Source organism: Agelaius tricolor, unplaced genomic scaffold (genome assembly GCF_023055355.1).
Source record: "Agelaius tricolor isolate 1412-34295 unplaced genomic scaffold, bAgeTri1.0.p SCAF_5, whole genome shotgun sequence".
NCBI lineage: Eukaryota > Metazoa > Chordata > Aves > Passeriformes > Icteridae > Agelaius > Agelaius tricolor.
In genome coordinates, this window is record NW_027269265.1 from 7,137,345 (window position 1) to 7,198,292 (window position 60,948).

The 60,948-nt window shown below is 42.7% G+C and overlaps 2 protein-coding genes across 3 annotated transcripts; both read right to left on the bottom strand.

Annotated features, from left to right (window-relative positions):
• Positions 1-11,241: 11,241 nt before the first annotated feature.
• On the bottom strand, positions 11,242-29,020 carry WDR89 (WD repeat domain 89). Of its 2 annotated transcripts, none has more exons than XM_071426256.1 (3): positions 28,845-29,020; positions 27,258-27,358; positions 11,242-13,822 (listed from the first exon to the last, which is right to left on the bottom strand). In XM_071426256.1, exon 3 carries the CDS (start codon positions 13,803-13,805, stop codon positions 12,636-12,638), a length of 1,170 nt encoding a protein of 389 aa, XP_071282357.1. In that variant the 5' UTR covers positions 13,806-13,822; positions 27,258-27,358; positions 28,845-29,020; the 3' UTR covers positions 11,242-12,635. The 2 variants fall into 2 exon arrangements, with proteins under 2 accessions (XP_071282357.1, XP_071282356.1); XM_071426255.1 differs by having other exon boundaries at positions 11,243-13,826; positions 27,262-27,358.
• Positions 29,021-33,636: 4,616 nt separating this feature from the next.
• On the bottom strand, positions 33,637-53,123 carry SGPP1 (sphingosine-1-phosphate phosphatase 1). The gene is made up of 3 exons (XM_071426257.1): positions 52,319-53,123; positions 41,968-42,057; positions 33,637-39,713 (listed from the first exon to the last, which is right to left on the bottom strand). Exons 1-3 carry the CDS (start codon positions 52,910-52,912, stop codon positions 39,162-39,164), a joined length of 1,236 nt encoding a protein of 411 aa, XP_071282358.1. The 5' UTR covers positions 52,913-53,123; the 3' UTR covers positions 33,637-39,161.
• Between the last annotated feature and the right edge of the window lie 7,825 nt (positions 53,124-60,948).

Genomic DNA, 60,948 nt, shown 5'->3' on the forward strand with positions numbered 1-60,948 from the left:
TATGACCTCTGCAAGGAAAATACTGATGAGTTTAGGCATCCCACTCTGGTGGTCATCCCACCAAACCTGAATTCAGCTGTTCTCACAGATGTGTGGCAGGATTAGATACTCATAGTCTTGGCTGTTAATTAATTTTACTATTAATTGTGATGTCTTCACAGAAGCCTCTGTTGCAAAAGGAATTTTAAACATGCTTAAGTCTGGATGTTTCTCACATGTAAATAGATCTCAGTGGCACTCAGGCTTTATTAAACACAGTATTTGAGCTAAAGCACCTAGAGAAAGACAATTCCTTGTAGTGGGCTGAAGCCAGGTGCCCACCAAGCCACTCTGTGAGTCCCCTCCTTCAGCAGGGTGGGGACAAGGGGAAATGGGATGGAAAAGGCCTCATGGGTCACGATAAAGGTTGTTAAATAAAGCAAAAGCAAAGCCATGCATGGAAGCAAAGGAAAACAAGGTATTTATTCCCTACATCCCACCAGTAAGAAGGGTCCAGCCACTTCCTGGGATGGTGCAGGGTGAGGATGGAATGCCCTCCCTCTTTCTCCAGCCTCAGCTTCTATTGATGACCAGGCACCAAATGGTTTGAAACATCCCTTTGGTCACTTGGGGTCAGCTGTCCTGGCTGTGTCCCCTCCCAGATCCTTGTCCACCCTGGTGAGAGGAGGATGCTGGAGAGGCAGCTTGATGCTGTGGAGTGCTGGGCAGTAGCAGCCAGAACAGCTTTGTGTTGTTTATCAACACCTTCCCAGCCTCCAATACACAGCACAGCCCTGGGAGGGCTGCTGTGGGCACGATTAACTCCATCCCAGCCAGAGCCAGCATGGTACAAAAAACATCTTCAGCCTTCCCATGGACACTCACAGCCATTTCAGACTGTCCTGGTGTCCCAGAATGATGATTTTAAAGGGATTGTCAGTGCCCTTAGGGCAGTAAATACAACACTGCTAAAGTGTTGGTAAACACAAACAGAGCCATAGGAGAGATCCATGGGTTTTTCAAACTAAAGTGAAATGAAACAGACTTGGTTTATCATCTCTTCCTACATAATGCACAATGGCAGCAAGCACAGACAGGCTCCTGCACACACTTCATGCTGTATCCCAAGTGTGTGTGGTGTTAAGAGCTCCCAAAATTTCTAAAACCCACAGAGGGAAACAGCAGGGAAGTCAAGTGCCTGCAGCAGAGGACAGAAGGCAAGAGCCCCTGTGTGCCCCATGGTCCTCATCTCACACCATCACATCCTCCACATCACCCTCAGCCACGCTGTTCCTGTTCTCCCATCCAGCTCTTTAAGGACAAAACATGCAAAACAAAACACCAAAAGGTTGCTTTAGTGCCACCCATGCTCAAGAGCCTCTGTTCATCTCTATCTTGAGGCTGCAGAGGATCACAGCCTGGACTTTTCAGAGGGCAGAATTTGGTAGAAGTCCTTGCTCAGGAGAGAGGAGTTGGGCTAAGCACAAACTTCAGCCCCGCTGCCCCCATCCCCAGGCCTGGCTCCTGCTGGACTGGCACAAGAGGTTCCCTGCCTGTCTTTCCTTTCCCCTCACACTCATTAGCAAGGAAAACAGAGCTGGCAGCAATCCCAGCACTGCGTTTGCTAAATGGATCTATTAAAATGTAAACAGAGATCACGTTGCAGGCATCATCATAAAACACCGTGGCTGACAGCTCAGCTGGTTCCCAAAGCCTGCCTGGGCTGCTCCAAGCTCCTCCTGCACATCCCAGTCCCAGCTCTCCTGACTCTCCCTCCTCTCTCCAAACATTTGCCCTCTGGGTTTTTTAAGGCTCATCATTATCTGTCAGTGCCCTGCAGCCTCACACCAACGGGAGCCTCGCTGCATCTCCAGCACATTTTGGAGCCCCACAATCTCTCTGAGGCTTTCTGCTTTAGGAAAACAGAAATTACTGTAATAAGGACCTCCTCAGAGGTCCCTTGCCATCCCTCAGAAGCCCTTGAGTTTGCAGTTTAGCATTGATGGAGCACAGGACAGGCCACACGGGTTACACCTGTCCTACTCCTGCCTGATACACATCTAGGAGGAGTTTTATCACCTCTTTGTCTGACTTCCAAATGAACATTTTCCTGCTGCCTCCCCTGCTGCCCCTCCTCGCTGTCCCCAGGGGCTCTCAGGAAACCACCAAGCCATTGCTTTATTCTCTTTTAAGAATTCTTTAAAATCGTGTGTTCATTCCCCTCCCTGCCAGCTGGTCTGCAAAAGCTTGACAGAAATGGGAAGGGGCTGGGGAAAGGTTGGGGCTTTGTGGCTGCATGACCCTGACTTGTGTTGCTGCTGTTCTCATCTCTTTCCCCTTCCTTGAGTGCTTTATTCCCTCAGTACTTCAGCTCTGTGCCCCTTGTCTCTCTGGGGTTCCAGACCCCAAGCTTCAAATGTTTAAATTAACAAAATAAATTACCCCTGGTGATGACTTTATAAACTCCACAAGAGGCCAAAGCAGCAGCAGCCCTGTGGAGCAGAGGGATGGAAGAGAGGCAGGAGTTCTTGATTCTGATCAGCTCTGGCACACATTTCTTACATGCAGCTGGGGAGGTTTTTGCCTCACTGTCCCTCTCTAAAATGAAAAATGCAACATGCACTCCCTGTTTGGGACATTTAAAGGACAAGCTCTCTGGCAGGACAATCCACTGTTCATCCACCAAACACCACAGGCAGCCTGTACAGAGCTGTTCCTCCATGCAGGAAAACCTTGGGCCCTGCTGGTCACAAAGAACACCACGAGCAGGTGGGAACGTGTCACCAAAAAAGTTAGTGGCACTCAGAGAAGACTTTCCTAAGGAAGATAGAGAGGCTGTTTTGTACCATTTTCTAAAAGGTGATACAATATTTATCAATGGGTTTCAAGACCATTCTGCTCATGAAATATATAATAATTAAACCCGCCTGATGGAACAAAATGTGTATTTTTTATGTTTAAAAAAATCTGTACTTTTAGAAACCTAGATTCCATTTGGGTTCTAAAGTTTAGAGGTTTTAATTTCATTGCTTTTGAATAAATATGTAACATAACTTTAAAAATCATGCAGTTTATTTTAGTTATACTGGAGATAGTGGGGGGGGGGGGGGTGAGACCCAGCTTAAATCCTGTCTAAAATCTGGGAAAAATAATCTTTGAGTGACAGAGGACCATTTTCTTCCAGGAGATTAGCAATAGTTTATTATTCCAAGTATATATTTAGACTATTCCACTTAACACAGTTGCTTTAATGTCAACCATGTTAAAACCTTTCTGATAGCTGTTGGCATTCATAAGTGATTCCAAGCTCCAAAAAGTGGAGCAAAGTGCCTCTCAGACCAGCATCTGAGCAGGGCTGCTCACACCTGATCCCTCTGCACATCCCAACAGGGAACAGGGCAGGTGGGCACAATGCCCTGCACTTCCCACTCTTCTTTCAATATCCTGCATGAAGCCCTGCAGCCCAAAATGTCAAGGAGCAAGAGAGTGCTCTTGAGCCCTCAGTAACATTCTTGCAGTTTGGGATTAAAAATATTTCTTTTTAATGAACAGCACGTTTCCTGTTCCTTTGGTGCTCTCCCAGTGCCTGGGGGTGAGCCAGGGAGGTGGAATTTTCCTGGTCACTGTCACAGGTTCACCTTTGCCTAAAGGACAGAAATGGTTTGAGATCAGGAAGAGCAAGGCAGGGAACAGGAGGTTCTTAGAGATCACAGAGGCACAGAATCATTGTGGCTGGAGGAGAGCTCTGAGATCACTGAGTCCAACCCAGCATTGCCAAGGCCACCACTAAACCATGTCCCCAAGTGCCACATCCACACCTTTTAAATCCCTCCAGGGACAGCAACTCCCCCACTGCCCTGGACAGCCTGTTCCGAGGCTTGACAACCTTTTATGTGAAGATTCTTTTTCTTACATGCAATCTAAATCTCCCCAGGCCCAGTTTGAGGCCATTTCCTCTTATCCTGTTCCCTGGGAGCAGAGTCCAGCCCCGCCTGGCTCCACCCTCCTGTCAGGGACCGGCAGAGGTGACCGAGGCTCTCCAGGTTCAACCCCCGGCTGCTCCTCATCTGACTCGGGCTCCAGCCCCTTCCCCAGCTCCGTGCCCTTCTCCAGCCCCTCTTGCAGTGAGGGGCCAGACTGGGCAGGGTTTGAGCTGTGCCCTGACCAGTGCCCAGCACGGGGGGACAGTCACTGCCCTGACAAAGACCAGGTGCCATTGGCCTTCTTGGCTACCTGGGTTCTGCTGTCTCAAGTGTCACTTCAGTAACACTCTCTTTTTGTAATAAGATGACACCAGATTGCACAGGAAGTTAAAGAATCTCTTAAAAAAAAAAAAAAAGGGAATAGAATGGGAAGACACAAACACAGCAGCTCTTGCTCCTCTAAGAGGAGCAATAAATCCTGCTCCACACGTGCAGGATGTATTCTCCTGGACCTTGGATTCTGACCCAGCAAATGCTGTGGTTTGCAGCCACATGAGCTCCCTGTGGCCTTTCTCCCCTGAGCTGCTGAGCATGGTCCAGGTGAAGCCCAGGATCCAGGGAAAGGCTGAGCCGTGGCTGAGCTCACCCGGCGGGGTGGAAAACACGTTAAGGACTGGAGGGGGTTTGTACTTTGCAAACAAAAGGAAGCTCATTTCCTCTATTAGCTCACCATAGCACTGTGTGCAAAAACACGCCTGGAGCCCTTGAAATACCTTCACTTATTTCTGCACCTAGCAAATTTATTTATAGAGCCATCTGGAAAACACTGGCTCTTCATTTACAAGATACTGTGGAGCTTTTTGGAATTGTTGCACCAACAAAACTCTCTAAAAACACCCCCACCTACTGAAATTGTCAACTGTAATCAAATCTCAGGAGTTTTTTTGTGTGTCTGTGTCTTTAGAGTATTGACCAGGCAGTTAAAGCTGCTGTATTAATGCATAAATAGGTAATTCTCCACGTGTTAATTCTGCCATGCTAGTAAATCTATTAAATGTGTCTAATAATAAATCAGCAAATGGGTCTAATACACACCCCTGTAAGAAACCACAAATACTTCAGCTATGTCTCGTTTAAATGCAGTCCTGGGGCATTCTAACAGTTTAGAAAATAAATGGGAGCAAATTTTTCTATGAAATAGAATAAACCTTCTGACTTGGAACATCTGGAACAAAAGCAAGGTGAGGCCTGGGAGACAGGAGTGTCCTGGCTGGAGGTGGGACAAGGGAGGGAAGAGCAGCTCCCACCCCTGCACATGGCCCAGAGCTCACTCAGAACAGCTGAGTTACAGCTCACTCACTGTCTAGGCATCCTGGCAATAAACTACAACAGAAATGTTAAAATAATAATAACACTATTAAGAATAAATAAGGATTTGGGCTTATTTTAGCCCAAATGTTTTAACAAAGCACCACTATTCATTCCTTGGCATGTGCTGGGATGTCTGTGTGCTCCTTTTACTACATTCCTGAGTTGCCTTCATACTTTCTTCTGTTTGCAACAGTCAGGACTCCATAAGTTCAACCCAACTATAAGAATTAATTCCAACCATGATTTAATCTACCTGTGGTTTAGTACCACACACGTCTAGAAAGCTACACAAGATCTTTATTACTGCCAGGTTGATGGGTTGCTTTCTCAAGGTATCCTCCTGACCCATACAGCATTATGTGTCTTCATTTATCAAGACAAGATTGTTTTCTAAAATGCTCATTCCTTTCTAATAAACACTAGGTTGTCCAGTGCTGGCCTCAGCCAGTCTGTGGTTTTTGGGGTGAAGCACAACCACCATCCTAATTGATCAAAGGAACATCCCCCTGTTTATCCTGATCCCTCATGTATCTGTCCTAAACTAAGATAATTCACCCAGATCATTGCTAGAGTGAAGCCCTGAGCCTTCCTTCTTCAAATGATGCCCAAATTACTGTTTGAAAACACTGCACTCTGCATTCTCTAAATGCCTGAATAAAAAACCTTTAAAAGAACCTCTGAGATCTCCATGTACCAGTCAGAGTTCCCAACAGAAAAGTGTATCAGCCTCAGTTTCCCTAAGACATGCCAGTCTAGCTTTCTGCCTTGATTTTTCATGTATCTGCATTTCTGAAATCAAAGACAAAAATCAGAACCACAGCACTTGGTCTATGGGCATTGCTCTCCAGAAGTCCCAGTAAAAGTTAAGGGAGCCACTTCCAGCTGTTTGGCCTGCTATTTATTAAAATAAATTCAATTCGTTTTAATCTGGATGTGAAGTACTGAGGGCTGGCATACATTGTACTTGCAGGTATTCAATTCCTTTAAAAATCAAGAATTGCTGTATTAAAAACATCCAGAAAACTGGACTCTGAATCTCTCAAACTGCTTCAGTTTTTATCTAATATACTCTCTAAATCAGTAATATCAAATATATTACCTGGGATGCAACAGTCCTTCAGTGCCCTACTGTGTGTTTTGAGTTATTAGACCTTCTTTTTTCCCACTTTCAGGACATTTCTCCAAATGATTATTTTAAATCACCACTGAGAGCTCTCCTGAACCCCTCCCAGCATTTCTCACTGCCAGTTCTGAGTTCCTGCAGCCACAGGCTGCTCAAGTCCCACCTTCATGGGATTGGAGCTCCATCAAATCTTTAGTTCAGAGAATGTGAGAATAAGACTGAAATTGTTATTCAAAATGTAATCTATTTCCTTAAAAATACTGGTGCCAAGATTGCAGGAAGAGTATACAGAATAGTATTTTCTGATATTCTATTTCCAGAAAAGTAGATAGCTTTCAAAATACAGATTTCAAAGTATCCAAAGGCAGGAGGAGGAAGGCTGGAAGAAACACATGTGTAGCAATCCCAGCAGGACAGGACAGCCTGTCAGGAAGCTGAGGCCAGGAAACTGCAGGTAACACCTCTCTCCTTAGCCAACACACCTGGGCCAGGTCAGAACTGCTGCAGAAAAAGAAAACAGAAAGCAAGGAGTTATCAAAGATCCCCAGCACTGGTTGATAGGTTATCAGCAAATAACTCTGCTAAGGAAGCAGGGAGCTGTAAAATCACCCACCTGCAGCAAGTTCAGAGTGAATTGTTGCCTTTAGCTGTCATCTCCACACCAACTCCTGCCCTCCTGCTTTTTCATGGCACTTGGAATCCCCAAATCCATTGGTTCCTGCAGAGCAGGGAGAGCAAGTGTGGCTCACCCAGTGGCTCTGCTCACAGCTCCTGGAAGTGAAGAACAGGCAGCCCTGGTGAGTGAACACCCTCTGCCTCTCACACGCTTCACTGCCAAATCACACAGACAGTCTCACAGACAAACCCATCTCACAGACAAACAGGAACTGGCTTTTATGCTTAAAGGGTGTTTATGCCTTGCATAATTTATTTGAGGTCCTATCCTGCTAACATCAAGCTCAAGAATAAGCTCTTACATGTGTTTCAAAAGGGAAGAGGGTCCACCTCCTTATCAAGGAGCCTCCCTGGAGAGATGCCCTGTCAGAGGGTCAGCTGGGGCCAACCTCCCCTTTTTCTTCTCTCCCTCTGCTTCCCACTCTCCATTTGGTGTGGTGTGGAAGTGCAGAGTCCAGCAGATCCTGCACAGGGCAGGAGAGCTCCCAGAGGAAAGGAACAGGACTCATCTCTTCAGAAGGGCAGGTGCCAACACAACTTCCCACTACCCTGTGCAAAAAGAGACCAAGAAGCCAAACAACAGAAGACTATTTTGAAGAGGTGAAAAAATTCCAAATTAACCACTGCAAATGATCTTTAGGAGATGGGCAAGTGTGTCAGTTCTTTCAGGAGTACAAAAGCTTTGCTGATGGACTGACAGTGCAATTAACTGCATCCATACCCAAGCCCTCCTGACAGAAGGGAGCCTCTCCCCAAAACACAAATATTTAAGGGTGAGTACCAAGGGGATGGGACCAGGCTCTTTTCAGTGACAGGACAAGGGGCAATGGGCAGAAACTGATGCACAGGAAGTTCCATCTGAATATGAGGAAAAACTTGTTTGTTGTGAGGGTGGCAGAGCACTGGAACAGCTGCCCAGAGAGGCTGTGGATATTCAAACCTTGCCTGAACACAATCCTGTGCAACCTGCCCTAGTGAACCTGCAAGAGCAGAGGATTGGACCAGATGATCTCCAGAGGTCTCCTCCAACCCCAACCAGTCCAGCATCCTGAAAAACACAAGATGCAGCTCCAGGAGTGTGCAGGGGCTGAGTCAGCACCTCCCATGACAAAATGCACTGCTTCACACAACACTCTGACCCACAGAGGCACAGCACAGCGGGAGCCAAGAGACAGCTGTCATTTGGAACAGTGTAAAGCTTGCACTCACGTCTTTAAAATGTTTTACTGTATCAGCTTCTCTGCTGAGGGATATTTGAATGTAGATATGCAGTTTGAATACACAGGACATGTGCCATATGCAATCTGACCACAGAATAGATTATGGCTGGGAACTGGCTAAATAAATTCCATCCAGAAATGAATTCACAACTTTAGATTTGTCAAATAATTTCCACCTCATCTCCCAAAGTGTGGGTAAAATCCTACACTCAAGTAATTGATGAAGTTATCCACAGACTGTGGGATGTCATCCTGAACATCTTTTACTTGAAAAACAGTGATGAGCATGCAAGCACTGCACTTTAATTACAGAGACAAGAGAAAGAAATGAAGAGGACATTTCAGGACATGCCAAATGCAAGTAAGTTAATTTTCATGTGTTTACAGCAGGATAATCTACTGCTCAGATACATCACACAGGAGGTTTACTATAAACTCTGAATAAAAATGGACACTGTTTTTTGCATTTAAGAAGTCTATCTGGATTTCTGCTTTTCATTTACTGGAACAAACCTGATACTGCTTCCGGAATGAGAGCTTCCCCTGGGGTTAAACAATTCACACCGTGATGATTTCCTAAAGCCACTTGCACATAACTTCAGTGATGTAAGGTTTATAAAGGTCACAGCTGCACTCCTGCAAGGCCTTTAACACAGTCCCCTCCTGCATCCTTCTGAACTGGAGAGAGATGGGTTTGATTTGGGTGCATGAGGAATTGGTGGGATGGTCACATCCAGAGGGTAGTGGCCAACAGCTCAGTGTCCAGACAGAGGCCAGGGGTCTGTACTGGGACCAGCACTGTTTAATTAATGGCACAGACAGTGGGATCCAGTGCAGCCTCAGCAAATCAGCAGATGACACCAAGCCCAGGGGCGCTGCTGACACTCCTGAAGGATGAGATGCCATCCAGAGGGATCTGCAAAAGCTCAAAGGGGATCACAGGAATCTCATGAGGATGAACAAGACCAAGTGCTGGTGCTGCACCTGGGTCAGGGCAGCCCTTGGTATCAATCCAGGCTGGGGGTGAAGGGATCAGAGCAGCCCTGCCAAGAAGGACTCGGTGCTGCTGCTGGAGAGGCTGGCCAGGAGCTGGCAGTGTGTGCCTGCAGCCCAGAAAGCAAATCCCATGCTGGGCTGCAGCCCCAGCAGCGTGGGCAGCAGGGCCAGGGAGGGCATTCTGCCCCTCTGTCCCTCTGCTGAGAGCCACCTGCAGTGCTGCACCCAGCTCTGGGACCCCCAGCACAGGAGGGATGGCTCAAAAGAGATGCTCAGAGGGCTGGAGCACCTCTGCTCTGAACAGAGGCAGAGGCAGCCTGGAGAAGGCTCTGGACAGTTCTTATTGCAGTCCTTCAACACCTGAAGGGGGCAATGGAAAAGATAGGGACAAATGTTTCAGCAGACTCTGCTGGGATGGGACAAGGGGTAAAGGTTTTGAACTGAGAGGGCAGATTGAGATGATACACAAAGAAGACTTTTTTTACAATGAGGGTGGTAAAAGACTGGCACAGGTTGGATGCCCCATCTCTGGAAACATTCAAGGTCAGGTTGGATGGGGCTTTGAGCAACCTGGTTGAATTGAAGATGTCCCTTCTCCTTGCAGGGGGTTGGACTAAATGGCCTTTAAAGGTCCCTTCCAACCCAAACCATTCTGTGATTCCATGATTCATTGTTTCTTACCAATGCTGAAGCCAACTTGGAGATGTCAAAATTAACCCAAGAGATTAAATACTGTTGGACAAGGTAACCTATTATTATTTATCATAAATAATATTAATATAAGTCTATTATTATTTATGTGATCACACATGGATTCTGCCTGTGGTCTGTGAAATAGTGTCTGCAGCCTACAGAAGCAAGCAGTGCTAATTACTTGTTCACATGTGGTTTCCATCTATGTTTATTTTGTGGGTATTAACCTGAAATTAAGTCAACACAAAAGAAAAAGAGGAACAACAAAACTGAATATTTTCAGAGGCAACACAAGCCTCAGTCTCGTGACAGCTGCTGTGCCTTTGCAGAATTTTAAGATACAGACACACATTTTTTTTCCCTTCTGCTGCTATTTCTGTTACGCACGTAAAAGGGAGAAATCAGCTTCCCAGAGAAAATAATGGCTTCAGCTGTGACTGATACAGAACAAATCAATATCCACCTAATCCAGGAACAAGACAACAGGCACAGGTTGCATACTGCAAACTCTTCAGTGCCAGACTCCCACCTCTGCTGTTTTAATTCAGAGGCAGCTGGCACAGCACACTGGAATTTCACTCAGCAGACACTTGAAAGCAAGTGGGACAACCACAAGCTCCCTCTCTGTGCATTTCTCTACGTGCACACAAACCTGTCTTCAAGAAATCAAGCATGAGACAGACCCCACGACTTCACTCCAATGAATGTGCCAAGATACCAGGAAAAGACTGGATAAACATCTAAAAAGCAAGTTATACACTGTACCTGCAATGAAATAAGTCTCAGAATCATCCTTCAGTCCCCCACCCTCAATTTGGCACTGAACCAAGTCAGGGCCATGAGGGCTTTACAGTGAATCCAGAGTCTAAAGCTCTTGGTCCACTCAGTCACACAACAGGCAAAAAACCTGGGATAATAAATCTGGAGAGGGCACATGATCCAGGTGCATCATAGCCCTGACACTCAGTGCCCACCTCATCTCAAAATAGCACAATGTAATCTGGAAAGCAGCAGATAAGGATGTTGGGGACAACATGAATTTAACACAAGTGACAAAAAAAAGGTGTAGAGAGATGTAATTTTCAAACTGAAGTGCACTTTTAAATAACCAGCAGTAACAAAACCAAGTGAATCATCTTACTTATCACCAACAGGCAAAAATGGATTCACAGTTGTGGCTAAAGGGTATTAACAGTTTGTGAAAAATCATGTGGAAACTCAATACTTGTGGTTGAAAAGGATTCAGTTCCAGAGATGATTCAGGCATCTTCAGCACAGCTGTAACCACACACTAGAGTATGTTCTGTACCTCAGAAACTGTTTCTAAACTCCAGGATAACCTTCTAAACCTGATGTTCAGGAGTTGTTCTGAAAGAATTGCCCATCCACTCTCAGGGGAATAAAAATAAACCCAACCCCTCTTAACTCCTCTGCCAGCTAATCTATAAGAGAGCAACTCTTAAATCCTCTGGTGCTGCTTTCAGCTGTAGGGCAGGTGTGTAACTCCAGCCCAAATACCAACACCATTTGCCTGCTCCTGGGAGGGCTGGAGGTGAGAGTGTGTGCAGAGCCAGGAGCACAGGTTGGAGTCTGCCAGCAAAGCAGGATGAACATGAAGTCTCACCCATTTTACAAGTACAGGGCTGGTTCTGCACCACTCAGTGGGTATTTGGAGGAATAATAAAACAAAGCTCTCCTGGGGAGATGTCCAAGCATAAACCTCTCTGCAGAGAGAAATTTTTCTTAAAGGACCCAGCCAACCTCTAAAAGGTTTTGGTGAAGCCTCCTCATATCAACCTGTTCCTCCATAACTCTGAAGTGCTCATTTTTGGGTTTCACCATCCCCATGTGATACCAGTTTCTTTCAAATCAGGGTTTGGGATTTTAAGCACCACTGGTGTAATTACACCCATCAATTTCTCCAACCCACCAAAGATATCCCCCGTCTTCCAGGTGCACTTAGTAGGAGAGAATGAAGCTGCTTGCAAAATTCTTGGGTATTTTCATGCAGGAAATAATGCCACTTGAACAGTTCCCATACTCATACAAATTAGCTGCTGTTTGGTTGAATACATTCATATCTGCTATGAAAAAGATGGCTCTATCAGCTGCTTCTTTATGAGCTTGCTCTAAACCAGTGATGTGACAGTGCAAAACTACTTATTTTCTGTTTCATCAAGAAGTAATTCCTTCAGGCATTAAGATGTGACATAAAATCTTTTACTAAATTGAGCAATTTCATTAAGTTTTCTGTGAAGAAAGCAGAATACAGCATGGAATACAAAAGCTGTTAAAATGTGCCAGGGGAATATCACTGGGAAGGTAACAAACTTTGCAAGCCATAGGCCTGTATTACACATTTAAAACATGGTCTGAAAGATTAAATAACCACAGAAACAGTTTTATATAATATGATTTAGCATCTGTTGCTCAAGAACTCAGGAGTAAACATTTACTCTTGTCTGATTAATATTAGCAACTTAAAAAAAAAAATAAAAGGCATTCTTCTGATGACTGAAATACATTCCCAGGGGGAATTTAAGCACCACAGTTTTTTTCCACAGAAAACCTCCAAATAAAACACGGCCAAGTATTGCCTAGAGAGATTAAACACCAGGAAAGCTCTACACAGCAGAGATTCTCACTTCAGGCAATTCACTTTTTCCTGCTTTTGAGGGAGGTGTTGTGAACTCTCACTCTCTTCTGCACGGAAGAAGAGATCTTCAGAGATGCTTTCTTTGTGAGGGACCTTTCCACAGCCCCGGGTTTCCATAGCAACAGCTGAGCATCCTCTCCACCCGTCAGCAGAGACTCATCCGTGGGGCTCCAGCAGAAGGAGCGGACGGTGGCCGAGTGTCCCCCACCCAGGGTCCCCACCAGGCTCAGGCCCTCGGTGCTGCAGCTGACCAGGTGGATGTCTCCTGTGGAGGTTCCCCCAATCAGGAAGAGTTTCCCTGCCTTCTCGTGGTAGAAGCCTCCCACCAGGTAATGCAGGCCGTGGTTTTCAGCGCACACCGACTCTCTGACATCCAGAGCGTGCAGCAGGGTTATCGGCTCCTCGGTGTCCAGCTGAGCCATGTCCCACCAGCAGAACCCCTCATCATGTGTCATGCAATAGACCTGTTTGTAATCTTCCCCAGACCAGCCAAGAGAGCTCACTGATGAATCTGAATTGCAAGTGGATATCAAAGCGTCATCTTCGTTGTCCTTGTTGATGTCAAACACATTCACCAAGCCGTCGGTCGACCCAGACACTACCAAATTGGGTTCGACAGGATGAAAACAGATTTTGGTGATGTCATCATTGTGACTTTCAGAATAGACTCCCAAGGGCTCTTTGGTGGCACTGGCACAGTCCGTAACGCCTCTGGCATCCCAAAACACCAGAAACGCGTCCTTTTCAACCTTCTCCGTTCCGGCACAAACGATGAGGTCGCTGCAGCTGACGTCGAAGCTGATGAAGACGTTGGAGGGATAACCACTGAACACCTGCACCGGTTTCTGCGCGGCCGAGCGAACATCCCAGCACTTCACCGTGCCCTGGCTGCAGGCAGAGAACACCAGGCTGTGGCACGTGTGTGCAAACCTGACCCCGGCCAGGACCCCGCCGCGGCCGCCGTACTGGCGCAGGCAGCGCAGCGCGTCCCTGTCGTACACCCTGAGGCACTCATTGGAGCAGGACACGGCCACCAAGGGGCTGCCCCCGGGCTGGGCAGCGCTGGAGGTGTGGATGTCCAGCAGGTAGGCGGGCTCCTCGCTGGGCTCGCCGCGCCTGGCAATGCGCAGCCCCGCCAGCTGCCGCTCCACCGTCTCCAGTGCCGTCATCGCCCCAGCCTCGCCAGCTACCTGCAACAAAGAAAAGCCAAGGAGAGCTTTAATTACAACATTCTTCTAACTTAAAAAACTCCTATGAGGAAGCAGCTTGTGCAGAGGTGATGCAAGAGGAGAAAATTCAATTATCCCGATGTCCTCCCCACACAACTTCATTCACAGGAGCACAGGACAGGAAAGGGCTCCCTGATTCAAGGAGTTCAGTCTCTCGTGTCTGTAAGCACCACACCAGATAATCCCCTTAACAGATTAAACAGTCTATCTGGGAAAATCACTCAGCTAAATTTGCTTTATTATTTTTATAAAGTAACATGACGTTCTCCACGAGTGGAAACAAAATGAAGTCACCCCCTCCACCTGAGGAGGAGTAAGTTTTGTTCTGGGAAGCACAGCCCACAAACAGCTGCATCAGTACAGCTCCAGGAGACTTCTTCAGTGAGCTTCTGTGCTGAGGGACGTGCACAGGGCAGGCAGAGAACAAGACCAAAATGACACAGCACTACAGCCTGAAATGGCCTGGTGAGGTAATTTTACAAGTATTTAGGTGCCCAATGAAGCACAGACACACCTGCCAGGGTATCAGGGACCACCTGAACAGGCAATGTGACCTGTGGAATTCACTGCAATTAAGCACCTCAGTGCTTTCTGAGCCTCCTGTAAAACCACAGAACACTGGCTTTTAGTGAAGCTGATAAAAATCTTCCCTTCAGAGGCAATTCCTCACTGGCACTACTGAGCCCTCCTAGAAACCCAAACTATTTCAGCAATGCACACAAATGCAAACTTTACCCAGCAAAACCAAAATTAAACAAAATTCTCTTGGATTCTCTCACAGATTCACTTCGAAAATATGCCCTAAAAAAAAGGAAAAACATACTTTTCCTTCCTGTAACACAACAGAAAATTCTATTCTGTAATTGCAATAAAGACTCCATCAATTCAGAGTCAGGAAAAGCACAGCAGCATTTACATTTTAAAGAGATGTTTGCAATAGTTTTAATGGTTCACGAACTACAACCATTTTTTAAAACAAGATGTAGGTATGTTATTACAGTCATCCACTTCTGTCAAGAACACAGGTTCAATGAGACCACTATTCTGTGTTTAAAAAGAATCAAAACCCAAACACTGAGGGAATCATAGGAGGTTTTAAGGGGTCAACACTCCAGTGATTTCTCACTGGTACTGATATCTCCTGAAGGTCTGGACCAGCAGCCAATCCCAGGTACCATAAGCATGAAATGACCCTTAAAAAAAAAATCCAAAGAGAAATGGAATAAAAAAAATCAGGCAGACACAAAATGTGTGAAAATATTCTCATGCCTTCCCAGCTGTTCTATCATCAAGTTTTCTGCAAATTCTCCAGGCTGGATTTTTAGGGGTGGAATGTGCAAGTTTCCATGTATTACTTGCTTTAGTTGCAATTATTTTAATTGCCCATGAGAGACCAAAAACAAAGGAGAAGTTGCTATGACAAAGCTGCATTCTGCTTTTTTTTTCCCCTTCTTGGCATTGTTTGTGGTTTCAGGGGTTTGCTTTCCCTCCTCTGGTTTGGTATACACAAATATTCACTACACCATGTGACAAACCAGCAAATTCTTAAAAAACAGCTTAAGCAGGCACACATAAAAACTTAATTCCCAAGTCACAAATAATCTCACTAAGCGATTTGCCTCAGTAATATCCTGACAATGAGGTCCCCAGGTTAATCTTCTACATCAAAGCAACCTTTCAGAGCACATCTACCAGTCATTTTTGCCATAAAATGCAGACATCCTGTGGAAACTCCTTCCCCCTCTGAAGCAAAGAAGTTGAACGTGTTTTCTGGCATTACCCTGTGCACAACCTACCCACAGAACTTGTTCCTTCCTTACTTTTCTGGGTATGTCCTCAAATGAAACAAGCTTTTACTAGAACTATTACATAAAGCCAACTGCTCCCAAACGCTGTTTGCTACGCTGCTTAAACACAAAACTGTTAAACAGCCATGCCAATTAATAATATTAACTGAAGAAAGAAAATATTTTTAACATTATTAATTAGGAAAACTGCTTAATTCAATTTACTGAAGAATTACAATGGGAGCTTCTATTTAAATAGAGTTTCAAACACACATGCTTGAGGGTGGAGAAAGGAGTTTTCGTAAACCAGCCCTCCCGCAGTGCTATGGTTACTAAAAAAATCTGGATCTCTCTGTGAATTTCTTGTAAGAAAAATATAGTTTTCCAAGCTGACCTGAATTTTAAGCTCTAAATATTCAGACTTAGTCTACTCAAAAGGCCAAGTAAACTCAAACAGACATGTTCCTGACAAATGTCATCCATTTGGAAGGCAAGCTGCAGTTGTTTAAATATTACTGACTATGATAGAGAGTATCTTTCAATAAGCAGTTTCTACAACACTCATGTCAGAGCTTTTACTGCTGGGGAAGGTGAGGGAACTCTGCAAATACCCAGAAGTTGTAAAAAGCCAGGGTCTGCAAAAGGAGGTTCATTCACTTTTAATAATATTTTCTGGGAAATAAAATTAGCTCAACACAACTCCTAAGCTTTTGCCCAGAATGACTTAACTACAGCTATTCTGAAATACCAGAAAATGATGTTCATGTTTTCAGACAGAAATGCAATTTCTACCATCAGGAAGGTGAAGGTTCAATTCTATTTCCACTGCAACAACTCAGACTTGTGTTCAATGGCAGCCGGGTTTTTGCTAGAAACTCAGTAAAATGTCTGCTTTAGCAAGAAAGTCTTCAGACTATTATGAAATTGTGATTGAAGGTTATATAAACAATTCATGCTCAGATTTCAGGGTGTAGCTGCCAGCCCTTCCTTTTCAGAAGGGGAAGTCACTGTTGTATTTTGATGGGAAAGTTTAAATGGCAGGAATAGGATCTGTGTTAAATTTATGAGACAAATAGGAAACAATGGTCTTCCAAACACAATAGGAGATAACTAAGCACTGGACTGCAGCCACCTACAGAGCACATGGTCCTCTGCACTGAAGCACTTTCAGTTCCTTAAGTTCAACAACAGAGGTATCTGTTTTCCAAAGAATCCTTTGGCAAAATCAGAGTCTGTGAAACATTTTGGACACAGCACAAGAGCCAGTTGTGATCAGAGAGGAGAACTGCTCATGTCTGTATGACAAACTGTCTGACACAAAGACTTGTACCAACAGCTTGCTCTTGGACTACTCCAGTCTCAGAAAAATTCACAGAGGGCAGTGGCCAAAAGCTCTTCTTTCCCCATGGATCCTCCTCTGCTCAGAACATGAATTCATTCATTAAATTCAGGTTTTTCAGTTTCACCAGCAGTCACCCACAGTCTGGATCTATGGTCCCAACACTGACAAAATCCAGGGGATGTCAAGGTGCCAGGAAACCCCAACCACCACTGGGCTGACACACCAGCACCTGGCTGAGGGTGGCTGGCTCTGGCCAGTCACTTGTGCTTGACACAGAAGTGCAATCCCATCCTTAGGGATCACCATTCCTTACCCCTGCACCCCCCACCAGCCAGGAAAAGCCACCTTTAATAAATTAAACCTGAAACTTCTATTTTATTATATCCAGACTTGGAACTACACTCAGGTGATCTGTTCTATGAATTAAGTACACAGTTACATGCAACCCCTGCACATCTCCTGGATACCACAACTACCAGAAACAATAAACTTCTGGAAGGACACTCAAAACTCATTACATCTTGGGAACTCAGAATAAATACCATTCTCTGAAATAACCTAAAATATTTTGACCTCCAGGGCATCCTACAAGGCTCCTTTAAAAAAGAAATAAACTCAATGTTTAGAACAGAAGGCATGAAGTGGAAGTGATGCCAAAGAGGCAGGACAGGATTTTCAGATGCCTTTGTTATATGTTTTTCACTGGTGGAGTGTGGAAACAACCACACAGCAAGACTAGAAGTGCAAACAGCAAACAGCAGTGCTAAAGGCAGCCCTTTCCAATGGTGGAGAAATGAAAAGCAAGCACCTATCTGCACAAACTAAACTGAACATTGTCCCAGCACTTACTGCTGTGCTGTTTGTGCAGCATTCTAAACGCTGCAGCTCCAGTTCAAGCCAACAGGCTCATCAGTCCTCTTCAATCCAGAACGTTTTTCAAAAGATAAACCAGCAAATCATAAGTTATTTCCCTTTTCCTTTCAGTGGTGTACAGAAGATGCTGCCAAGTTCTCCTTTCCAAAAGGGAACGTTAGCTCAAAAATATATAGAAATACAAATTTTCCTTTGAAAAATACAGGGAAAAATGGCACATTCTCAAAGATTTAATCACTAACATAAGAGTAACTTACGAGCAGGAGGGTAGAAACACGTAATAAAAATGAAAAAGACCTGTAGTTCTGGCAATCTTCTCTGCAGAGGTCAAATACCAAAAATAGCAAGGGATCTGAACAGCAGCAGATGAAATCTTGCACTGTTCTTTCCTACCACAAACAATACAAGCAGACCCTCCCTTTATTTTCACATAAAGAGAGAGAACAAGTTCCAGAGCAAGCTGAGAACAAACCCAGGGCTCTGGGCAGTGGGAGGCAGCTCGTGCATGCACAGGACATGTGGTTTGCATTTGGGAGCAGAGCTGCCAAGGCAGGGAGAACAAACACACCAGAGCTGCACTGCCCCAGTGCAGGGAGAACAAATCAGGGAGAACAAATCACTGCTGCACTGCTCCAGTGCAGGGAGAACAAACACATCAGAGCTGCACTGCCCCAGTGCAAGGAGAACACATCAGAGCTGCACTGCCCCAGTGCAGGGAGAACAAATCAGGGAGAACACATCACTGCTGCACTGCCCCAGTGCAGGACAGAACACATCACTGCTGCACTTCTCCAAAGCAGGGAGAACAAACACACCAGAGCTGCACTGCTCCAGTGCAGGGAGAACAAATCAGGGAGAACAAATCACTGCTGCACTGCCCCAGTGCAAGGAGAACACATCACTGCTGCACTGCCCCAATGCAGGGAGAACACTTTAGAGCTGCACTGCCCCAGTGCAGGGAGAACAAATCAATGCTGCACTGCTCCAGTGCATGGAGAACACATCAGGGAGAACAAATCACTGCTGCACTGCTCCAAAGCAGGGAGAACAAACACATCAGAGCTGCACCTGCCCAGTGCAGCAGCCTGCAGAGCCCCCTCCTCACTGGCAGCACTCCCCAGCAAATGAGCTGAGCACAGAGGGGAAGCACAAAACGCCCCTCAGGAACGCTCAGTTTGCCCAGCACACACTCTCCCATAGCCTGGTTTGTTGTTTCACCCAAGCAGAGGGTTTTTCCAGCGTTCCCATAAAGCCTGCTGAAGGCAAAGAGCATTTAGTCATCAGGCAGGAAGGGAATAAAATGCACGAGAGGCTACAGTAAAGTGCAGAGACAAGATGTAACTGCCAAGAGAATTATTTCATCCTCTCCAATCAGCTACATCTTGCTTCCAAATGTAAGGCACAGTCAGAAAGAAGCTCCATGTAATTCTTCATTTGCAGTACAGAGAAAATTGTATCAGTAGAATAGAAAGGAGGAAAAAGATAAAGCACAAAGTCTATGGGAAGATCAAAAAAATTAGGTCTAGCAAGCTACTTGCCTTTCATGAAATCAATTCCTGCCCTCCCACCAGGACTGAGCTTTGGGGTACAATCCTGTTTAGCAATGGAGAGAGGAGCTGTAGGTGGGAGAGAGAACCAAGGAACTGGCCTTAAACAGCATTGGCTGGAGGGAAAAAGAGTCAGAAGTAAGAAAGAATAAAGGGAAAAAGGCCCAGGTGCTCAGTGCCTTGGGATTCAATAATTTAAAAAAAAATTAAATGGAAACTACAACTGTTCTGAACTCATCTTTTGGGGACATAAGCAAGTGTTCACATCAATACAGGAACAAAACCTCTTTTGAATATTATACTGGACATCCATAGAGAGAGAATGCAAAAACAACTTCTTAATTGGATCAAGCATAGCTTTAAATGCACAGATCACAAAAACCATACAGTGACTATTTTCACGAAAAGAAAACTTTCAGATTGGGTTTTTTGGTGTAAGATTCTGCATTCAAACTAGAAAGACCTATCCTGATTTTGCAACACTGGAAAATATGGTGGAGATCTAGAGAGATCTAGAACATTTAGGCATGCCTTCAGGTCCAAAGTGCAATGAATTAACATTCAAGCTTGAGTAATTGAAAGCCTATTGACAGAAATACATGAACCAAAGAGATGGTAGGTAAAGAGCTGCAAAAGATCAGATGAACCAATTGAAAAAGTGTAGAATAATCCAATGTACAATTAAAAAACTCAAGCTAGAAAGCACTATACAAAACAATAAAAGTGCCAAATTACAAATTTTAGCTTAAAAATTAAGGCAAATTTATTAAAATATAATGCTCAGATTGCTAACCTACCTTCTCTAGAAGAATTTAGAAGGCCCTGACATAAACATGGGAAACATAGTTTCTAGATACTCTAAGAAACTGTGTAAAACAGTAATTCAAACACATTTGAGAACATCCCTTCTTCTCTTTCCATCCAATTCCCTGCCTGTGACACAGACCTACTAAGAGAGGAGCCACAAAGGGAGCTGTCCCTGAAATCCCACTCTGCCATGGACCCAGCCAAAAACTCCCTGTGAGGAGCTTTCCTTGCAGTGACCTCAGCAGGCAGAGGATGTGACTGCACCCAGGTGTGGCTGAGGTGGTCATCCAATAAAGGACTAATAAGAGGATAAGAGATGCTCTATTTTGCTCTCCTGGCTATTCTCAGATCAAGCTGCAGCAGAAGCAATCCTATTTCATAAAGGCAGGTCTGAAAGAGTCCCAGGCAAAGGGTAAATTACAGAAAGAGATACTGCAATTGGACTATTGTATTTCAATTCTATATATTATGTTTTCTTCTTCTTTTTTTTTCTGGCAAAGAATACTGTATTTAAAGACACTCTGAAAGCTCATCTATGCCTAAATTGCACTCTCAGAAGCCTCTGAACAGGTGAACAACAAATGCTGCATCCTCATGTGGGTTCTGGAGAACAGGGAAACTGTCCTGGTGCTGGGCTCTGGCTTTGCACTGAGACCAGGAGGGTCAAAGATGAGCCTTGTGCCTGCTGCCTGCAATGGAACCACAGCTCTCCTGCAAACCTGGAAGAGAATCCAAGTCCCAGCCTTCTGCACTGGTGCTTATCTCATCAGACCACAGCCACCACAGCAAAGTCATTTCCTCTCTCCTGTGAGCACTCCCACCGAAGGCATCGCACCGAGATGATTCTCGTAACCACAGACAGGGGAAAGGGGATGCAGACTCACCAGCCTCTCAAACAACAGACAGCCAAGCTGCTGGCAATCACACATGGAGCCACAATGCTCACCTGCCTGCAGCATGAAGTTTTGATCCATTCACACTGCAGCCCAGCAGCCACGAGCAGCTGGGGAGGTTCATGCTCACAAACAGCATTTATTTCCCTTTGTCAGGGGGTCCAACAGCTTTGCTGTCTGACCTGGCACTAGAGCTGTGCACTGAGATGCTCATCTCAAACCAGACAGAAATAAAGTATTTATCTAAGTGGATTTGAACAAGAGCCTGGCCTACAAACACTTCCCAGTCCTGACTGTGGCAGAACAGCTTGCTGAGCAATCCCCAGCCAGGGCCAACATTCACTCCTGACTTTCCCAGTCAGTGAAACAAGGACAGTGTTTGCCCAATTCACAATCCTGGTGCATACAAACATCAGTGAGTACAGCCAGCAGCACCCTGTCACACAAGAAGCCTTGCTCTGAATGTCCACACTACAAGATACAATGCAAAAGTCACTGTGACACCGTGGTGCACCTGCAAATTCCACAATCACAGAGTGCTCTGATGCCCCTTCAAGTTTGGGATTACAAGAAAGGACTCCAAGAGTGATGATTTTCAGGGCCATTTTAAGCTGAACAAAACACCACATGAACAAGCAACACCAATGATTCACCCTACAGAGAAAGGTGAAAGGAAAAAATTACTTACACAGCTGCATGAATAATTTAGTGACTCTGAAACAACACCATTTATTTCCTTCAATTTACACACTGTCACTTACTACCAGCATCCTCATATAGAAGAAACCTGGAAATAAGTAAGAAGTCTTCCCAAAGATTAATAAAACTTGCTGAAATTCTTCCAAATAATTTATTTCTACACCACAGGAAGCCTGGGAAATTTCAGCCTGAATTTAGCAGCAACCATAATAAAAGGATATAAAGAAACTGCTGTAATTGGAAAAAAAGCTCCTCCTACCACACACTGGTGCCAAAATACCTACAATGACATAAAGTCAATGTTTTATTTACTGGAATACTTCAGAAATTCTTTCACAACAGTAATTTACCTTAAGTACACTTCATTATCAGAGCTCATTCCTCAAAACACAAACTATTATGTTTTCAGGACTCTTTTCTTAACAACCCAAGCTTAAATCAGTCACTGCTGAACAGGTGAGAAGATTCCCCTTCAATGCAGATGTAGGGGAATACAAGACAAACAACATTTGTGTGCTTGATAATTCTCAGCCCCACTCTAATATTGTCACAGACATCTTTTATGAAAAATCCTTTCCTTAGGATTTTTCCTCCTGAGAAGCTGAGAGGCCTCAGGAACAAAATGTAACCAATGGTTATCTGCTGCTGGGGAATGCAACAGGTGCATCTGGGATTGGGCTCGTGTGGTTGTTTCTAATGAATGGCCAATCACAGCCCAGCTGGCTCGGACAGAGAGCCGAGCCACAAACCTTTGTTCTCATTCTTTCCTATTCTATTCTTAGCCAGCCTTCTGATGAAATCCTTTCTTCTATTCTTTTAGTATAGTTTTAATGCAATATATATCATAAAATAATAAATCAGCCTTCTGAAACATGGAGTCAGATCCTCATCCCTTCCCTCATCCTCAGACCCCTGTGGACACAGTCACACAATATCACTGCCCAAGCAATTCTCTGCAGTTCCAGATGTGCTGCACAGGCACAAACATCTGCCAAGACCAAGCAGGGAAAATGACTTTTCCTAATTTTCCTCATCTGCTTCCCCAGAACTTGCAGATCACTAAGGTGTCTTTGCCAGTCACATCCCACAATATCATTTTTTTTTTTTATATTTAGCTACTCCAGAACATCCCCATGTCAAGGTAATTTGTCAGACCCTCTCCAGTTTCAAAGCAACAAGAGAAACTGGAGATCCCTGTGTGCCCGTGACAGTTCACAGACTATCAGTTTCCAAAACAAGCTCTTTGTGCACAGTCTGACAGCTGGAGGCTCTGCTGAATCTTTATCATGCCCTAAGCTCAATTTTCAATGCTTTGTAGCAGACAAAAGGAAAAGATGTCATCTAAGTGACAACAGGAAGATGGAAGAGGCTGAAATAAAGGGTTTCAGAGCTATGTTGCCTTCATCCTGATCAGGAGAATTTACTTTTGAGTCTCCACAAAAGATGCTAAGGCACTGAGGATGTGGACATTGAAGCCATGCAAGGCACTCTCTTCAGCTCTTTGTTTTCAGGAGCCTTTAGGGAACCATACATGCAACTCCAGCAGCAGCATCACCAATGCCATAAACAATTAAAAAAAAAATCAGCTTTTACTTTTCACAACACTCAAATGCACATTGATCTTCCATACTCCACTGGAAGTTCACATTCAACTGTTTTTTCACTCTTTAAGTGATTTAGGACTCATTCACAAGAAATAAAATCATGAAAGGGAAGGACAAAGGAAAAAGTGTGCAGGTATTGATACTCCAGATTTTCTGATCAAGAGATCTGCTGTATGCAGCAGCACAGACAATCCTTGCTGGCAAAACCACAACTCCCAAGTTTTTGTTAGGACCCACGAACCCTGAAGACCTAGGTGGGGAATTTACTTTTCTGAGAGCCACAAACACCTTTCCAACATCTTCAGCAGCCTGCTGGCCCAAAATAATGCAGGGATAAAAAGCAAAGTCAAGAGCTTTTTGCATTTTAATAACCCTGCTCTCAAGCCATGTTTGTTCTCTATGCTTAAGTAAAGCCACATTTCACAGGGTCATAGGAGGCTCCCAGCAGTGCCCTTTGCTGAGGCCAATAATCCAGGGCAGAGAAGGAAGGGTGAGATGCTGCAGGTAATGGACTGTTTATTTCACAAGAAGTAGCTGGATGCTTTGCCTTGTGTAGCTTGGCAGAGACAGAGACTGAAGGGGATACAATTACTATCTACAAATACATCAAAGGAATAAATGCTGGGGAGGGAGGGAGGGGAGCTACTCAAGAACAATACTGGCACAAGAGTTTAAAAGGATAAACTGACCATAAATAAAATATGGAGCAGAAATTATAAAGTTTATCTTACAAAATACTTCCCAGTTATTAACAGTGGGGGTAAAAACTTTAACTGCCTTCATCTGCTTTTATAACCCCGCCAGCCTGGCACCCACCACTGTCCTTGCACAGCAAAGAACCCAAATAGGAAGGCAGACTGAGAAACAAGCAGCTCTGAGATAAGCTGCCTCATGATTCCTTTCTGGAAGGTACCACACTGCCAGGCAGACAACAGCAAGACACATTTTTTGCTCAGCCCATAGTTTCAAAAGCAGCATTAGGAATTTAGTAAGAGAGCGTGTGTGTGCACAGAGGTTCCAGCTTAAGGTGGCCTCCTCTCCACGCTGCTGGAACTGCGGGGACAGCGGCCCAAGGAGCTGAGCGTGCCCTGCACACAGCCCAGGGTTTGGGTGGAAAAGCCCAAAAATCGGGGACAGGGCCCTGGGGCTGTCATTCCGCTCTCGGCCACCGGGTGTCGCCAGTGACCGCCCCAGAGCGCGATCGCGATTTACCCGCCCCAATAATGATTAACCCGGGCGTTAATAAAGCACCGGGACTCCTTTCTTCCTTTTAAAAGCCTCTGTTCCTCAAATCAGACCGTTAAATCAAAAATCACAGCCTTCGCTTAGAACAGCCTAGCACGGAAAACGGAAGGGAAAAAAAAGCCCAACCAAATTCAACTACGCCACAACTTTTCCTTCTGAACCATCAGAGGTTAAAAATATACACGTTGTGTATTAAAGTCTCATTTGGATCTGGGTCATTCAGGCTTCATACCAATGCCAGATGCAGCTCATGTGTCCATGTAAGGCACACATAAACACACAGGGAATGACACCTGTGTGCATTTGTATTTGCTCTTGTAGCACCCAGCAAGTGCTGAGTCCAAACACCCATCACTCCTATATCCTAGGGAGGAGGGATCAACAAACCAAACCCAGCAACTACAAAACCCTTCCTCCCTCAACCTCTGCCACTCATATCTATCTCCCACAAACATTCCTGAAGCAGGAGTGTTCAATGCACATGCAAAGTAATAGTTGCCCGAGACATTAAACCACTAGAATTAACTTTTCTTTAAATCTGTTTTTTCTCCCTTTCAAAACTGAATCATGTATTTCCTTATATATCCTGCCAGACACTGAATAAACTAAAATCAAATCCTCTTACCTCAAAAAACTCCTTCATGAACTGCATAAAAACTGAAGTCAGTTAGAATTGCTAGTAAGAGCTGTATGTTTCTAAACAAGAAATTTTGCTTTCACAGCTGCTTGTCCCTTCTGATTGCACAAAGGAGTAATAACACTTAATTCCAGCTCTCCCACTCATTCCCATAGCAACAAAGATACACAAATTATTATTATGAAAAGACCCTCAAATTATTGAAAAGTGAACAATACCTGAAGCTTCCTATTCCAGGTGCTGCCAGCATACAACCCCAGTTTGCCAATTTTAACTAAATGCTGGGCTGTCTTTTCACCAATTTAACTGCTCACCAATGTACACCACTTTTGTATCTTATTTTTAATGAGAAGCTGAGCAACAGTTTTGCCTTGAAATAAGAGGCAGAGGAAAAAAGATCTCCGTATGGTGAGAGTATGAGCTGAGATGGTGAGCTGCAAGTGAAAAGTTGTTAATCAGTTAGAAATACGAAAAAAATTAAGTTTTTGCTGAAGCAATAAAGCAATTGCAAGAAAGGTTATAAACAATACAGCAAAACAATAATTTTACTTTAATTTTGGAAATAAGAGAGGAAAATGCACCAGCAAGAATTCATGTAACTCTTTGTGTTTAACTCCTCTGTTGAAGGAAAGGGGAGAGCTGCAGGGACATGAGAAGGGAAAGAGCTGAAGGAGAAGTGGGTGGTGGGTCAGGGTGAAAGTCCCTGAGGAGGGCAAAGGCATGTTTGAGGTTCAATTTCCTAACCCCACAAGGGATTGGGCAATATGCTCTTTTTCTGCTTTCCTTATATTCTCCATTGCCCATCTTGCACCTGAACTGCTCGAGTGCAAAAGCACACTCCAAAACCTTGCCAAGACCCTGATTCACAATTCTCAACACTTCCTTTTAATGTCTGGTGTGAAAGCCTCTAATGGGCTTGTCCTCACACAGGAGAAGCTGAGCCCCATAAAAACCATCTTTTCACTCACCAAATAAACCCAAGTCTTAGATTGTCTGCAGCTTGGTATCAACAAAGATCAATACAGCTGAGCAGCATGGTAGTGCTGATTTCCTTCTGTTTTGCCCTTTTTTTCTTTTTTTTTTTCTCCCAGAAAAGCTTGGAAAAAACATTATTTTTTATACTTCCAGTAAAAAGCACAACAAAGCTGGAAAATGCTGCCAGCAGGCAACAACCATCTGGTCTCTCAGGAGAGCTCCCACACAGTCAGGTACAGACCAGACCCCAGGGCTGCCCTGCACAAATGATGCAATGAAAGGAAAAAACATTTCAAAAAAATTCATCTTGAAAGTTCGAGAGAATTGGGATTGTTCAGCCTGGAAAAGAGAAGACTTTGGGGTGACATAATTGCAGCATTCCAGTACCTAAAGGGAGCCTGCAAGAAAGATGGAGAGAGACTGGAGTTACAGGGCAAGGGGGAATGGATTTAAAATGACAGAGGGCAGGAAAAAATTCTTCCCTGTGAGGGTGCTGAGGCCCTGGCACAGGCTGCCCCATCCCTGGGAATGTCCAAGGCCAGGCTGGATGGGGCTTGGAGTAACCTTGGTGGAAGGTGTCCCTGCCCATGGCAGGGGGCTGGAATAAGGTCCCTTTTAATCCACTCTATGATTCTATGCTCTTTTTTAAAAAATATTTTAAGCCACCTGAACATCATCAATCCATGCACAGAAGAACTCTTATGTGGAAAAAAAAAAATGAATAGATTTATTTCCAAAAGGTCTGAGACTACAGAAGAAACAGGCAGAGCCCAGGTCATGCCAATGTATGCAGAGGCTGCCCAGGAATCCCAGGCCCACCTTGCCCTACAGGGCTGTCCCTTGACCCCATAAAAAGATATTTGGAGGAAAACACAAAGAGCTATACCAGTCTTCAAACAAACAAAAACCAACATGCAAACTTTAAACAAACTTCTAGGTGCTGTAAAATCAGCACCTAGAAACCATGGGGTTCACATGAACACAAACCTGCTCAATCTCTCTGCTGACAGGAACAATTATCTTCAGGAGCTGCTCTGCACACACACTTCACTGAATCTGATTATTCTCTCAAACAGGAAACCCACTGAAAATATGAGGAAATAAAAGGCATTAACACAACTTAGTTCTGAGAACAAAGTTTTTACAGACCTAAAAACCAGCATACTAAGAAAAGAGCTTGTGTTTCTGCATTCTTTCAAATATGTAACACATATTTGTAACACAGAATTATAGGATTATAACCAATATGAGCCAGTAACAAAACACAGATTTGACAATTCCACTCCCTGTATCTTGTAGGAAAAGTTAATTCTGTAACACAGCATACTGAAGAATATCTGTTGATTATATAAAATAGAAGTTTAGGATATGCATATCACAGCTTTGGCAGTAATTTCTGTAACTACTTTTATATTCAAAACCATAGAAAAGCTTGTTTTCCTTTTTTCCCCAAAGGAGTAAAACTACCAAACAAAAACCCAAACTGTAACTTTCATTTCTTCTTTTGATCTTTTCCAGATTTGGGATCTTTTCCAGTCTGGGTGTGGGGTTTTTTTTGTTGTTTCAGACTGTCACTATCATTAATAAAGATTCCCATCTGCACCAAACCTGGGTGAGCTCAGCTGGTGCTTACAGCACAACTTCCTAATACAGATATTTCATTAAATCACAAATCATTGGGGTGAAAAAGACATTTACGATCCAGTCCAGACATTAACCCAGCACTGCCAGGGCCACCGCCAAACCGAGTCCCCAAGCACCGCATCCTCGTGGTTCTGGACACTTCCAGGGACGGTGATTCCACCACTGCCCTGGGCAGCCTGTGCCTGCCGGTGTTCCTTATCCCGATCCTTATCCCTGTCCCTGCCGGTGTTCCTTATCCCGATCCTTATCCCTGTCCCGGTCCTTATCCTTATCCCTGTCCCTGCCGGTGTTCCTTATCCCGATCCTTATCCCTGTCCCTGCCGGTGTTCCTTATCCCGATCCTCATCCCTGTCCCTGCCGGTGTTCCTTATCCCGATCCTTATCCTTATCCCTGTCCCTGCCGGTGTTCCTTACCCAGATCCTTATCCTTATCCCTGTCCCTGCCGGTGTTCCTTACCCGGATCCTTATCCCTGTTCCTGTCCCTGCCGGTGTTCCTTATCCCGATCCTTATCCTTATCCCTGTCCCAGCCGGTGTTCCTTATCCCGGTCCTTATCCTTATCCCTGTCCCCACCGGTGTTCCTTACCAGATCCTTATCCCTGTTCCTGTCCCTGCCGGTGTTCCTTACCGGGATCCTTATCCCTGTTCCTGCCGGTGCTCGTTACCGGGATCCTTATCCTTGTCCCTGCCGGTGTTCCTTATCCCGATCCTTATCCCTGTTCCTGCCAGTGTTCCTTACCCGGATCCTTATCCCTGTTCCTGCTGGTGTTCCTTATCCCGGTCCTTATCCCTCTTCCTGGCCCTGCCGGTGTTCCTCACCCGGATCCTTATCCCAGCCATGTCCCGGTACCTGTCCTACGGGTGTTCCTTACCCGATCCTTATCCCGGCCGTGTCCCGTGTCCCTGTCCCTCCCGGTGTTCCTTACCGGATCCTTATCCCGGCCGCTCCATGGGATCCCTGTCCCTGCCGGTATTCCTTCTCCTCGGTCTCGGTCTCGGTCCCGGTCCCGGTCCCTGTCCCTGTCCCGGTCCCGGTCCCGGTCCCGGTCCCTCAGAGCCGCCCCGGCCGCCGCGTGCGCTCCGCGCGGCCCCGGCTAGCCCCGCCCCCGCCACCCCATTGGCTGCAGCGGCCGCCATCTTCCGTCCATGGAGGCGGGGAAGGAAACGACGCACGGGAAGGGGATTGGTGTAAATGCGGAGGGGCGGGGCCAGCCGACAATCGGTACGGTCTGATTGGCTGACGCAGGGAAGCCCCGCCCCGGGCGCGCGGGTGCGGCTGCGCTCGGCCATGGCGGGGTTGGAGCGCCCCGCCAGGGAACGGGCACGGGAAACGGGAATGGCTCCGGGGTGACACACGGAGCTGCGCCCTCCGGGACAGCAGGATTATTTCCTAGGAGGGACCCAAACGCGAAAAAGGACAAGAAGGTTAATTAGATTTTCCCAGATACTTTTTTTTTTTTTTCCAGTTAAACTTCCAAACAGTATTTTTTCTCCTTTTCTTATTTGCCAATTACTAGGCTAACACATCCAGGCTATGAAAAGGAGGATGGCATAACTAAACATTTGCTTCTTTTAATGTTTTATTTATATTGCTCCAAGTTCTGCAATTCAAAATTCCTTGTTCTACTCTGAATTTACTGTTCAGCACTGATGAGTAGCATTGATCCATAACCTTGGATGGATGGATGTTATTCAGTGAGGAAAATATTTTGTACCTTTATTTTCATAGCAGTTAAAATCACATATATGGTCTTTTCTGAAAAATGATGTAATATTACCAATATCATGGACAAATAAATAATTTCAAGACGTTTTTTAAACATAGAAATATTTTCATTAGCTAGGTTTGCACTTCCATTTTTAAAAATGGAAATTAAGAATTTGAGCTATGTATTGTTCTAGCAAGATAAAAAAGGCTTTAGCTAAACCCCATGACATGGTCAAGTTTCATGGACAATGACCATAGAGCAGTACAAAAAACACAACTTGTAGTTCAGTCTAATGCCACCTTAAAGCAGAAAGTCAATCAAAAGACTTCAAAATACTGACAATTTCATTTGTCTGTCACTAGCTGTGTGCAGTATTTTAATTCTACATGCTCCAGTATAACTGTTATTTTTACTATTTCTGCTTATAAATAATGCATGTATTTATGTTCTACCAGTGCAATTATCTGTCTGTGAACAGAGATTACCCTTTTCTGTTGATAACTCTGCAACATTTTGAGTAGTTTATTAGAATGTGCATTCCTGAGGATGCACAGCTCACCGAACTGCCATGAAAAAGTGCCCCTTTTTTGTTTATTTTTGCTCCTTAACAGTTATTTGGTTGACATTTTTACAGTGCACTGAACATAAAAAAAAAATATCTGGATACATCAAAGCACAAAGACCCGAATGACACACTCATGTTTTCATAGTAAATACCTTTCCCTCATTCTGAACCCTCGTCCTGCCAGAGCTGTCACCCAGAACTAAAGCCTGCCCACACTGGTGAGATTAGTGCTGAAGATCTCCAAACAGGAGGCAGATGATTCCACTGAGAACACAACATGCATTATAAGACTGTATTGCAAATGTCAGTGTTCCAATAATATTTTCAGCTGGTAGTTTTTCATCTGAGTTTCCCCGGGGCAGTTGCCACAAATTCATCAAATACCTTCTGTTCATTGTTCACGTGGTAAAAACAGCTGCAGGATCAACTGGAAAGCCACAGTTTACAGCCACGGGTTTGGTGCCCAGCACTCCCAGCAAAGTGCAGCTGTATTAACAGCAAATGCCATTTTTTGGATAGCACACCAATGCTGCTGAGTCACAGGGTACCATGCATAGAGATGCAGCTGTGACTTTTACCACAGGAATTGCAGGGCAGATGCCCCAGAGATCACTTGTAACTCTTGACAGATACTTTACAGACATAAGAGGTATTTTGAGAAAGGAATCTTTAAGATCCCCACCTTAAAAACAACTGAAGTCTAAACAAATCTGAGTTTCAGCGTCATGTACTCTAGGCCAGAGGCCAAGAACTCAAACAGCAAATTGTCTGGAATAAGAAATTTTTTTTTATTTTTATTTTTGCTGTGTGTTTGCATCTACCTAATATGCCAAGGTTATTTTTGTGGCAGTGTAGTTTGGCTTGCAACTTTTTCAGTGTAACGATTTGTAATTAGCTCCTATGTGCATGGAGACAAAGTGTTACATTCCAGGGATCAGTGAACATAACTCCATCAGCAGATTCCTGCAGCTGAAGTGGCAGAAGTTAATGTGGATTGCTGGAGAAAGGGGTTTATTTTTAACATCTTTAAAGGTACAGCTCATTTGTTTCACTTGTCAGTTCTCCTCTGTTGGGGATAAGGGGGAGGGAGGAGCTTGCAAACCTCTCTGGCGTTTTTTGGCAAGTTCTATCTGCAGAACTTGATAAAATGTACAAGGGAGGCAAATTTATTATGACTGATGATAATCAGGTTTTGGGATTCACTGAAGGCACTTCAATGCTTAATTGCCACTTAGTGCTGAATAAGCATTTAATAAACCAAAATCAAGGGCTGATTAAATTATATACTCTAATTACAGAGTACAATAAAAGGAAGTTTTGATTGCAAAGTCAAGTTGTTGGGTAAGGGCACCATTTTTAGAGGTCAGCTCAGAGTTAGCAGTGCCTGACTTCACATAACCTAAGCTAACTTCCTTCATCCTGCAGTAACAAAGATGTGTCTTTCATCTCTTTGCTACAACAATCCTTCATTTTAATAATGCTGCTGTTGGTAATAGTGCTCACAGCGTCTCATACCTGCACAGGGTGCCAGGTTAGGATGTTTTATTGGATCCTGTTGAAAGCAAACACCTGGGCCCTGCACTGAGGGCTCTTCCTCAGCCTCCGTTTCCTGTAGCTGTCCCTAAGAAGCTGAGTGGATGTTCTAGGCACATTCAGATAGAAAAACAGACTGCAGACACGTATTTCTGTTTTCCTGGTCATCCTCACTACCTGAACAGGCCTGCTAGGGGTGTACATATTGAAATTTGATCTTTTAATTGGCAGTTTTGTTAGTGGTAAGAATTCCAGATTCCTCCCTGAAGCCAAAAGATCAAGCTGGGCACCAAAGCAGGAGCCTTCCTTCCACCTGAGAGGCAGCAGAGGGAACACCCAAAAGTGCACAGTTCACCCAATGCATGCTCAGTTTTTTCTGTACTTGTACAGAGGCAAAACAGCAGAGCCAAGCTTGAGCCCTTGCCTTCCTGCTGGCTCTTCCCAAGAACCTCAGGCAACCCTCCCACGTGTGGGATTCCTGAATGCAAAAGGCATGCATTGTAAAGCAGCTCAGATCTGCTGCTTACTGCCTCTTGGGAGGGGCAATTCCTTGAGAAGGGAGATTTGTCAGATTGCACAGGCTGTACAGGTTTTTGTTGGGAGGGTACCATCTTTATTTTTGCTTCAGCATCTGATCTGCTTACCCCAGCTGAGACAGGTTGGGGTGAGACAGAGATCCCTTACAGAAGGCTGCTCCCCAAAAGCCCAAGCTCAGCACAAGGCCACTGTATCAGATGTGTATTCCAGAACTCTGGATCCTAGAACAGGGTTCTTGCATAACTACTGAAGTGTCTTGTATATAAATTCTAAAACAGTCATTTTTTTGCATTGACAAGAACAAATCTGGCAACCAGAGGTTTAAAAAAGGTTCCTAAACAGGCTACTAAGTGTAAAGAGCCAACCTGGCCCAAAGCATTTATTATTTTTCTCTCAGCTGTACATTAGTGAGGTTAGTCAGCCTGAAGTCTAGACACAATACCAACACTGACACAGGGCCAGTGCATCAGGAAAGAGCTGGACTGCTGCTGCCAGGCAAGAGAGTGCAGTGCTAATTACCATGGCTGGGAAATCACTCTGACTGCCAGAGCTGTTCACTCTGGGCTTTTACCACCGTCTTAAAGAGATTAGCAACTTTTCCACCTTCAAACCTTATTAAAAATGATCAGAGAAAGCATTATGTCCCATAAGCATCATGTTAGATAAAATATTCTCACTCTTAAAGCTGGAAGTTCCAATTTGAGTAAAAGCTTTATTTCATTTAGAGTTTCAGCATCTGCAGCTGATGTACTGCAGTCCACAGCAATAACCACTAAGCAATCAGGAGCCATTACAGCATGAATAATGCTGCAAACACTACATCACCAAAACCAAATTAATCAAGTACCTGCTGCATACAGTGAAGCATGGGAAACAGCATCCCTGAATTTCCAGTTCAAAAATCTTTGCAAGTTAGTAGAAATCTGGGTCATCATGTTCTGAAATGTAATCATTCTATAGGCAGCAAACATGATTACATCCCTTTGCCTAACAGCATGAGGTAAGCAATTGCAAAGGAATTCTTCATTACAGGCATTATTTTGGCAATCTTCCCAAGGCAGTTGCAGATTTGATTAGCCACCAGGACTGAACTCTCTACAGCAGGAATTCCCACCCACATATGGCTGTGGCATCCCAGGAGAGATGAAAAAACATGCTGGGTTCAATATTCCAAGGTAATTTTTCAGCTGACACGGAAGCAGAATGTATTTTCTGCTTATGTTTGCTAAGCTACTGCATCAAATCAGCCTTACACATATAAGGGGAAAAGAACTTTCAGAAAACAAATTTTGGGGTTTGTTTTGGGGTTTGAATCCATCCACAAACTCAAATCTTGTCCCTGAGCACTGGAAGGAATAAAGACAGTAACACAACTGAATCCAACAGGAGTTTATTACCCACACATTGCAGGTGAAGTTAGACACTTCAGTTACCAGTCAATATAAGCTAAATTGACAACTCAGGAAGTGTATAATGAGTACAAAATCATTAACAAGAGTAAAACAAAGTGCTGATGTATTCATTTTTAAAACATCAGTTGTATACTATTATACAGCAAACATATAATCCTCAACTTAGGGCTTGCATCTCAGTTGTTTGGGTTTTTTTTAAATCAAGTTCTCCAAGAGGTTGAGAGACTGGGTTACAACTGCATTATTTCCCTAAAGGCTACTAACATACAGCCTTACCTTACACAGACAACGCTGGCTTGTATTTTATCAACTTCCTTTTATCAGGGAATGCAGTAAACAGAGGAAAAAATCTATAAATAAAAAAATTAAGCTCCAATACACAATATTTTTAATTTATATATGTATCTATATTGTACTACAGATTTCATATAAATCAAGTGTAGGCCAAATTTTGGCATAATTTTTAAGTGCATTAAGTTTAATACAAAATCTCCCTCAGACTCTACTCTTACTGTTCCCATTACTTGCTCCTGAACTGATCTTTTTCAGTTTTGATACTTCAGTCATCTAGAATTGTCTTAAAAGCTAATTTCCATTTCAGTAATATCACTCTTATCTTTCATTACACTTTCTAGCAAAAATAAACTTGTGGGAAAACTTAGTGACTAATTTAGTCAAAGTTTAGAGACTAATAAAATTCTCCAACCTGATGGGAATTATTTACATTTACTAGTCAGTATCTTTAAGGTACTGTTATCCCATGTACCCTCTCCTCTCCTCTGATCCTACAGGAACAGTTACTGATCATACACTGCAAGCACACCCTGCTTTCTTTTCTTTTCTTACAAGGCCTCCTACCAATATGCAAGTAATTTCTGGTACAGAATGGAGTGCAAAGAAATTTTTCTAATGCATGGCTAAATTTGCTTCAAAACCAGCATGTGATACTTGCTTGTTAGAGAACACCTAAAGTGCTTTGTCCTCTCTGCCACACAATATCACATTTTGTTTCCAATTCAGCTTTCATTGCCTTTGTTCAGTATTGCAAGAACAACGATGTTAGTGACCCAGTTAATCTATCAATTTGACCAATATATCATTTGCAGTAAATTTTAAAACAGGCTTATATATTTTTTTTCTGAAACAAAAGGCCACTTAAGCTTTCCTACAGAATGAAGTCTGGCAAGGTGTCATTCAACTTCCTCCCACAAAAAAGTTAAGTTTCCTCAAAGTCGTTTGCAGAATACAGAGATAAATTATATAACCAACAAACATTCTACTTTAGACCAAAGAACCACTCAAGAATCAATTACAATAAGTTGAGTCACAATACCCCAAGAAATCAATTCTCTCATTTTATCTACTGACTTTACTCTGGGGTCTCTTCATTCACAGAATTATGGTACAGAGGGGAAGTGTTAGAAATGTGCAGCCAGTCCCACCTACAGAGAATGGACTGCCAAGGTGAGCCCTTTAGGAATCTCATATTTTAACAAGGAGAATCACCCAAAAGCAAGGCTATCACATTTAGAGCTGAGTCGTTTCACACTCACTGAGCCTGCTCCCACGTCAGCACAGCCTTGCCCTTCAGGCTTCATTCTCAGTGTCCTGTGGAAGGAACCCAGTGCAGAACTCCCAGTAAAGTTAGCAGGAGTTTGACAGCAATGCCCCTTCATACCACTGGATTATTAAATATCTTCTGTATGCTGTGTGAAAACTGGATTTTTTTATTGAGAAAGCAAATACTGAAACAGAAACAACTTTTAGCACAACAGATGTATTTACTTACAGCATGCAAGGATTTGTTTTTATATATTTTTGCAGCTAACAACCCTTAATTATTTACAAGTTCAAAATTACAATCTTCACATAAGTAGCAATTGCTTACAGAAGTTCTGGACACTCTCTCAGAAATAAGCAAAAAATGGAGTAAAAAATACTGAGAGCAGTAATTAAAAAAACAAAACAAAACAAAGGAAAACATACTAGCTTCTAATATCCAGACAATTTAACACTGTTCTGGTAAGAAAAAAAATAACACAAAAGCCACATATCACATTTGGAGATGCCATTTTAAAAGAAATGCATCTTTCTGTTTGGTTTTTCTTTCCAGGAGAAATGCTGCACATAACCTTAAAAAATTCCAAATAAATAAACAAAACCCAACTCCCTTTGGTTTGCCAATTTACCTGCAAGTTGCTCCTCCACCTCCTGCTCAGAGTCCCAACAGCTTCACAGGTGATCACACAGGAGAAAGCAAAAGCAATGCTTTTTTATAAAAATGAAACATTTTTCCAAAAGAAGAGATTCTAAAACTCACCCAAGATGCACATGTCAGTTCTGAGTGAGGGCCAGGCCAGAAAAAATCCTGCCATTATGTTTAAGGCAGTCTCAGACTAATTTGCATCTCTTCAGCCTCTTGGAAAACAGAATTTTGTGTCAAACTGCTCTCTACCTGCCTGTTGGTTTAAAGGTTTATTTCACACAATAATTTAAAAAGGCAAATTTAGCCTGCAGCTTTTTGTAATAAATGTTCATTCATAGCTGGTTCTATGAAGCATATTTCTCTCTGGGATCAAGGGACTTCACTAGCAGGATGTTTTTGCACCACGTCATAAAGGTTTTCAAGCATTTTTCCTTCTGGAAAGACATTTGATTACCTCTTAAAGCTATGTTAACTTTATTTATAAAGAATTTGGTACCAGCTGGTGCTCACACTAGAAATATTTTTCATGTTTAACTCTAAGAATAGATTAGGGCAAAGAAAGTGCTCCAGTTTTACCTGCTGCTTTGTTATGCCCAATTCCAAGGAACTTAGCTTATCAGTAAACAAAATTATACAACAATACAAATACTTTACTTGGATTTCTGAGCATTGGCATGTCTGTAATTCTTTATCCTCTAAAGGTATTCATATTGCATGACATTTTGTGCTAACTGCCCTCTCGAGCCTAACCCCTTATAAAACATGAAAACAGAACAGTAGAACTTTTTCTCATGTAAACATCAGTGAAGTAGTTGCTGAAGGTGCTGTACAGACATTCTGATGGACATTTCCTGGGTAGTGGAACATGGAACATGATGTTTTGAACTTACTCAATGTACTGTATAAAAATATAAAAAATAAATTTATGACAGTAGAATAAGCTACAGTACAATTTTCCTTAGCCTGTTGAAAGCTCTGTGTGATCTTTTCACCCCTTCCAGATCCTCCACAGTACATCTCATGTTCCATCAATACTACAAGAGAGCAAGCTAGAAAATACAGCTTTAATTATGCTCTTTATGATGTAAACTTGGTTTCTACAAGTCCAATATGTACCTTAAAAAATTAGTTTTGCTCACTTACCTTTTCTGTCCTAGAATTTAAACATTTTTTGCTATAAACTGTAAAGCTAGGATATTTAAGGAGAATATGCTCTAAATTTCAGAGAAAGTTAGCCTATTATTTTTAACAGTCCTCAGACTAATTAAATATAATTGAAACTACACCACTTGCTTAGGGCTTTAAGCATAAGGCATTTTGTGTACATTCCCCCAGCTATTTATTTAATGGCTATCTTGGTGTGTGAAGCCAGATCAGTGGAAATCCCACTCTCCAAACCCCAGAAACCAATTAACCTCTAACTGCACATTCTGCATTGAACTGCAAAAGAGGAACAGACACAAAAATCAAATCCAGAAATACACATTAAAACCATTTTCTACTGAGTGAGGTCTTTTCAGCTGTGGAAGTTGTTGAACACTCTCAGTTTTGGATACCTCAGTTTGAATACATTCATAGCAGTGCATGCAGAAATGCACCAGAAAAGTGGAGTTTTTCACATCATCCAGTGCCAGCGTACCATAAACCTCGTCTGCTTCAAAGAAAGTGAAGTTAATTTTGTCAATCTCCATATTAACAGCTTGGAGAGATCTCCAACACAAAAAACCTTCTAAAACCAAATACTGCTTACAAAAATGTAGGCTTTGTATTCTATCTAATCACCATATTTGCCAACCAAATGATGCTTTTCCTGAAAAACAAGTACAATACAAAATTAAGTAATTTGTGCCTGCTCAGACACTAAGACAGCGCTTCCTGCAGTGTTCCTGACATGGAAAGAACAGATCAGGCAACACATGAACAAGACAAAATGAAACAGAAAAAAGGCACATGAAATTACACTTGAAGGGAAAAGGATCATGAAAAGCTCAAAAGCACATAATAAAATCCTGCCAAATTTAGACATCACAAACCATTCATGCATTGACCATCCTGCCTTGACTCCTCACAATCTGTCAATCAGAATGATTACAAGTTTACTTTAATTGTTACATTGTCTTATAACTATCTAAATTGGGTAAGTGATTATCACCTTTAAATATAGTATGTTAATGCATAAAAATACGAATTTTTCTAGAATAATATTTTCTAACCAAATACCTAAAAGCAGTGGTCCTTCTAGATTAGTTTGGAATAATAAGTGAAGCCCATTTCTTTGCAGAATGGGGTGCTTTTATTGTTTATATGTTTAAATAATTAATTTTGAATATCCATCCACTGTATAAACAATCTCCAGAAAAATATATCCTCTTGCAGTAACTTACAATACACATTAAAAATACTTACAAAAGGGACTATTGTTCATTTACAATATCTTGAGCTCAAGGACACAATTCCTGGGTCATTTCACTTATGCAATTTTGATCAGTAAAAACTGGACATTCTGGTTAACTCGGACCATGTCAGCAACATGGACAACTAACATTTTTTAATATCTGCCTAATTACATAGGATTTTCCATAAAATTAGGCATTTTTACATCACAGTATATATGGCATTTCTTAATTTAGCAACAGAAAGGCACAGTTATTAAACCATAAAATACAGTACCTGAATTATATATACTCTAGTAATATCTACCAATGCTAATCCAGACATTTTTCTCTGCAAAGGGGGCTAAAGAAAAAGGCTTTTGCTTGTTTATTTAGAAAAATTCACCCTCATTATGAGTTTGGTCCATTAAAAATACCTATTAATTGAAATACCTTGAAGCAGGACTTCAGGAAAGAATAGAAGAAAGCAAATGTAACAGTTTATGGTCCAACAACTTGAATTAATTACTGTGAAATGGCAAACAGATCATGAATGGAGCCTTCTGATCAGCTGTCAGACACACCTGCTGAAGTGTCAGCGTACACAGGTACAGCCTGGCAGCCATCCCAGATACATTCACTGCATCACACACACACAGAGTTGGTTACAGCAATAAGTCCAAAAATCAGCATTTACAGAGGTCAGCACTTCTCCTGGACTGATGCTTGACTGCTGGCCCTAAACCATCCCCAGAGATGTGCAAAGCCCTTTAAATGCTTTGCTTGCTTCGTATTGCTGTTAATAGGAAGGCCCTAAAGCCAAGCTGGCTGGCCTTCCCTTAGCAAACTAGTGCACCTCCTCAAAAAGCAACTAGCTCAGTTCTCCCTACCCAAAGTGATCCAACTGCATCAGGAAAGACCAATGAAATGGAAGAGGCAAGGAACAATGAACATGAGGGAGAAGCCCACCATTCCGTAGGTAATGTAGCGATAGGGCAGCTCCACCTCCATGCGCTGCCGGGCTCTCCGCACGTCGCCCTGCGGGATGCGGAACATTTTACACGCCAGAGGAATCGTGGCTTTCTTCATGGCCACTTTTGTTAGCAACAGAACGATGACCCCAATCAACAAGCGCAGGATGGCCTTTCCAAACGCAGTCACGGTGAGGGAGGACAGGGACAAGGGCAGGGTGTGGGGAGCAGGGTCCAGCTGCAGACCCAGGATGTAGTTGACGTGAGAGCCGCAGGCCACGCCGGCACCGCAGCCCAGGATCTGAGCCGTGTCTCCTCGCGACGTGCTCCACGTGTCCAGGGTGAAAGAGAAGATGCCCAGGGCCAAATGGAGACTGATGATAATTAAGGGTGCATATTTGTAAGTTAAGTTGAAATTGTCAATCAGGTCCACAACTGGATGGAAGATAAGCAGGATAAGAATAGCGTACAGAAATCCAGCAATAACGTCCTGTTGAAGAGAAAGATATGGTTTCAGTGTAATAACTATTTTAAAAAAAGCCCTCAAGTTACATTAACAAGAATTCAAGCCTAGCTGCTGTAGTGTTAAAAGCAACTTGTGGATTCCCATCTCTTACCTTTCATAGGATTGTATCTTTCTTATGTTAAACATAAGGGAAGGAATTGCATTTGATGACCTATTAACAAATCACCTGCATCCTGACCAGATCATGAATGAAGTTATGATCAAAGGATCCTTCACTGAAGTTGCAGGTCTGAACTTTCTAGTAAGGCCTGTTGCAACAGGGCAAGGGGTGATGGTTTTAAACTAAAAAAGGGGAGATTCAGACTGGATATAAGGAAGATATTTTTTTTCCAATGAGCATGATGAGGCACTGGTACAGGTTGTTCAGAGAGGTGGTGGATGCCCTGTCTCTGGAAACATACAAGGTCAGGCTGGACAAGGCTCTGAGCAGCCTGTTCTGGTTGAAGATGTCCCTGCTTATTGCAGGGGGCTAGGACTAGATAATCTTCAAAGGTCTCTTCCAGCCCAAAACTATTGTGTGATTCTTCTATGATTTTTCTGCTGGCAACACTGGTCCCTGCCCAGGGCCAGGGCATTCCAACCTACAGTCAGCACAAATCCAGCTCATCTAAATATGTTCTGCCAACTTAGGTTTGCTGAAACAACTCAACAGAGGCTCTGAGGGCCTGGGTGCCAACACACCCAACACTGGCAGCAGCAGCAGTCAAGGACCACTGCAGTCAGGCACTAAAGCACCTTCAACTTTCACTCCAGCTTCAGAATTAACAATGCTGGAAGAGTGGGAACTGTTTCCAAATATTAAAGGAGAGGAAGAGATAACCTCTGTGGCTTCCTAACTGATTTTCAGTTTTACTATTGTTTTTAAAGGTCTTTTCTTAATGAAAAGGTTACCCAATGATTTTTTACTTCAGCATTAAATTTCAGTTAACTCTTGACTGATCATTCAGTTGCATGGAACTCTGTGCTACTTTTGTCATGTTTGATTGTTAAAGAAGAATTTGTGCAATCCAAGCACTACAAAGTGGCCCACCTTCACTTTCATGCTTATCAGCTCTTCCACATGAGCCAGGAAATGGGACTTCAATCAGCAGAGTTTGTATTGCTCCAGCTTCTATGAATTTTTTTTAATGTGCTTCCACTAATTGAAAGCTTGATAAAAGCTCCACTAAAATTGACTGATATAAACATCAGACTTGCTCATTTCAGAAGCAACAAAAAAACCTTTCTGCTCTATTTGGCACCTACTCCCCCCAAACTCAGGCACGGGGGTTGATGCACATTGCAGGCACCATGTGGTGAACTCCATTCCCTCAAATTCTGCAGAGGATTCAGATGTGAAACTGCAAAACAGCTCTGTCTGCTTGCTCACTATTTGTGGCACAACTTTGTTCTATGACATTTTGTGTCAGTCCATCACATCATCCTTGACAGAATGGTTTTAGATTGGAAAGCCTCCTAACTACTGATGCAAAAATGTAATTTAGTTTTTCTGAGCTACATTATTTTCCCATGCTCCTTTTCCACTGTGTTCATCTACCAGCTTTTCTACTCCCTACCAGACTTTACCTTTTCTGTCTGTTAGCTTTTCTTCTAGCACATGATCCTCAAAAACATCTTTAGCCACTCTCATCAGTGGTCTCGCATTGTGATTATCACTTGTAGTGTTCTTGTTTTCTCATTTCTGCATTGTATACATTTGTGTTTCAGTTTGGGGAGTTTTAATCTGTTTAATAAATGAGTGTTTTCCAAGATGAAAACTTTGTTACCTGGATTTAAAAACTCTGGTAAATGAAACTCTAGCATGTAGAGTGGCACTCCAAAATGCACATGCTTTGAGCAGCTGACGTGGAATGAACTTTAACAGCCACTTTCTCATCCTGCAAAATGATTTCTACTCTGTAGAGGAAAATTTACTCTACACTTTAGAGCAGTCATCAATTTCTGCACTAAAAAATGACATTAAACACCTGTTAAGTTTCAACCATGGACTGAGTTTATAAAAGACAAGTATAAGTTTAGCATGAGAGCCATTTTTAGCTGTTTAATCAATTTCTATGCTGAAGAAATATAAGTCTTCTGTTTCTGTATTGTAGGACACTACAAAAACATACATCTATATATAATTATTGCACTGTAAAACCTTCAATGTGATAGAAGTTTATTAAATCAGAACAGGATTAAACCAGAAGTTCAGTAGTAGATTAGATTATTTTCTTACCAAAATTGAATGCATTCCCATATAAATTCGACTACAGCAAACCAAAGAACACCAGCAGAATGCCAGGATCAGTCCAAACATAAGGGGATACTGGTAGGGAAGAAAAATGCAGAAACCATATTAGAACTTGAAAAAAAGAAATTAAAAAAAAAAACACTCTATGAACATTCTATAATTAATTCCAATTAATGCCACTGATGTTTACCCTTTTCCTTGCCCTAGCCTCCACAGGCCTAGCAGAGCACCTTTTCATAAATTGTTAAGTCAAACTTTCAATCTTCCCCATCTTCTTTGCATTCAGGATATATGAATTTCAGTGCTTTTATCAGACTTTTTCAAAGCAGTAAGAAATGTCTCCATCTCTGTAGCAGTTTTCTTGCCATGCTCTGATATCCCAAACTGACCACATGGGCAGAGACAAGTGTGTTAAACTGCAACAGTTTTACACTGGGTGAAGCAGCTCCATCACATATTTATAATGTTGGCAATTACTCAGGCAGAATCGAGGCTTCACTTCTTTCCTGAAAAGAAGGAACTCATAACAAAATTACAAAGAAATTCAATTCCTTCCTCAATTCTTGGTTTTAGGGCTTCAGCAGTCATTGACTCAATATCTGGGCATCAGCATGAAGCTCCTAAAACAGTAATCTTTTTTGTTCTTTCCAAACCTACATAAATTTCCTCCTACAAGTTCACATTTGTTAGACAAAAATCATCAAATAATTACTTCCAATTATTTTTGCCTTCTCACATTTTTTTTAAATAAGGACTGTTTACCAGGAAGAAATAAAATACTTTGCTTTAAAAAGCACATATCATGTATAGAAACATAGTTTCTTAACTTTCTCAGGTTTTGGCTAAAACTATGCTAATTTACATATTACAGCACAGTATGAAATACTTTCCCCACTATTGCAAAATGTCATACCAGACAGGATACAGCTTCCTTTTTTGCCACTATTCTATAAAAGACACAGTCACAAGATAAAATGGCAAGTTTCCAAAATTGCTTCTCTTCCTACGATAAACATGTTCAATATAAACAGGCAGCCAAGATGTACTCAAACCCAGGAACAAAATCTACAGGCAGTTTTCTTGCCCTTTCCCTTGTTCCTTTCATAGGTAACCTGAAGGGTAGAATATCCAACAAATTCGAGAAAATATCTTTAAAATTACTGGAGGAAGTTGTGTGTCCTCTGTGAAGGCCACTGAACAGATTGTAAAGTTCCAGAAATCAGTCTTTCTGTAAAAGGTCTGAGATAGGATTATCACTCTTCTGCATTTTTCTAACCTTCACTGAATTCTCACCTGCAGGAACATGTTGGCATAACAAAACTAAAATAAATAACATTCTCAAACTAAGAGAAAATCAGGAAGCTTATGTTTCACATAAGAAGCAGATTTCACATTAAAATAAATACTAAACACAAACTTAACATAACATAAATACTAAACAGCTATAGTTGTGTTCCATCTAGACTAAACTCTATTTCCTGTAGAAACATTTGTCTTTGCTTCTATCACATTCATCTACAAACTGGATCTAAACAGAACTGTGTATCTGTGACTCACTTCTGACTGCAATGATGAAGGAACAAACTCAGTTTCCTGCTTTCAGAACTCTGTTAACCCCGGGCAACGCACCAGTAACTCTGTCACACTCACACATGATGGCAGAGTTATCAGATACCAACACTGCTACAGCAGCCACAAAAGCAGCTCTTTGGTACCTCACAAGTGCAGCCACATCCCTCTGCCCCTCTGTGCTTTGCTTTCAGGGAAGGAGGAATGCTGCCTGCACAGCCACACACCCTCCCTGCACCCTCCAAGGACTCCCCCAGCAGAACTGCTGCATGTGCAGGCACAGCTGTACCCCAGGGCCTCTGAAGCAAGAGCAGCTTCGAGTTTCAAACTGTTTTGCCATCACTTGATAGCCTGTGTCCATCCTTGTCTCCTGACACACATCTTTTGTGCTTTCAGAGCTCAATCAGGGGTAAGGCTTTTCTTTAATAAAGACTTGTCCTGTTTCTGCAGTAGCTGACAGAAAGAGAGGCTGGAGCTTTAGCAGGAAGATGAATGAAGTACCAGGCTCAGCAGGGCTCAGTAGCTGCTCATGACACTGTGGGTAAGAGGTTGGGACTGGGGGAGAGAAGAGGTTAGAGCAGCTAAACAGCAAAATCCTGAGAATAAGGAGTATGAAGGAAATAGTTAGGTGAGAAGTCTGATTTTAAGAGTCCTGAGCAGGTGACTGTAAACAGCAGGCAGACTACAAATAATTCTGAAAATGAAAGAAGAGATGTTTGTGTTCAGGAACTCACTAGGGAAGGGTGTTTGAGTAAGAAAGAAACAGAAATTCCAGCTCTGAAGAATGTTTTGGAAAGATTATTTGGCTCCGTCACATCTCACTCTAATTCTGAATAAATATCCCTTAAACCATCTGAGAACATGGGCTAGTTTAGTTTCTTCACAGCAAAACATGGTAGAATGGCTTGAACACCCTCAACTAGAACAGGTTGCTCAGAGCCCCACCCAACCAGGCCCTGAATGTTCCAGGAATGGGGCACCCACCTCCTCTTTGAGCAACCTGTGCCAGTGTTTCACCAGCAGAAATATAAAACTTCTTCCTGCATCTGATCTAAATTAACCCCCATTCAGTTTAGAATCATCACCCCTTCTCCTGTCACAAGAGGCCCACAGGATTTGGCTCCCATCTTTCTTACAGGAACCCTTTAATTTGTACTGATCACAAATTAAGCCCAACACCCTGGGTCCTCCTCAGCCTGTTTTAACTCCTACCTTTTAAAGCAGCCACTGGGTTTGAGAATTCCCAGAACACCAAACTGGTAGCACCTGCTTCAAAATCTGCCCTGAGGTGGCGAGACAAGCGCGTGTTTGGTCCTCACACGCAGGCCTAAGTGCACAAGGTGACTAAAGGAGAATATCAGCACTCCCACACACCTCTGAGCTCAGCAGCATGCCGAGCCACACCACCAGCAGGGACATCACCTGCATCCTTGGAAAAAGAGCTGATGCCATAAACTTACTTCCAAATTGTTGCCTGCAAGGCTGAGGCACTAGCAAGACTTGTAATAACACTGTTTTGTGAGAATGGATTTCAAACATCTCCTCTCCAAATCATAAATGAATATTCAAAGTAAAAAAAAAACAGCTTTTACTAGGTTTTCTACTTAAAACCAGGCATATTTGATAAAAGACTAATGTGAAAATTTGAATAAAAACTTATATCAAGTGTTCAAAGAAGAAAGTCAGAAGCACTTTTTATTGTGTTGACTTGGGTCTCTACTGAAATGTGAGATATTAAGCAAGACAGCTGAATTCCAGCAGTTTTAGTCCCATGGTTCCTGGCATGCCAGATCAGACCTACAGAGGCACGAAGGACAAAAGATCACCAGTTTACTTCTACCCTCTTCCCCAGTTCACAGTTGGTTTTGGTCATTTGGGCATCAGAAGGCAGACTGGCATCACATGTGCTTCCAAATGAGGGTGTGGAAGGTGTCAGAGATCACAGCTGGGAGAGGCAGACACAGAAACCAGGTTTCATTCTCTCAAAATAAGAATATCCTCAAGAACTCCTTGTGCCTCCCCATAGCCAACATGCCACATCAACAATTCTGAGTGTGGTTTTTTTTTAATTCCATACTGCTTTCTCTTTTATAAATTAAAAAACCCCAAACCAATAAGCATGTTATTAAAAAAAAATTTAAGAAATTAATTGATTTCTTAACTTCACCTATTAAGGTAAAGCTAGGGATAAAGCTGACTGAATGACTCATTATGTTTCAGACCCCAATTTTATTCTCATATCCAGAGCCTTGTTTTGATTGAAGAAATTGAATTAAATTCATATTTGTAAAACAGCAGTGAAAATATTCTCAGTAAGTCTTTGAGAACTTTATGTCCTATGTTTTTAAAAGAAAACTCCCATCCTATAGAAAATTCCACTACATCCTCCAAAACAGGCTTGCAAACTTCTGACTGGACCACACACAAAACCCTCCCCTATCCTCCTCCTGCTCCTTGATCTTTTTGCCAAGAGTCTTAATAACATAACCATTGTTTAAAAATGCTTATAAGGAAACAATCTGTCCTAAAAGCTTTGACCTAGGTCAGAAAATTCCTTCTTTCATAAAGGAACACTATTAAAAGACACTCAATGCTCACTTCTTTACCTTTCTAAAGCACATTCTGCACAGAAGTTTCCAGCACCCACAAATGATTCCAAAGTAATTTTCTAATATTTTCAGTGTTCTACAGTATTCAATGATCTTTTTTTAATCATATCACAACTCAGAGGTTCAACTTGAGTTTGAGACAATTATTTTGGGCTAAAGTTCACAGAAGGAATCCAAGCAGCACTTGCAGCACCAGGCTTTTAATAAGGTACCTGGGCCATGTACTGGCAACAGTCATGAAAAGCTATAATCAATGCTTATGGGAATGACTCCAGCACCTGGCTGGACAGAGGAGTTCAAAAAGCACAGCATAAGAATGATTTGTGAGGGAAGCAGAAGAAAAGGGAGAAGAGGATTATTAGAAAAGAGAGACCACCAATCAGTCATTTTAGGAAAAATAAACAAATTCATTCAAATGGACAGGTGGTAAATACCACTGGTTAAGCTATATTTATCAGTGATTTTCTCCTTTCTTGCACTCACCAACATTAATACCAAGAGATAAAAACTTCAGTGTTACATATCACTACAAGAACCTCTTTTTAAAATTCCAAGATAAACTTTTCAATGCCAGTCCTGAAGGAAGTTAAAACATTTAATTTTCTGCTACACCTAATCTGAAAAGAAATTAAGGAGTAACAATAGGAATTAGCTTGTTACATCTTTTCATTGCAGTCATTAAAAAAATAATCCCTCTCTGAACACAGCAAGCAAGAATTACTTACAGCTTGCTCTGTTTATGCCCCAGTACCTAAAACTACATTTTTCTCTGCAAAATAATGTTTTCTCAGTTTAATCAGCACACCTTATTTAAAGAACAAGGAGTGCTTTTACATGTGCACAATGCACCAAGAAAAAGAAACTGCTTGAGAAGTATTTCCTTTGAATACCTTTTCATCAAAAACTCTGTATCCAACCTTAGAGCATTTGTTTTTACATGTTTTTCCCCAAGACCCTTTCCATTAATTAAAGATTTGCTTAGGCAAAACTGAAAAATACATTTAATGACAATCAACACAGTCTAATGAGACAGGCTGTTGTATTCCTCTGGTAGAGATTCCCTAGTGACATTTGTCAGAACTGGCTGTGCTCTTTTTAAACTTTTAACACCTGCAAAAAACAACTTTTTTCAGTTTCCTTTACAAACTACAGGCATTAATATGGCCCATGGAAGACCTTACATCTTACACACACAAGACAAGGCCAGTGCTGACCCTCCAAATTCCCATTTCTCTCTCTCTCAAATCATTGTGTGGGTAATTCTGTGTTTTCAGATCATCCCTTCAGCAATGCTTCCCATGTCAGAAGAGTTTTTGTTTGACTGTTTAGGAAACATGTTCAAGAAGACCAATTAGACAAGCATGCACACATCTCTTTGCCAACATCTCTTCTCAACATTTTAGTATTTTAGCCAAATATTTGGGCTTCTCTGAGGGGTGATGTGTCTCTTTCTGAAGGGAGTGCACTTGCTCCTGCACACAGACTTTGTATGTAAGAGATGACTTTCTATGTGTAGCTTCCGGTTTATCACTACATCAATCTTACTGCAAATGCAAGCCTTTCACCAAGGACAGACATTTAAAACAAGGGTGTGCCCCTTTCTGCAAAATTCTCACTGTAGCACTGTTGTGATTAGGCTGCTTATTCATCCCCATAACCAATTATTCCCTATTTTCAGTGGGGATCAGAGAGTTTAGCCTTTTGAAATGAAAGAGCAGGCAGACAATTCTAGAGGTAATCTTCAATAGGGGTCAGTCAGAACCACAGAGCGATGCAGATCTCCCTGAAATCCCAACACAGATCCTGTCAAACCCATCTCATTTAATTACATTCAGCAGCCTTGGCTGATAAAAGTCACAGTGCAGATGAAAGATTTCTGGAAGGGAGTTTCACATGGTACCACAGAAGAGTCTTACACAACCGGTACCACAGAGAGTCAAAAGAGCACTGAGTAAATGAAAACTGGAGATGAAAACTGCATCAGAGAGGCCACTGGAGAACAGATGCACCCAGTGCAGGTTCAGCAGGGGTGTTTATCCAGGTCACCATTAGCAGCAGCAGGGTGGAAAGGCAGTCCCTGATGACAGGCTTTGCATATCAAACACTGCCAGCCAGGTACCCAGCGAGGACAGGGCTGCCATATTCAGCACCACGGGCTGCTTCAGCAGGTGAATCAGCGTTGTTAACACAGTTAAAGGCCTGCTCCTCATCAACCCAGGCCCCGGGCTCCTGCTCAACATCAGCTGAGCTTTGCTGGGTGGCTACAGTGAGAGTCAGCAGTTCCTCATGAGCTCATTAATGCAGAGCTCAGGAAGGAGTGCAAACCCATCATTTCCTAACGCAGACAGCCACTGCTACAGCCAGGCTGCATCCTGGAGGAACTCTGGATAGAAGCGAATTTTCTCTATTCCCGACTGATATTTATTTTTCTGTATTTTCTGACATTCATTTTTCTGAATTTTCTGTATCCCCTGGCTGATATTTATTTTTTTCTCCTCAAAATAAGCCAGCAGAGTTCTGACACGTTCAGGTACCATCCCAACTCAAGGACCATTTCTAATAAAATACATCATGGTGTCTATTTGAAATCAACAGTTCAAAGTAATCCAACAAAATATAAAAAATACTTTTTCCAGTAGTCTCAGCCTGAGCCTTTGGAGATTTTGTGGATAATTAGCATTCACATTATCTCTTCCTCACCCCATCTGAGACACAATATAAGCAGCCTGGCTCAAACTGTCATGACTTCAAAGAAAGCAAGTTTTCCTCAATTTGATAAAGGTGTCTTCTTCCTACATTGTATCAAGATCTACAACCTCACTGTCTTTTAAATGTTTGCCCTTCTCTGTCAGGGTATCAGCACTTCAAAGATGGGGAGGAGGGGGGGAATCAACATTTATAACACTCCCAAATTCTCATGAGTCTTTGACATGAGCTTTGTATTTCATGGTTACTGAAGTGTTGTTGAAATAAATGGTTTTCTGTGCAGAAATGTAACATATTAAATAAATAAATGAAATAAATGAACATGGATTATGCAAGAAATCAAAAGTTTCAGGGAAGCTCTCATAATACAAGAAGAAACTGAAAAATTTGGATACAATGGACAGAACAGTTAGCTACTATGAAAGTTATCCTAATATGTAACTCGCTCCTGTCTGAAAGAGTTTCATTGAATATTCCCTATTCCCAAAGTCTCTAACTGTGATAATTTCCCAAAACCATCTTTAAAACACATTATCTCTGAAAATATTTTACTTGAACAATAGAACTATTGCATTTTTAGCAAGTATTTTCGTTTTATAGTCAAAAATCCTTTTGAATACTATGTAAAAATAATTGTAACAGGATTGCTTAAAGGCATTGAAAAATTGAAATGCACAAAGTCAACAGGCTAAGAAAAAACCCTACTGCAATCCCAATATGTTTTTAAATGGACAATCTGGGCCACACCTAGAAAAATAGGAGCACATTTTCTCTGTTCTCTGTTTTCTTCAAGAAAAAGACTCAAATAAATTGTCTTTGATAGAAAAGAACTATCACACAATAGAAGGAAGTCATAGATCACTGCAAGCAAACTGGAAATAAGCCACACAAGAAAGAGACTCCCTCCTCACTGGTGTAGCATCTTTTAGAGCAAGAGGAGCTTTCTTTGGTTTAGTATAATTTCAAAGTGACAAACTCAAAGCTGTGTGTATTGCAGAGGAAAAGTCCCTGCAGAGAGTTACACCTGTATCTGCCTCAATTCATCCTCAGCCTCGTTCCACTATGATCTGCTGAACCAACAGTCCCAACTTTGTCTCACCACAATCAGGCTCTGATTTATTAAAATAAATTCTAAATGCCCAGCTTATAGTTGTGTTCTTTATACTAAATATATTCTTTATACTAAATATCAGTATATGTAAGTATTCTTTATACTAAATATACACAGAAAGAGGTTAAACCAACAGGTTTAAATCCAGTGACCTGCACATACTAGTAAATTTGTAGAATTTAATAAAAATAATACTAAAAACCTCTTCAATAGCTTTCCAAGAACTTCTGAGGTCAGTCTTTTTTAACAGCATTTCCAGAAAAACACCATTTTCCATGACAAAAAGATGTCACATAGGTTCTATTCCCTTTCATCAGAAGTAAAACAGAGAGAACAGAAGACGTGTCAGATGAAAGGTTAATGAAAAGACTCTAGACATGCCACTGGTTAATTACTGATTAATTTATGGAAATAATTTTAAAAGTCAGAAGTTATTTTTTTACATGAGTATCTTGAAATGACAGAAGTTGGTCTCAGAGAGGTCTTTTATTCATATTCGTTTTCTAAGAAAAAGGAATTGAAATCAAGACTCAAACACTTTGCTTCTGCATTTCTTAAGCACAGTCCTACACGAATAACAAGGCTGAATGTTTCTGATTTCTCACCATGCATTCATGGGAAATATGTTTAGTCAATTAGCAGAGTGTTTCACAGACTGCAGCGGGAGGGTTGGCAAAGCACAGATCGAACTCGGTTCATTGGCAAAAACACCATTTCACACCCTGATTGCTGCTCCTATAGAGGCCATCGAGACGGGCTCTCTGCATACACGACATCAGTCTGTGCAAAGCTGATCCACTGGTACTGCTAAACGAGCTTTCCCACATGCAGAGAGTACAAATCCAGTTTGTGCTTCCAACTGACACCAGCCCCGCACATCTAACAAGCAATAATCAAATATACACAGATTTTGGTCATTTAGTAAAAACAACTTTGAGATTAGGCATCTCAGTGGCAAAACTTCAAATATTTATTTCAAACACTCAAAAAACATGACATTATTATTTTATATATATATATATATATATATATATATATATATATATATATATATATATATATATATGTGTATGTATGTATGTATGTATGTAGTTATTATGCCGGCATAACTCCAGCATATAATACTTCACCTTTTCCTAGCAAATATGAATCTCTAAGAGCTTCCTTCTGGGCACATGCATTCACCTTGCAGAAACAGATAAATAATCTTTGGTTAGAGAGGCCAAATAAAATCTCTAGCCCTTAATCATCCCATTCCTTTCAGTCACCCATTCTAGATGCTGAGATAGAGCCACAAAGTGTCAGGCAGCGCCAGAGACAAATGGTGATTGTTACCAGCAACTGGGAAGAGTTAAGCCCCTGCACGAAGCTTAGGATCAGAGTTAGTTTTCTCCACCGACATGACTTATATCCACCTTAAACCAGGTATTACAGTAAGGATTAGTAAACACTAACAACTTAAGAGTCTAATTACTGCCTAACTTCTTAAAACGCTGCACTGGACATTCACCTGGGAAAGCCTTCTCTCAGCTACTGCTGAAAGTGGTTTAGTGCAGTGATTTAGAGAGCTGGATGTGCTTTCTTTGGAGTTGCTGCTGTTGCCGTACTTCCAGCAGCCAGCGCCAAAGCACATGCCACTGCTTGCGTAAACCAGACGATCAACAGTGTTATTTTAACTTATCTATTGACCCCAAGTGCAACAGCCAGATTTTAGAGATTCTGCTGAATGAAGGTGATGAAAATATCACGGATTATCAGTTCCTGCTAATTATGAACACATTGATAGGTTGTAGAACCTCCTGAAAGTACAAATGCCAGGATCATTTCCAAGTTGTGGTTAATGAAAATAAAATCGTTAAAGAAAAGGCTAAAGCTACAACTCAGTGACGCTACAAAGTGACTCGAAGCTCAACAAGAAGCCCTTTAGTTACTGGCTCTCCACTAAATTCTCACCCTGTAAAACCAAATGCCTGTAAAAACATTAGATGCTTATCCAAACTTTGTGCAAATGGACAAGCTGGAAAAAAACCCTCATCGGAACAAAACGCAGATTATTACTGCGAACTTTTCATGCGTGCTGAGCTAATCCTCAAAACCAGCACAACTTCCATTCACAAGACAGAATTACTAGAACACTTCTCGTTACCTGAGCACTCGCTTAAAACACACACACACAAAAAAAAAAAAAATTAAGAGTGAGGCAAGGGAAAAAGGTACGAATGTGACGTTTTCCCAGCCAAACTCAGCCACCTCCTCACCCGAGGAGGAATTAGGTCTGTCACATGGTTACACCTCGGGGATGGAAAGCGCACGGATGAGGAGGCGGAGGTGCGAGCATTACCTGCCAGCGGCCGTAGCTGAGCAGCAGGAGCGCCAGGGGGATGGCGGTGCCCGACATGGCGTGGGTGGAGGGCATGCTGTACTCGGAGTTGTAGAAGACCTCCAGCTTCACCACGGGCGGCGAGGCAGGACGCGGCCAGCGGATCACATCCTTGGTGCACTGCCCCAGGTACATCACCCACACCCAGATGATGATGAGCCTCCGGCCCAGCCAGGCGTCCACATTCCAGATGCAGAAAGGGAAAAAGAGGATGTAGAAGAGCTCGTTGCCCAGCTCCGTGCCCAGGCTGAACAGATAGTAGAGGAAGCGGCTGCGAGTGGCGAACTCCTGGCTGCCGTCCTCCTCCTCCGTCAGCGAGTTTCGGCGCGGCCTCCTCCTCCAGCGCCGCGGGGTTCCCGCCGCGCCGGGCACGGCCCCGTTCCCGGTGGGATGCGCCTGCCCGCCCGCGGGGCCACCGTTCGCCACCGGCCCCCGCTGCTCCGCGCCGGCCCAGCCCGAGGGCCCCTCCACCCCGCAGAGCCGCTGGAACGCGGCCACTTTCCGCGGGTCCTGCAGGTGGGCGGCCAGCCGGGCCAGGCGCTGGCCGAGAGACATAGCGGTGGGACCGGGGGCGGGCTGAGGACGGCGGGGGACTTCGTCTGAGTGGTGGAGAGGGGGATGGGAGCCCCGCGGAAAAGGAAAGCCGCTACCTGAAGAGAAACCCGCTGGAAGGCGAGGAGCCGCGGATACCGCGGGACTACCCTCGCCTCACCCGCTCCCTCCCGCCGCTCGCTCCTCACGCCCTACCCGTTCGCTCCCTCCCTCACGCCCGCGCCGGCCCCGCCCCGCCGCGCCTGCGCGCAGCCCCCACCCCGCGGGAAACGTCCTTGGCGGCGCGGATTGGCCGCGGCTCTCCCTCGGTCCCGCCCCCACGGGTGGCGCAGCCAATCGGAGCTCGGCGCTGCGCGAGGCGGTGCGCGGCCTGAGGCGGCCTCGAGCGTGAGGGGCAGAGGCAGCGGAGGGCGGCCCGGGGGGTGGGTCGCGGGACCGTGAGGGAGCCTCATTCTCCTCCTTCTTCTCCTCCTTCTTCGTTATAGAAACCCCGAATCAATTGCGGTGGATGAGACCTCTGAGATCATCGAGTCCAGTCTGTCACAGATCACCACCTTGTCCACTAGACCATGGCACTGATTGCCTCATCCAGTCTTTCCTTAAGTACCTCCAGGGACAGTGACTACCAGCTCTCTGGGCAGCCCATTCCCAGTCACCCTTTCCGTGAAGAAATTCTTCCTAATGTCCAACCTAAACCTCCCGTGGTGCTGCTTAAGATTCCCCGAAGCCTAAATCGGGTGGTGTAAACACGAGAGGAAAGCGGAGTGGTCGCAGCCCCGGCGGTCAGGCCGGTTCAGCCATGGCGTCAGGCCGTGACCACGGGCCTGCGGAGCCGCTCAGGGAGGTTCTGCAGTGCCTGAGGCAAGCAGTCGTGTCTAATCCCGTCTCCATAGTCGGGAGGAGATTTCACATCTCCTGAGGTGTGTGCAGGGCTGGCAGTTCAGCAGGACCAGGGGATTTGTGAGCGGGTACTTTGCAAGTCCGCAGTTGCTTCGGTTTCCACACTGGAAATGCTGTGAGAAACGCAGTCCCTGATCTCTCCTGCTTCCTGTTGCTTTTGCCTATACTACATACGCTGCTCCTATGTATTTGTATCTTGCCTTAAAATCAGGAGGTTCAAGAAGTGATAAGATGTTGCTTTGTGCCGTTTTAAAAAGGATGAGCAATATGACCCAAGCAACTGGTTAGCTTAAATCCTAATCAAAATAGAAAATCTGATGTGGAATTCAAATAAGTTGAAACAAAGGAATATAGGAATATGATGCAGATCTAGAGTGTTTTTAGTTAAAATAACTATCAATACTGTTTTGAGGAGGTACTTGATTTGGTGCTGTGTGATATTCTCATTATACACTGCTAACAAACCGTACAAATGGAATTTGCTGCCATATCTCAAGAAGAAATCTGTATGACAACTTAGTTGAAAGAGATGGCGTCTAAAAAGCTCCTAGTAGCAGGTTCCATGTCCTGCTACATTTTTAGCAATGATCTGGAAGCAGATCCAAGCCTGCTGCTGCAAAAATTCAGCTCCAGGACGAATGGAATTGTAAATAATGATGAGGATGGGGCACTGATCAATACAGTTTGTACAAGCAGCTTGTTCAAACCTAGTGAATTTTCATTCATCAAACCATACAGCTGTCTATCTTAAAACCCAAGTGTGAAGACCATAACTGGAAAATAGAAGACTCTGAAGGTAATGACTTTGAGAAGGATTTTAGGGTCAGATAAGTAAGCAATCAGATAAGGGCTCTCCTGTATGCTGCTATGGCAGAAAAGGATTAATCAATGTATAAACAAAGGAATTAAAAAGTGTTTGTTTTACCTCTCATGTTTGACCTCAAAAATATCATCACAGGGTAGTGCATACAGTGCTGGTTTTCAGATTTTAAGAAGCACATTGGAAAATAAGAGAGAGCAAAAGAATGAAGCAAAATGTTCTGGTGGTTGGAGAAAATGCCTTATGCTGGGATGTTTTAAGAGCTCAGACTGTTAAAGTTATCTGGAAGAGAACTGGGAGGTGACTTGATTGTCGTGTACAGGAACATTCCTGAGGGGAAATACAGGATATTAAAGGGTTCTTTAATCTGTTATGGCCAGAAGCAAAAGCCAGACAAATTCAAATAGGAAATAAGACACAAATTTTTCCATGGTTAACCACCAGAACACATTCCCAAGAGAAGCTGAGGATTTGCCATCATTTCATGTCTTTTGTTGAAGATCAGATATATTTCTGAAAATTAGTTTTCAGCTAAGCAGAAGTTATGTTTTATTTTATTGGATGAATGCAGGTTGAAATCTGATGGGCCATGATAAGCACAGCATCAAGTTGATCTACTGGGACCATTGTGTTTCAAATTCTAAGTGCCAGAAGCAGACATTTCATTTATTACCATGAGCATTAGAATCAATTCTTTTTTTTGCCTTGAAATACCTACACACCACAAAAAAGCTGATCTGAATGAAACCTTTGGCTGCAGAATATATTTACTAAGAAAATATCTAAAGGTTTTGGCCTTTTCCCTCCTAAATTTACACTCTTGGGATTACTTGGGAAAATTTCTTTGCATTTTAATTTAAATCTCTGAAGGAGTAGATCCTTACAGGAAGATTCATTTAGTGCATTCTGGTTATCTTGGCCTTGAGGCAATTTCACCTATTTGATGTTCACATTGTGAAATATTTCTTGTGGGATTATTATGCAGAGTGCTCAGGTAACTGCACCAAATGAATCCTGATAGATTTGCTATATTGTACATTATGTATATTTGTATGTGACATATGTTTTCATCACACAGCCTTAACCTCACTTGAGGCATCATAATATGAACAATTATATTACCAACAGAGCAGCTGCTGTTACTGAAAGAAAGATGAATGAAATAAAAATAAGATTTCAGATCAGTAGCTTGGCAGAGAAACATGAAAAAATCCACCCCCGAAATGGTACATGACCAATTTTTCTGTCTTGAGACTGGAAGGTGTGCTGTCATTTCTCTGTCTTCTGAGAAATGCTAATCCTGCAAGATACATGTGCCTCCTAATTTCCATGCTTCCCTGGCTCTTGGGCAGAAAATGCAAAGACAGGAGCTGAAAAACAAGCTGCTGCCTCGTTTGTGCATTTTCCCAGAGTCAAGCCACAAACAACCTCCCTTAAACACAGAACAAACTGAAATCTGTTAATTAACCAGATGACGAGTTCTGGAATGAGATCTGAATAACTGTACAAGGGGGAAAAAATCAGCGATTACAAAGCAAGACTTGTCTTTATGGTATGTGCTTGGTAACTTAAAAAAGCAGAAAGTGTTTGTGTGTGTGGCTGAAACTTGTTTACCTTGACTTTGAACTGTTAGTGTGAAAATGGCATGACATTAATACTGAGGGAGCTTTTCAATTACCTCTGTGCATTTTAAGGCAAGCAACGATTGCAGTGGGCACGCAGGAGTGGGGTGGGGTGTGCCCCAACACTGAACTTTGACAGAAATTGTGTTTGTCTGTAGTGTCTGCAGAAGATGGCCCCGAGGCTGTTCTGGATCTGTTTCAGCTCAGCACCCAAGGGCTGCCTGGGCTGACACCCATACCCTGCATTTCCAAGGATGCCTGGCAAAGCTGTGTGCTCACAGAGGGTTCTGCAGGCTGGCAGGATTTGACAAGACAGCTGTGAGAATCGATGGCAGATGAGGTGCAGATCACATCCCACTTACAGCTGCTGCTGTCACAGCCCTGCCCAGTGATAGGAACAGCACCAGGAGTTCCTTTTTCCTTTTTGAAGCACAACATCTTGCTTGGCACCCACTTAGATGAGCACTGGTATTTACCACACCAGTTCAGCCTTGTAGAGCTTTTAAGAATTGCAGACCAGTTTATCCCAGCCAGAAGAAGCCAGTTGTTTTTCTGTCCTAATAAAACTGAAGGAGCAGGTGTCAGGAAATTCTCCAGGACTGGGGGATCCTTTTCTGTCATCACCAGAAATAGCCTTGAATCCAATCATCTTTTTGTGCCAAAGGCATGTTGGATGGCATTTTGTCAGGAGAATTATTATTTCCCTGCATGAGGAAGGATGGAAAGGAGTATCCATAGAAATCTGAAGGACTGCCTTCTCACTGAAACAATTACTCTAGTGCTACTAGGGTTGTGTTATATTATTAATTATGTTAAAGTGCCTAGAGTCAGAGGAAAGCTTCATTTTAGGTGATTTTTGAATGTCAATGAATAAAATGTGCTAATCATATCGGGTTTATTATTAATTTTTAAAGAAATTGGTGAGTTGAGTGCCCAGATTTGAGAAGGCAAGAATATATTTATTATAAGGTTTATTATAAGTCTTGAAAAATACATGAGAGTATAAGGGAAAATGGATTTTATTTCTAATTAATGCTTATTGCTCTAAGAAAAAAAAAAAAAAGCCTGGGAGGGTTTTGATTTGTTCTTGAGTAGGAGCTGTTGCAATAGGTCAGTGAAAGAGCTGGACAAGTGCTAATGTACCATTACAGCAGTGGGAGAAAGAACAGACTGGAGGGTTTTCAGCTCACTTAGGCTGTACTTGGTTGTTGCTGAGTCCTGCACAGTACTTTTCTTTGTGAGCAATTTAAGGTATTAAAATATTGCTTATCTCTGTAAAATTTACTGTTCATGAATCTCAGTGATGGCTTTTTCAATGGAACTTAGGAATTTAGCTGTCTTTAGTAAAAATGTATGTAATGCGCCAATGTAGCACTTCTCTTAGATAAGGTGTAACAACTCTGTCATTCTACATGGGCAAAAAAATAACCCCAAATCCTCAGTAGTTTGGAAAGAATAATGTTTGGTTCTTATGGGTTTTGGGGATTTTTGGTTTGGTTTTTTGGTGGTGTTCTAATTGCTATGCTAAAAATTTTACCGTTGCAATAAAAAAATAATTCAATGACTTGCTGCAATCTCCTGATTTCAATTTAGCCTGCTTATGCATTTCTTTCTGCAGGATAATGTTCTAAGTTCTGTACACAAGAGAACCATTTTTGTTGGTGGTGGTGTTTTATAACACTTTGCCTGTATTATTTACTTTGTTAATCTGTTAAATTGTGCACACGCAGGGCTTTGGCATTTAGGTACGATAGGGAAAGGTCACTGGGTACCTCAGAAATCTGATCCCTTGGCAGTGGGGAAAAATTGAAAGATGAAGGCCCAAATTACATTACCTTAGCAGTAGGACCATGAGCACCAAAAGCAGAAAGCACAGGCTGTGTTTGAATGGTGAATGTTTTGCTTCAGAGTTACGAGCTTGGATTTGGCAGGGAATGGAATCAGCTGGCTTTGGTGTGTTGCTATTTTAGCCCAGGGTGGCACAGCAGCACATGTCCTCATGTCACAAGATGCATTTCTCATTATACTGCTGCCTCATTTAGGTGAGAGCCAAGTGTGTCCATCATTCCAGAGTCTGCCCAGCTGCTTGGGTTGGTTGATCATTTTTTTCTCTGCATGTCTGTGTGAGCTCATAATCTGAGAAAGGCACAGAATTTTAGTGACAGCATGGTTGTATGCAGATGTCAGGTGTGCAATGCTGTGATTCATTACACCAAACAAGAATAAAAAAGTTGAAAATAAGTAATAAAAGGGAGTGCAGTGATAGAGTCTCCTCTTAAAGTTGTTCTAGGAATGCAGTTGTTATAGTCCTTTCATTCTTCTGTCAACTTAAATCCACGGATTTAACCCTGTCACATGCCATCTCAAACCCAATTCAGATAAGATGTCATTATTTAAGCAGTGTTTCTGTTGTGTTAAAAATGAGATCTATTCAATTTTCAACATTATCTTAAAATACACTTATCTCAGTGTCTTACAATTCTTAATTGGCAACACATCAGAACAGCTCTGTGAGGGAGTGGAACATGTGATTACCACCCCCTTAATTTTACTACTGGGAAAAAGATACTGATTTGGTAACAGTTTCATTATACTTCCATTTCTTCCATTTTCCCATGTTCCTGTAATTTTAAATTTTTAATTCAGCGATGTGCCGACTGTGTGGTGAGAAAAGGGAGATTGTTTTATTTTCCCCTGTGGTTTCTCAAAGAGACTAACAAATCCTAAAGCGACAATAAACCCTTGGTCTTTTTGCCTCCTCATTCCAGGATTTGGAATTGAAAATAATTAAATCTGGGGAGGCAGGGGAGACATTGGTTGCTTTGTGGGTGGGCAGAATGGGTTTGCTCTTTTTCAGAAACACAAAATAAATTTAAAAAAATTAGAAAAAGAGGAGGAGGTTTGGGATCCTGCTTTTTCTAAGGTTTGAGCTAATAATACATAGTTGTAAGTGTAAATAAACTTTCATTTCTGCAAGTTGTTTCTGCACTCTGGCTACCAGGGATTAAATTGTAGACTTGCTTGTTTTCACTTAGAATAACAGACTGTGCTCTCATTCCCATGCTTTCCTTTATTATCCACAACATTTTTCCATGGAAGAAGCAAGTTGCTAACTTGTGCCTGCACGTGTTTGGGTGCCATCACTGTGTTATTTTATAGCTGTGTTCTATTACTAGCAAGACAGCAGAGGAAGGGTAGAATTAAAAAAACCTCAAACAACCAAAACTTGTGCACAGCCCTTCATCAACCTGGAGCCCAGAATTAGAGGGTTCCCTCTTCCACAACTCATCTGGTGGTTATACCATACTTTCAAGCCTTTTTATCCCTGGAATTTCTGCAGATCCCTCAGATACTTGTCCTTTAAAAAAGGAGTAAGTTCTTTCATGCTGACTCGCATCAATTGCAATTCCTGCACATTGGGCTGAATTTTGTGTGCAGGAGTGGCAGCTACATCCGTGTCTGAAAGCCAACTGTGCTGCAGGGGCAAACAGCTGCTGAGAGCTCCTGGGAGCAGGAGGATTCTTGTTGGAGCATGTTGAGAGCAGCAGGGATCCCTCTCCTGGTTCCCCAGGAGCAGAACCCACTCACTGACGGGACAGTTCAAATGCCTTGTGCCCAGGCCAAGGATGAAAACAACCCTCTTCTTAGGGCATCACAGAGTTGAGAGGGCACCTAGGAAGGTGATAATATCCTAGGAATTACAGTTTTGTGGGAAAAAAAAACCCAAAAAATCTCATTTCCAAGAAACTAGAGCCTTTCTGATTCTTCAGATTCATCAAAGGGATGTACAGCACACCACAAGAATGGGAAGGAATTCATGGGAATCAGCCTGAAGAGCAGGAGCAGAAAGTTCACCACGTGGCATCCCATGACATGAAAGGGAGGAGCATGTTCAAATCTTCCCATCAGTCTCAAAAGTTCATGTGTAGGTAACTAGACAAGGCTTAGATGTGCCAAATAAATCCCTAGGGAAGAGGGATTTGATGTGCTGAGAGAATCAGGATGCAAAGTATAAGATGTACAGCTGAGGGGAATTTGCCTTTGCATTCACAGATGTGTGTTTTAGTTAGTTCTAGACTCTTTTCTTGGAAGATTGCAAATTGCCAAGATTATGAAATGGAGCAGATTCATGTTCAAGGGTGTGTCAACTTACTCATCCTTGAGTAGGAGGAGTGAAAGCTTCCCTAGGGTCCTTTCTGACAACATTTATTCATTTTCTATTCAGAGGGGGAAAAGAAGCCACAGTTTAGGAAATGTGTTCGTCATTCTTGGAATCATTCACTGAAAAAGGCAGATACCTTGACAGACAGACAGACAGAGAGACCAGGAGATCTACAGGCATATAAGAGAGTTGTTTGGAGTTGGCTGATAACAAACCAAGTGTGGGGATGGCTCTGAAAGTCCATCCCACACCTCAGGCAGGACTAAAAGGGAGATATCTTGAATTCAATGCAATAAAAAATCCACTGATGGTAGTCAGCTGTGATTATTTTTATAAATAATTGGGTAGATGCCACTTTTTTACAGGGTGGGATTCCCACTTTTGATATAAATGCCAAGTGGTCAGAGCTCTTGCCAGGGAAGGGCATTTCTGAGCCCTTTTAACAACGTAATAGCCAATATTAACTCACTCTCATTGTGGTCCTGTTTGTTGCAGTGAATTGAGAATTTCCATTTATTTTTCAATCTGCTGAAGA

Excerpts from the sequence above, each read along its gene's own strand:
- WDR89 (XM_071426256.1), bottom strand. The coding sequence starts at position 13,805 with ATGACGGCACTGGAGACGGTGGAGCGGCAGCTGGCGGGGCTGCGCATT.
- SGPP1 (XM_071426257.1), bottom strand. The coding sequence starts at position 52,912 with ATGTCTCTCGGCCAGCGCCTGGCCCGGCTGGCCGCCCACCTGCAGGAC. Across the intron at positions 42,058-52,318 it reads TCAGCTACGGCCGCTGGCAG|TATCCCCTTATGTTTGGACT; the intron begins GTAATGCTCGCA and ends CTTCCCTACCAG. Across the intron at positions 39,714-41,967 it reads TGGGAATGCATTCAATTTTG|GACGTTATTGCTGGATTTCT; the intron begins GTAAGAAAATAA and ends TCTCTTCAACAG.